Source organism: Microchirus variegatus (assembly GCF_963457635.1).
Source record: "Microchirus variegatus genome assembly, chromosome: 2".
Lineage (NCBI taxonomy): Eukaryota > Metazoa > Chordata > Actinopteri > Pleuronectiformes > Soleidae > Microchirus > Microchirus variegatus.
The window spans coordinates 32,241,384-32,307,845 of NC_139803.1; the positions used below are offsets into that span (position 1 = coordinate 32,241,384).

Here is a 66,462-nt window from a genome sequence, read left to right on the forward strand (position 1 = left end):
GGCCCACATTGGAATTTAATGAATCATGAAAAAATATCTGTCACAGAGAAGCAAATAAATAACCAATCACAGGATCATTCAGAGAGAGAGTTCAGAGAGTTCGGCTGAACGCCCACCACTTATTTCTTATTTAACAGTAAGCTCAGACCTCGAAAAATATAAATAATACAAAGAACAAATCAATGTTTTACAGCCGCTGAGCACTGCGCACACAACACATCCGAGAGAGAGATTGACTTTCAGGTTAGCTCTGCAAAACAGACGGCGAGCTGAACAATGTGCATTGTTTCTCTGAATGGACGGGAAAAGCAATGTGAACTGCGGCATCAATACTGCATGTACTGTACAACTGTAAAGAGAGAGTGCACAATCTTTATTCAGTCAGATTCGCTCAGTTCATTCAAGTTCATCAGCTCCTTTTAAACCAGTCGTCATCATCATTATCATCATTATCCACATCATCCACATCATCCACATCATCCTTTCACCATCCAAGTCAAATTAACATTTATTTAGAATTATGGCCATTAACGAGCAAAAAAAGGAGGCATGGTAATCGAGGTAAAATGAGAAAATTTGCACTAAACTGGTTTTAAATGTAACTCCAGAGTGTGAGAGTGAATATCCGAGAGCCATTCATTCCCTCCACTTAGAGAAGAAGCCACAAAAGGCACCGACTTTTCAGGAGAAAACTTCCGCTCGTTTTAAAGTCATCATGTTAAATATGTCATTTGAAGTATATCACAGAAATTAAAGGGGAATTTAAGGATTTGTATCTAATCTTCATTACTTTAAAGAATTCAGTGGTTCTCAAACTTTTTATATACCAAGTACCACCTGAGAAAATCTTGAAGTAACACCATTATCGCCAATGTTAAAATACAGTGGTAAATAGGTCGAGCAAAGTCAGCTACGGAGGAGTAGTATAAGGAGGAGGTGTTGGATGGAGCGAGAGATAAGGTGACTAATTATTATTATGATTTAATTTATTGTTATTTGTACATAAAACACACTCTTTTTGGACTTACATGGACCTATAAACTATTTACTTACAGTATAATAGGATGGTATTAAACTCCCCATTTCCCAAATCACTGAGAAGACGAGGGAACTCTGACAGCTTTAACTAAAATCTAATAACATTGCATCAAAGCAAACTGTCCAACTTAATTTCTGATATTATTTGCCAGAAACATCAGTCGACCAGATCAGAATCCAGCATGGTTCTCTTTTTATTTAATAACATGCTGTGGCTGCTTTTGCCAAAATCATTCGGTTTGTAAAGGTCCCTCTGCACAGTTTATTTTCGGAAACCTTACATGCACCCTCTGCTGGATCCTAAGAGGAACTACTTCAACGAGAGCTGCAAGTAACGATTATGTTCCGCCATGGATTATACTGTCAAGTACTTGTTTGGTCTGTAAAATGTCAAAAAAAAAACATTGATCTGTGTTTACCAAACCTTGAAATGATGATGTTCTCACTCGTCTTGTTTTGTCCACAAACCAAAAATGATTTGGGTTTTTAAATCATTTATTTATGGAGCAAAGAAACCAGAGAATATTCACATTTCAGAAGCTGAATAATCAAAAAGCTTCATGGGGGGGGGAACTGATGCAAAAAATATCACATTGACCTGTATAGTTCAACTTGAAAGCAGAGAGATGAGTCAATTACAGAATGACTGGAAAGTGATTCATCTTTAATTTACGACCTTGGTCTGTTTAACAAAATTTAACAGATACTTTTATGCACAAAAAGGATAGAATTTTTTTTAATTAAAAAAATGTATATTAATAATTATTGCCGTAAACATAAGCTAATAATGGATTGATTTGACGTCTATTACTTGTAGTTCTGATTAGTCATGTTGTGGCTTACTAGGGCTCCAATGATTATTCAATTATTAATCAACCATTTTGATAATCGATTATTGGGTTTTAGAGTTGTTGTTTTTTACTAATTAAAACAAGCTATCTGATTTTCTTGCTCCTTAAATTTAACATTTTCTGGTTTCACTGCTCAACTTGACAAAGAAATCATTAAAACTGCAAAACTTTCCATGAGAATATCATAATTTCGGAGTTTTGGAAACACCAATCGATATGAATCAGGTGAGTTGGAGCAGGGCAGTGAGTCCTAAGAACCAGGATTGAGAAACACTGCACGTTTTCACGTTGGACAGATATTGTGATGTATCGCTGTATGATTGTCTTGCAATAAACCGATCATCACAGAATCGTCATAATGCGATATTATTGATATTGTGGACCATGTATTGCGTATCATATCTCATATATCATGAGTTGCCCACCCCTAATGTACAGTAAGCTACAATATAAGCAACATCATTGTCGTTTTCTACCACTTATCTCGGTCCAGGTCCTGAAGGCAGCAGCCTCGCAGTGATGCCTAATCACTCCTCTCCCCCAGCTCCCCCACTGGGACACTGAGGTGTTCCCGGAAAGACATAATCCCTCCAGTAGGTCTGCCGCTGCCCAAACAACCTTTAACTGAGCAGTGGCTTGACCCCAAGCCTCTACTGAATGTCCAAGCTCCTCTCTCGCTCTGTCTCGAGCTGAGCCCAGACATCTTGCAGAGGAAACTCATTTCAGCCGCTTGTATCTAATCATGAGGTACCCTGTGATTCTGACACCGAGTCCATACTAAAATGCCGCCCTGGATTTTCCAAGCAAAAATCTGACCATTTTTGCAGCTCTATATCATTGCGGTACTGTGCACAGAAGCTGCATTTTGAGCAGAAATCATGTATTTTTAAATGCAAACAAAGAAGTGAGGATGTAGCCTGAGAGACGGATCCCTCATCATCATCATCATCACTCCATTGGCATTGAAAAAAAACACACACACAAAGACAACTTATTACTTGTAATGAACTGTTAATTTAAGATAACTGGTCATAATCAGGATGAGCAACAGTTCAGAGTTTGCACACTTTTTTTTTTTTACCATTCCCAGCCACATATCTGCAGCAGCAGCAGCAGCAGCAGCAGCAGCAGCAGCAGCAGCAGCAGCAGCAGCAGCAGCAAAACCTCAGTAGAGAGACAGTGCCATATGACCCAATTATCTCTCATTAGTGGCTTCAGTAATTACCAGCACGTTTACAGCTCAAACTCTGCGCCGTCTCACATAGGAGGAGATTTCAATTAAGGCTGTGCCTCGCAGCGCTGCCTGCCTCGCTTTCACAGTGAATGGAGCTACACTGTCACCTGTGTAGCCGAGCACAGACGAGCGAGCGGCACGCAGACCAGGCATCAGCATCAACAGCTCACATGGAAAACACAAAGAGAGGATACTGTAGAAGTGTTCCTGCGGCTGCTGGGGTTTATTCACTGCATATCATGCAGCCATCAATGAGACATGACAAGTACACAGATTGAAGAGGCATTTTCTTTCCAGTAAAAGGAGGGAAAATCGCCCGTGCATCATGAAATATACATTGGAAACAAACTATATATTGCAGGGCATCTCCCTGTTGGACGTAAACGGCATGTGATATGCACAGTCTCGGGGCCCTGAGTGACACACGCCTCCATCAAGCCGCATTCGTCAAACATAACAAGAAGGGATGGAAAGTGTGTGTGGGAGGGGGGAAGATTGAATCGGAGGCCTTTACATTATTCAGCAAAAAAACAGCCCAGGCCGCATTGATAACGAGGGAGAAACAGAAGGAGGAGGAGGAGAGGAGACAACAGAGGAGGCAGAAAGGAATCATTCCACACAGCCTGCTCCTTTCACTCCTATCATTTATCTCTCACTCTGAGCAAGGTGCCAAATCAGTCACCCTAATTAACAGGCCAGTGAGAAACACCGAATCGATGCCGCGGCGGGATAATTAACCCCTCGTGTTCTCAATCGTCTCTACAAAAGGTGAAATTGAAATTGATTGAGATTTTACCTTTGTTGGCTAATTGCGGCCCTCAGCCGGGTAAAGTGGGGCGGGGGGGTTCGACAAATTGGTGTGATATCAATCCTAGCGGGAGAGACACAGCAGTGAGACAACCAAGGGACATAAACGCTTTTGTTTTGAAGAGGACGGAGGGGCAAATGACACGATGGAGGCTTCGAACACCAACGCAATTTAAGGAGAAGGAAGGCGTTCAAAACCTTATGACGTATAAAAGTGCTCCACCTCAGACGTACAGGCTGCATCACAATCATTCCATCCAACTATCTTGTCTCCGATTTTTCTTTTTTGTAACGTTTCAAGATCTTTTTTTTTTTTTTTTTTTTTTTTTTTTTAAAGCGTCTTACATGCAAAAAATAAGTGGGCGTAATAGGGATTTAAACACTTAAAAATGCAAAAAACACAAAAAACACAATACACCTCAGTGGCAATGTTACAGTCATTACTTGTATATTTTGCTTTAGTTATAAAAAAATAATAAAATAAACGACAAGTCAACATTTAAAGGTCACTGCTGCAAGATTTCAGAGTGAACTTTCACCCCCAGAAGACAGAGTCTTGTGATTGGCCAGTACTATCCAGCACATCCGTTCTCAGAAGCGCAGCGCCCCCCTCTGGAACGGCGGATGCACTGCTCCTCATTATCAAAACATTGTTTTAACAGTGTTTAAAAATAGCTTCGTCACGACTCCCCGCCACAGTCCCTTTTATGACTTTAAACCGGAGTCAGACCCAGAGTCAGAAGACACTGTTGCTCATGAAACACCTCCACAACGGACGTTATTCTTCTTCTGCGGTTCAATGTACGTAACCGGATGTGCCCGGACTACCGCCCGGAGCAGGACGATCGGTTGTTCAGGAGAACCACTGCTTACGTAACTATTACGGGATTTTCAGTGATCTCATTGAGCCCCGAGATTACAATAAAACACAACGTTCTCAGCAATGGCTGAACTGTTTTTTTCGAACCGTCATGGTTCATAAACAAGGTAATGACGCAGATACACACCAAAAAAAACATAATAATAATAGGATAATAGGAACTTCCGGTCTAGTTCCGCTTTAAGGCACTGATCAGTCAATGTACAGCCCACTTCCTGTTTCGTGGTGACTGGTCGAATGTGCCGCAAACATTTTGACAGTTGCTGTGGCTTCGCCCCTTTTGAATCTGCGAGCCTTTTGTGATTAACTTTTCATCTTTGACACGTCGAGTACAAATTTACCTTTTTTATTTATGTTCCTCAAGACGAGTTCTTTTGTTTACAAAGCATGCACAAACGCCAGGAGGGACACGCCAGGAGCCGGAAAATTAAGTTCTAATTTATTTACTTCCTCTATTTACATTTTTTTTAGATTCTTAGAATGAAATTTCTCTCACCAGACAATCTAGGACAATGGCCTCTTTACGTTTGCAGGATCCCAGCAACCCGGAGGTTGAGATGATTCAAGATGAGCGGTCGCCCGTTCCGTCCCAGATGTTCACTCGTCGTAAGGTGTCTGATGAGGCAATAAAGTTGAATCAAAGTTGAGTCAAGATGGACAACAGCTCAGAGGCAAGTCAAGGATGACTCTGAGCTCTGCGCTCTAAGTGTTGTCTGTGCAGCTGGTGACCTTGGTTCCCAGGATCCGACAGGTCTGTGAATCAGTTTTGTGTGGGTATAATTCAGCTTGCTAGGTGTTTCGATTAAAGTTGCAAACCTGCTAGGGTAAGAAGAGCTACAAGCATGTAAAGGTCAAAGGTGAGTGCAGGGTATGAAGCTACAGGAATGTGCATGTTGAGATGTAAGTAAATTAATGCAAATGTTATTTTCCATGACAACCAGCAAGTTTTTAGCAGGATTTTATGCATCTCAACTCAACCCCCTCAAAAATAACAGCAAATCCATATATTATTATCTAATAACAATAATAATATGTGTATGTAGTGTAATAAATATGTGTTTTGCACCAAACAAACAAAAACTATTAATCATATTGCATAAGCTATACCTGGCAATAAACCCTGATTCTGATTAAACGTATTCATACACACAAACCCCCAAAATGACACTTTGACAAGCAAAACTCCCCATCTGTCATCGTGTTTTCTTAAGCACTGTTATAGGAATAAATTAAGGTCTAAACGATGGAGGGAACATGTTTTTATCTTGTCCATATAAGCATTTCATCAATTACTTCACAATCTCCTTCAGCCAATTCATCACAATGACACGTAGCACAACAGCAAGATGGAACCAGAGAGAACTAACCGACATGTTTCCACCGTTTTCTGCATTCGTATCAAATCAATTTATTTTCCCCAGATGCTTAAAAAGGATTTTTTGAAAACAGTAGCTGAGTTTTACAAAACACACAAATGAAGAGTCAAACTACTTTAACCAAATGTAAACACATTCACATTCACTCTCAACATCACATTCTCAAGTCAAAGCAATTACTTCTACCAAAACAATACACACATTCAATATTACAATGAGGCCATGTTACATAAGTGTTATTTTTCCTCCATGAATAGCATTTATGACGACAAAAATAAGTATAAAGCAAAACTTATAAACTTCACCTAGATATACACCGAGAAACACTACAAGGAAACCAGCAAAGTTACAAAAAAAAGACAAGAAATACTAAGTTACTTCAATTTACGTTACTTCATGCCTCTTTTCACCCACAGGACACATGCAAGTATCGTGTGCACATGGCTCAACATCGGTGATATTCTCAAATCGTGCTAAATTATGCAATTTATGTTCAGAGATTTGTAAACCTATTATTTAAACTTACATTTGAGGGAGACCAATCGAATTGGAGTCTAGTTATTTGATACGGGAGCTATCAAACCAAGTGTTCACGTCTGTAATCAATTAAATTAACCACAGATTATTCAATAGCAAAAAAAAATGGCAACAGCTGCAGTCCTGAATAATATCAACATGGGAAGTGAGCCCAGCAGATAAATGAGTTTGTATTGGCATCAACCGTCAGTGTCAGGCTGAACTTACCTGTGGACGTCGACTCCATCTCGGTTTGTCTCATTTAATTGTCAAAAAAAGAGTTATAATCCATTTTCGGTCTCAGTGAAGCAGGGGACTTCAGCCTCTGCCAGGTCCGGGCGACAGGTGGCGACAGGTGGAGGAATCAAGACGAAACCTACGCAGTAGCTTTTTCTCTTCATAAATTGCGACCCTCTTCCTTTTAAATTCTCCTCCTTCACTTCTGTAATGTGTTTGAAAACGTCTGACACAGACTCACAGTGACACAAATTCTCGTAATTATCTCCAAACACTCTTCTGTGACTTGGTAAAAAAAAAAACCGCTGACAGTTGACAGCTGTGTTGTTAGCGTGAACATCTGCCGGTGGGAAGCCATTTTGGGGCCAAACACGACAAACGTTCACGGGTGTGACGTCATCACGCTCCCCTCGAAACGTCCTAATTATTTTATTTTTTTTAACACATTTAATTTATTGCTTACTTGTTTTATTAAATTATTAAATGTTTTGTGTAATTAAAATGTACAGCTAACCGATAGTGAATACAGTAAGATGAAAAGTATAATGACGTCATTAAAGGTTAAAATGATCAATGTAATGGTTAATTTAATTGACCTTGGCTATTAGTTAATATGTGTTGTTCCAGGAATGAGGTTGTCTTTTTCCCTTATATAAATCAAATTTGATTTTGAAATTTTGATTTTTCCATTCACTGATGATGCATACTAATATTCAAAAATGTTGTAAAATACAGAATGTTTCTGTCACAGAACGTTATATAGTATTGTCCAAGAAAATAAATGTCAACATTAAGTACTTTTATGATGATTTAAAAAAAAATATATATATACATTGACATAAACTGAATTGTATTTTCTTATGATGATTATTATTATTAGTAGTAGTAGTAGTAGTATTTAATGATGTGAATTTAATTTATATCAATATTATTATTAATTTCACAACATTTTTTTCCTCCTTTTTTGGTAAATAATTATCTGTAAAAGGAATTAAAAAGAGAAAAGAGTGACCATAGGTGCGGACAGTGTTGGCGAGAGGAGGTTAGTTGACGTAGAGCACAGCAGAAATCTGCCATTACTATAATTGAAAGTATACTTGAAGGAAATTGTAATAATATACTGGTGACTTTTCAGTTGTTTGCGTGTGAGTCAGCAACAAAACAGAAACATCAGACTCGGGGCAGGTGCAGCTTTGAAAACTGCTCTAATGAGCTGTGATAGCAGGGATATAGGGAGAAAAAAGATTTATCTCATTAGTGCTGAGAATAAAGAGAAATATCACTGCGTTAACTTTTCAGGAAGGAGGTAAACAATCTTATTCTGTGAAAGGAAAAATTAATTATTATGATTACAGTGGATCAGAAATATCAATCAGTATGTTTTACATGACATGAGAAAAACATGAATCATTGTATGTAGAGCTATTCTAGTCTGCTTTACACTACAGTTTTCACCCATTTACAAGCTGCAAGTGTCTTGATCAAGGACATATAGAGAGACTTTAAGCCAAAGTAATTATCTGGTAACGTGCTTGTACTTTTACTGTATAACCTTTTAGGTACTTTATACAAGACTGTCTAGTACTAACTAAGCTGAATATATAGTTATAGTTCACCTACTGTAGCAGAGTCACTCAATAAATCACTCAATAAATCAATTCCTCCCTCGTACTCGACAGTAGTTCAATTACACGGCTACAATAACTTAACTCAGCTGGGCATGGAAACACACTATCATGATGATGACGTCTCTAAAATGACAGGACAAATAAAGAGATCAGTGGACAAAGGTCAAAGACGTCTGATTAGAGCGAGGGAGAAGCACATTATGACCACAAAAGAAGAAGAAGAAGAACCTTTAACTCTTGTTTCACCCTCGACTGCCCAAGAACCAAAGTGATAGAAGGAGGACGACGGCACCTGGGAACAAGAAAGTGATGGAGCGGGACATCATTAAACACAGGAATGGATGGCGCGGGGGGAGGAAATGAACTTGGAACATTGTCACCCTCTGTTCACCCGCACATCCAAACTGATACACGGAGGACGGCTGTAAAAACCCAACAAGCCCGAAACGAGATCACGATTTACAGATGCAGGTGGGACTCTGAAGGGAGAAGGTTCGGGGAGTAAAAGTGACGAATTGGGAGAAGATTTTCTGGAAAAAAAGTGGCAAACTCGGACGAGATAGGAGTGAATAAACTGGACCAACAACTGTGCCTCAAAAGTCACTTAAATCACATTTCTTTCTCATTCTGATGTCTGGTTTGAGCGTCATGTGGTCGTCTTGACCATGAATACATGTTTTAATGCATCCAGTTGCTGCCATGTGATTGGCTGACTCGATATCTGCAATAACGAGCAGTCACATGAAGTCAAATCACTTTATTTACACCCACAGTTACATTTGTTTTGCGGTTTTGAGACAGTGGCGTCCTTTTGGCAAAACATCTTACAAGACATTGCAAACATACGGTGGCCCTGAAGGGCAAATCCCTAACACAACATTAACTGAAACACAACAACGTTAACTATAACACAACAGCATTAGCTAAAACACAACAACATAAACTGAAACACAACAACATTAACTGAAACACAACATTCACTAAAACACAACAGCATTAACTAAAACGGTTCCTTCGACACATGTGACACACACACACACACACGTACACAGGTAATTATGAAGCTGTCATCATGCATGAAAATCCACTGCAAGCCTCAAACGACACACACATCACATTCATGGCAAACCTGGGATTAAAGGAAAAAAGTCACTTTTAACGCTCACTTGTTTCCCTTTCAACTTCCACATGTGCGCGCTGTGTATTTTTATTTTTATTTCTTAATTTCTTCAAATGTTGCTGCAGTAAGAATGCAAAGCTTAGTGCAGAGCTCTAATCTCCTTAAATGGACAAAGTGGTTTTTTTACATGACAGCTGTCATCAAACAGACGTGCAGGCTCACTGCTGTGAAAAGGTAATGACCAGTGAGGAGAAGAACGAGTTTGCTTTTAGAGCGACTTGAAACCTGCACAAATGTGACGTGAGTGACACGGGCAGCTCCTGAGTGACTGCAGCTTAGTGGGAAACACGACATGACGAGTGCACGGTGCTTTCTGCAGCACATCCCATGGTGTCAGGAGTGACCCACTTTCACCTTCTCTAATTGCAATTCCCACTTTGAGAGTGCACGACGATGCACAACGGGAGACTCACTGTTCAATTAAAGCTCTGATGTCACACAGAGCATAAGCATTTTACACTGGGGCTCTGCAACCTTTAGTATTAAAAAGAGACATTTTTATAAGCTACAAGTGAGTGGAATCTGAAGTTTTATAAATAGATATACTATATATCTATATATAACACATAGTTTGTTGCATTTATGAAATCTAAAAAGGAGAAAAACCAAAAACTTGACATTTCATGACTGTTAAGAGTATTAGGGCTACGTAAAAAAACAAAAAAACAGCATGAATTCTCGGGGTGGGGGAAAAATCGATTCAAAAAATGATTAAAAAAAAATTGCAGTTTCTATTTTGAAAAACCACACAAAACACCAGTTTGTGTTATTTGTGTACAGTTTATTTTTGTAACTGTAACGGTAACTGTAAGGCAGCTAGCCTAAGCTTTTAATTATGCAAGTTATTTTATTTTCTTATTATCTTTCGTCTTAAGTTTGCCTTTGTCTGATCACATTATCTTATACAAACTCTATTGTTTTGATGCCATAATTTGCCTTAACACACTATGCATTGTATCCATTTTTGAATCGAGAATCGTTTGAATCGAGAATCGTATGAATCGAATCGGTTTAATCGAGAATCGATTTTGAATCGAATCGTGATCCCTAAGAATCGGAATCGAATCGAATCGTGAGCCACCCAAAGATTCACATCCCTAATGAATTCTCAGATTAAAGTCTGAGGACAAAAGTTAGAATTCTGAGAATAAAGTCAAACTTTTGAGACAAAATTATGATAATAATCTCAGAATTCTGACTTTAATCTAAAAAAGTAAAGCAAAAGTCAGAATTCTGAGATGAAAGAAAAAGTCAGAATTCTGACTATTTCTTTCATCTCTTTTAATTAAACAACAATTATTGTTCGTTTAAGACTGTTTGTAACTGAAGACGTTTACAGACACTGATGAAGATACAACGTTTGGGCCCAAATATTCAATTGCTTTCAAAAAAAAATCATCCCTCGGCCACATTTACTTGCTGATCCATTTCCACTGGACCATGGTCTGCCTCGATGCATGTGCATCTAAGATAGAGGCCTCATACATATTTACAGTGCTACACGTCCTCATGTATTTACATAAAGTGATGCTGGTGTGTGAATACAGTCACACAACTCGACTAAAACCACTGTCGTTGCAATTCCAACATGTGTAAAAGCAAAATGATAATCTGGGGCAGCTTCAGTGTTTACTGTATAACCAATAGTACATACATATATATATATATATATATGATGGTAAATATTTCAATGTGTGTTGCATTCTGTGGATAACAAGCTGCTCCACTGCCTGTTTTTTTCCATCATTTACAACCCGCACTGGGCCTTTTTTATTAGGTTAGTTCAGGTGATTCACTGTTTACTAGTGGAAAGATTACGATCACATCCAAACGTCGGGCCTCTCACGCGCGCGATGTGTGGTGTTGTGATAAATATCGACTTTACGAGTTGATTCGCGCTCCATTAAAAGCTGCTTTATGAATACACGGCGGATGATGATGGGAGGCTGGGGACTGTACAGAGGGAGCAGCTGGGCGTGTTGACCAAAATGTAGTCGCTTTGAAATTGGACGTGGAGCCTTTGTTGTGGATCCAGACTTTGAATTTTTTTTGTTTTTTTTTGGCTTGCTTTGCTGAAAAATGTTTTCTTTTACACTTTTTTTTTTTTTGCTTTTCAAGCATTAAAAAAACCAAACAGTACATTCTGTGTAAAACGTTTGAATGTTACTCACACACAGACTCTCTTTCTTCTCCATCACAGCAACAGCAGCGTTCCTTTGTCCGTGGCTTTGTTTCTGCTTATGTTGAGCGATGTTAGTTTAGGTGGTGATGTTGATTCGAGGGCTTCAACGATGCATCGATGATTAACAAATGACTAATTTAATCGACAAATATTTTGATATTCAAATACATATAAGCATTTAGAAGACGCTTTTGTCCAAAGTGACTTACAAAAGAGGGATAAGATGCACAGAAGAAGTCTTGGAAAGAAAGAGGGTGAGAGTGCCGAGCTGGATCCGAGTGCAGAAGGAAAAGTGCTAGGACAGAAGATGCTCCTGGAGGAGTTGGGTTTAAAAGAGCTTCTTGAAGATAGCTGGTAGCGTGTTCTGGTAGTGCTTGGTAGGTCGTTCCACCAGCGTCAACAATCCTTTGATGAACAGAGTAGTCGAGGGGTAACGTGAGCCTTCAAGAGATCATTTAAGTAGGTGGTTGGCAGAACCATGGAGTTCTTTGTAGGCTAACATCAGTTATTTAAGGGTAGCCAGTGAAACCCAGTGAACAGAGGGGTGACACATGCTCTTTTAGGCTGATTGAAGACCAGACTGTACCTTCTGGACCCTCTGCAGAGATTTCACAGCACAGGTCGGGAGGCCTGTTAGCAGGGCGTTGCAGTCGTCGAGGCGGGAGATGACCAAAGCCTGTACTAGGAGCTGAGAAGCCTGTTGGGTTAGGCACGGCACGATTTTTCCTATATTGAATAGCGCAAAGCAACATGACTTGGCAACAGAGGCAACATGATCTGTAAAGGTCAATCTGTTAAGATCACAAGCGGCCAAAATTGATTTTCTGCCCATGGGTTCTACCTTAGATATAGGGTGAGAAGCTCAGTCATCTGGGAAGAAAGGAGCCAGATGAGGTGGTTCGGGCACCTGGTTAAGATGCCATCATGCAGGGAGCCTCACTCTGGAAGTGTTCCTGGCACATCCAACTGGCAGCAGACTGAGGGGCAGACCAAGGACTAGGTGGTGAGATTATACGACCGCAAAGCCACGGAATAATAATAATAATCTAAAGGGTAACAATAGGTTCCTCACACAAATTCATGCCAGGAGCTGTTTTGGCCCCTATTTAATTGAAACAAAACAATTATTACAAAATGGCGGATGACTTCTTGTCATTCACTTGAAACCCCGGGTTAAACATGCGGCGTGAGTAAAGATATACACAATATGCAATCATTTAAAGTTATTTTAAGGGGAAATCATCAATCTGTCATGTTCAAAGATTCAAACCAATTAAAAGTGATTTTTCAGCTTCTTAATCATGATTTTGTCGAGAAAACAAGACATTTGAGAACATTTTCTGACATTTTATGGACCAAGCATCTCATCATATAATCGAGAATATCTATCTATCATCTAATCAGCAACACATTCATGTATGTGTAGTCAGCACAATATTAACACACAGTTTCTTGTAGAGACACGTCTGTACAGTCAGACTGCGTGTCCAACACGTCCAGGGCTCATTCGAATGCCAGGTGTGGACAGTTGTAAAACACAGAGTGTGTGGATAAAAAGGAAAATACGTTATTATCAGGCATAAATGGAATGCACCTCATTTGAAAAAAAGGCCTCCTGGACATGCTGTAATTTATGTTTGCGAATGCTGCACGTCTTCTCCTGGGTCCTGCCGCAGCAGAGCGTGGTTGCACTTCCTGCTCGGACTCACTCACAGGGGGATTATCTCGCTCGCAGATGAATAATACATCTTCGCCATTTAATTTGGAAAGCAGCGATAATGAAGCACTTCTTTCCCTTTTTTTCCTACCACCACCACTCTGGGCTCTCACATGGTGTCAGCACTGTGATGTTTGAATGTGAAACTGTAAAATAAACATGACCAAAAGAATATCTACTGATGCATAATATTATTCATTATAGTTGTCAGCAGCCAGAAGATCAGGGAATAATAAGCTTAAACGCAAGACACAATGAAAAAAATATATATTGTGACAATTATTTTCTAACTGATGCAGGATTATGACATCTAATTATTCTGAGGTTTCTTTCATCTATCCATCTTCTTCCAATGTATCCTCACTAGGTACAAACTGGACCTTTGATACATAGAATATGGAGATGTTCAGGTGTCAACAAACAATATGTGCAGCTTTAATAAAACTGCTGTGGACTGTGAACAGCCGAGAGACAGAAGTGGAACATCCCAGTCCTGGAGTCCACAGTCCACACTTTCTTCCCAGGTTGTGGGCTGATTCAGATCGATCGGGTGTGTGCACTCGCTGACAGCTGTTTCTGCTGGTTAGAAAAACAAATTACGGGTGAGATTAAGAATAACTACTCAGTTAACTCGGTGGAAAATAGTGATGGATTCGCGGCCACAAACTTGTCAACATAACTCTACTGGTTTGTAATTATTAAAACGACATTTAACAGCTGAAGGATGTGACACGGAGCAGAAGGCACACTAATTATTCTCTGATGAACATGAAATATCATGCTTATTTTTTTTATCGTGGGTCTTCATCAATAGTATATTAAAGCTACTAATTAACTGCTGATTGTTTATTTTATGTATTGGCAAATTAGCTAATTTTCATCTGTCACCCTCACCATGGTTTGATGTTTCCACAGATAAAAATAAAAGCAATTCATATATGGAATTAGATTTGTGTCAATATTTCCAAGCAACACTTTATGAACTGAGAAAACAGAAAATTAACTCTTTTGCATTTGCGCTCCCTGATTTGTCCCTCTCTGCAGCTTTTTGTTTGCGATTCTGGCCATGGGCGGGGCTTAGGAAGCTGCCTGCTGATTGGCAACTGAGCTCAATGGACCGGAAGTAGTCCGTCTGGATCTCGTTCCCCCCGAGTTTTCCCCATTGCCATCCGACAAAATAATTAGTATCTAACGTTTGTTAAACTTTTTTTTGTTGTTGTTCATTTTCGTTAAAAGTGTTGTTTGCTTCTTAAAAAAGTAGTTCTTTTTAAAATATTACCACAATCTAATTTCATATTACTAGACTGAAGTTGCATCTAAACAAACAGTAACACTAAACATTGCCATGTTAACATTCATGATTATACAGTTGAAACAACAACTTTACTAAAGCACTAAAACAAAAGTGTGTAACAAGAATGGGCAATATTAGTAAGAGCATGCAGGCAGAAGCACACAGAAGAAAAGAAAAACCATAATAGACGACAACAGCATGAACAGCAGGAATATTATTAAAGACGTTGCTTACATAAAACAACAGGCAAAAGAACATTAAGCAACAGCAAGATATAACTAAACAAAAACACTCGCAGAGCAAAACTCAGCAGCACATACGTCACCTGAATCGTCTAACTTCCTGTCCGTTCACCTCCCTCCTCCAATTTACATGTTTGCTGAGTCCGGGTATTGAGGGTTTAGGGTCGTATTTTCTACTTCAGGTGTCTGCGCAGAACCTGCAAGTTACAAGCATACGAACAATTACTACATTGTGAAGCTGAAACTGGCTTATTAAAAGTGATTGCAGTGTGTCGGTGATGGAAAAACAACATAGAAACAATGATGAGAACAGTGTTCACCTGGTATTTGTCGTGTTTTTCATACAAGGCTGCTTATTATGGCACAACACCCGCTCTGAAGTACTCGCTGCTGCGTCTTTACGACACCGAGCAAACAATAACACACCTGGAACCACCGGGGGCATGATGAGTTGCCTTTTTATTACAGTATACAAATACAGGTATTTCTAACATATTCATAACAGTCGGTTGATTAAAGGGATAATACATATCATATTACTTTTGAAGTGTGGTTACATGACGTTTTGACTCACCCCTGCTTCTGCTGGCAAGGACACACAAAAGACTCAAATAATAAAACCAACTTCTTAAGAACATGTTTCCAACTTTGTCTCGCCATTTAAATCCTTTTCCTCGCTGGAAAATGACGTTTGCAGAAAGCTCACTCTCTTGCACCAAAGTCCATAGAGAAAATTTGCATTTTTTTTTTTACCTCATGAAGAGTGGAGGAGAGTGTGCATGTTTACAAAATTCAGTTTCCAGCCAGAAAAGGCTGTTTGATGGTGACGAAAAAGCTGTAAAAACATTCTTAAGATACAGCAGGTATTAGTTTAAAATGAAACTAGTTGTTAGTTGATAAGATGCTATCTATCTATCTATCTATCTATCTATCTATCTATCTATCTATCTATCTATCTATGATATTGTTTTATTATCTCATGATGCTACCACACTTCAAAAACCCTGAACCATCCCTTTAATATGGTCTGAAGCCATTGTCCAGTTTAAACCTGAGCCTCCTGCACATTTATGACTGATGTAAAAAGCTGTGAGAGCGTGAGGAGCAGGGAGTGAGTGTTTGTGCGATTAAAGGGCTGTGACCCATTAAAGCCTGCAGGCCTGAGTAAAATACAGTGACACAGTCTCACTGTAATTCCGCCGTAAAAGAGTCAGCCACTCTCGGATGTAAATTTATCGAGGAGGTCGTAACGTTTTACAGCTGTGACGCAGTAAAGGATATGATCACATTTGCTCAGAGCCATTGAGATTATGATCCTGGATGTTTTAACACACACCAGCCTCAGCCACACCATGATTATTTTTAATTACTGTTTAAATTGCAATTAATGACAGAGTGCCAGAGCGATAAAGAAGCAGAAGGTTTGGAGTGGGATTAAAAAATATGATGAGGCCAGGCCTGATGTTTGACACAGAGGTGCGATGACATCACTTGAGTTTTGACAGGAAGTAAATAACATGTCGATATCTGATTTAAATCATGGTGAAAAAAAGTGAGACATTCTTACAGGGGTGTTTATCAGTCCAGGTCAGAATAACCTGATTGCAATAAAACAATCACATACAGAGTTAAAATATACAAGAGTAGTGCTTTAAGGTCCATTTTTACTTTTTAAGTTGTTGATTTCTGGTTGTAGACTATCAGAGACTAACCCTCATCTAAAACCATATATAAAAACTATATATTCAGTGTTTCCTTTTTTATATATTTCTGTATATGATTTGGTTAATTTCCTTTCATTTTATAACCATCCTTGAATGGATGATTCATATTGCTTTTCTATGTTAAATGTCCAGTGTGCAGAATATAGTATCTATCAGCAGAGTTACCAGGAACAGGAAGTGGGTCCTTTTCCATGGTACCATGTTTATACGGTGGCCCAGAAAAGACAAGCACTGGGTTTTTTGTGTTTTTAAGCTACAGGAAGACCACTGCCGTTTCTCAAATACACTTGGACTGGGAGAGTGAAACGGAAGGAATTCAGGTGGTTGAACGACTAGACCTCACCCCCCAACAAAATCCTACACACTAATCCTTTAAATGTGGACTGCATGTTTGTTTTGTTTGTTTTCCACTAATGCTGCTCAAAGACAAAACTAATAAAAAACCCACATGTATTGCAGTCATTTTACCCAGGAAAAAAAGCCCATTTAACACATTCTCCCTGGTCAGAAACCGCTTTAAACCAACGTATAAATGTTGTTCAAGGGATTAATAGAAGCAGCAGCATTTAAACAGATTATTTCTTCCTTTGTGGAAGCAGAATATGTGCTAACAGCTAGTTAGGATGCAGGTGCTTAATGCATCAGCACAAATGTGCTAATAAAAGATTAGTTGTTTAAAAATGTCCAAAAAAAACAGAACAGTATCAGTATCAGACATGAGAGGCAGAGGCAGGTGTTTGCTACATAATCCCCTCCCAGTCGCTCTGAGAGCTTCAAGAGCATGTGGCCTTCGTCTGTCTAGACTGCTTCATCACTCAGACTCAATTTGTGGGCAAAAAACAAAAACATAACAAAATTGTAAATAAATAAATAAATAAATAAATAATAAAAAAGGAGTTGGAAATCGTTCGTTTCCGTTTGTTTGTGTGCAGTTTGTTTGTTGGTTGGTGATTTCCCCAGCAGCTGAGTCCTCACCGATAATGAGCAACAGCAGCTTTAACCCACACAGCATAAGGAGCCCCATTGATTAAAGGAATCCTTGATGTAGATTTTCAATTAATTGAGATGTTTAAAGTGGTGTGATCGTGTCACACTGACTGAGGCAGCAGGAGCCTCACGATGATTGGCTGTAAAAAATAAATAAATAAATAAAAAACAAATGGCTTGAAATTGGAAATTTGAGGTGCTGAGAGAAAACATTTCTTGATAGACTGAATGTATCTAAGAGGGAAAGTGCATTCCTATCAACTCTTTCTCTTCGATGTGTATCAACTGGGATAGAATACGATTCTGAGAAAAACACTCTTTATTATGGCATGACACAATTCAATAGGACTTTGAATTGTTTTACTCTATTTACTTTGACACAAACGAAAAAAAAGCCCAAAATTAATATTATAATATCACCCATGGCACAAATTAGAGAAAAAATGTCTAAAACAAATAGCATCAAACATATCTCAGTGTCAGATAAACAAGCATGTTTTATTTAAATCTGAATAAAACTGCATTTTAAAGGCGTCCATTTCAACTTTTCACCATGTCTTCAGTGATTCAGCAAAGCTAAGATGCTAGTTGTTAGGAAGCTGGTCGCTAACGGCTAAGAAGCGAGCCGTAAATTCATAAGCAGCTATGTCATTTATTGATAAGAAGCTAGTTGATAGGAGGCCTTTCGCTAGTTGCAGAGTAACTAGCTGCTAGTTGACGAGAAGCTATCTCCTTTGGTGTAGAGTAACTAGTAACTCTATCTATCTATCTATCTATCTATCTATCTATCTATCTATCTATCTATCTATCTATCTATCTATCTATCTATCTATCTATCTATCTGTTTTGTTTTGTTGGAACACCTGTAGTATGTGTACGTGTGTGTAAGTTGGGGAAAAAATACAGAATTACAGGTATAGTGTAGTAAATTGTGATGTACCACAATAAAGATAATTATGACGATTACACCCGAGCTATTATTTTGAGCTTAATATGTCAGCGCCCACATGCTGTGCTCCAAACATATAATCTGCCTCCTACACACACACAGAGGAACTTATGGATCACACAGATTTGTTGTGACACCTAATATGAGTGGCGTTTAGCTGTTATCACCGAGCACTCCCACAACCTCCACTCTGGTGGAAGATCCACTTAGCCTTTTTTTCTCCCTCTGTGAGAGGAATATTTGAAATTCAGGGGACGTACATGCATGAAAGGAAATCGAGATGAGGCCTAATGTATATGAATGGGAGCCGCGGAATTCAGGTATTTCACGCCGCGTGCCCTGACAGTGGCTTAAGTGAATAAGTTGTCAACTCACATTGAAATTCATATTGTATCCACGGCTGGAGCTGAGCCCATTTTCTCCACTGTGCTCTCGCCATGAGCCATACAATAGTCAGGGAGACATCTAATGAGGCGGGAGGAAAAAATATTAAGAGGGGAAAAACCCCTTGCACTCGAGAGTAGGCATATTTAATGGCCAGGATCTAAATTCAATGAGAGGATCCTCTGAAGGGCGGTTTGGGGCCGGTGGGTGGCAGAGAACAATAAAACACAGGGAGAAGAGGAGATTGTGTGAGTGACTGAGATGGACTGTGACAGTGTCAGCTTTGGTTTGGTCAGCCTGCACAGATGACGAGTGAATAATATGAGTGCAGCTCAGAGGATGGAGGCAGGAGGAGGCTGGTGGAGACGGGCGCAGCTCCGAAAAGTCTCTCCTTCATATCGTGATCTGGAAAAGCTGTGCCTAATCTCTCCAGGTTGGAAAAGCACAAACACGTAATCAACACTCAATAAGTTTAATCGAGCTAAGGTCATAGTCTGACTAACGCAATCGAACAAGTTAACAAGTCAGAGTATACACGCAGAGGAGGAAATAGATTTGTTGGCCATTATCATGTTAAAATTTAGATTGCGCTTGACTCGTGTTGTCCGAAGAAAGACACTGCCGCCATATACTCCAGTCCAACTCCAGTCCGACTAAGCGTAAACATGCAGGAGTAATCGGACTATAAATCACATTCTCCAGGTATGTTAGTCTGACTAAGCGTATACATGGAGGAATAATAGGACTATAAATCACATTCTCCAGGTATGTTAGTCTGACTAAGCGTATACATACAGGAGTAATCAGATTATGAATCACATTCTCCAGGTATGTTAGTCCCACTAAGCGTATACATGGAGGAGTAATCGGACCATGAATTATATTCTCCAGCGATGTTAGTCCGACTAAGCGTATACATGGAGGAGTAATCGGACTATGAATCACATTCTCGAGGTATGTTAGTCCGACTAAGAGCATCTCGGTTTTAGTCAGACTGACATGTTCATATAACAACCTAAAATCGGAAGGTACCCACGATTGTAGGAAGGGCCAGATTGGGACCAAATTCTGGCCACTTATCCTCTAGTGTGGGGCTACACTTTGACAAAGAGCAAGAAGAGATACATCGCGCCACCTTCCATCGGTCCAACTGCCAAAGCTCCACCCCCAAAAAGATTGGCAGTCATTGTTTGAAGAGGGATAGAAGAGTTCTGTCTGCACGTTGCCGACCATTTGTCGCGCTAATTACAGTATTGCGACGCCAACAGAAAACTTTACTTCTGAATGACGATCACAAAGTGTGAAGGATTTGAATGAGCGTTGCAGAAAACCCGTTGCACACGCACAGTACGACCTTCCCTCTGGACTCTGTGAGTCAGAGGTGAACTCCGGCTCATGTTCACATCAGCTACACAGATTCCTTGCCTCCGATCTGCTGCCACCACTGCCTCACACGCTCTGACTTTGTAGATGTGCTCGAGAAAACTTGCGCCGCTCTGCATCTGTTTGGTTTTTCCCAACAGTCAGCGTTTAAATAAAAAAAAAACAAATGAAACCTATTTGCAAAGTTCCCAAAGATTGTTTTTGCTATGAGGATGTGATGTAATCGGGTAATGGGCTTCAATTCATTCCCTCCGTGAGTGCCATTGAAGTCCGGGAGTGTTCAGGTTTTCACTTTAAGCAGCTGATTTCTGTGACGAGCCCGTGCCTCATACTAATCAGCGAGAAATCGTCTGTGTTTGTGTGGAATAAAGAACTGAACAAATACCTGGGCTTTGAGCAGCACTTAGCCGAGAACCTCTTTGTAACCTTTATTCACTGAATCTTTTAAATTTAACCCCACGGCGACCTCTTTTCAGAAAGGATGGCTAAATATGTTCATTTTGTTGCAGCGCTGCAATTTTCAACGTGTGTGATTTGCTTGTTCAAGGAACGGATACATATTTCAGCCCACTTACTACAACCTTTCTACTCAAAGCCATTTCAGAGAGGAGATGATGAAGTACGGCACTATACAATTCTAGCACGACTCAGCTCAGCTCTACTGGTGTGTATTTTTTTCAGTGCCTGCTCTGACGATGTTCCAAGCTGAGCTGAGCCGATACTAAAATGTGACGTCGTCAGACTGCCGGCCACTGATTGTCCAGAGAGTGTCGTCACTGGACGAGTCATGAGCGCGACGTCCGACACAGGAATCAAAGCAAACAATGCCAAACTGTAGATCAGTTAAAAAGACTTAAAATTCCTTAAAAAAAAGTGTGTTAATCTCCAACATTTAGCAAAGGAAACTTGCAACAAAGTAGAGCTGCTTCAATGACTATAAATCCATAACTAAATCGTCAACTATTTCGATAATGTATGATTAAGTTTTAGAGTTCTTTTTTTAACACCGAAAAATTATGGTTTAAAAAGACATTAATGAAGTTATTTTTTGTTTGGTCAAGCACTTTCTTTGTTTCAGTGTAGAAGCATTCATTTTCAATTAATTAACGTATATATTTAAACTGGTTGCCAACATTTCCAAATAAAGACTTGCTTTTACTAGTTGTAAGATTTGTCCCCGTTCTGTGATCATTTAAAGTGAATTCGTGGCCCTTAATTCGTTTATTTAGAAGGGATTATTCGTCTGAAATTGCTTCTTAAACATGGCTGCCGAGCAAATGGCAAATCTTTCTCTGCCAGGACTTTGTTCTAATCCTCTTATTTAAACAACAAACGATGTGATTGACATCATTGATGACTGGACCTGTGGACTAAGCTGTGCTGTGATATATATATATATATATATATATATATATATATATATATATATATATATATATATATATATATATATATGACACAAACATACATGGAACACGCTTTAATCTCCTCTTGACATTAACCCATACATTGCTATCAGGCAGCTGTTTGTAGACAAAGATCAACTTCCTCTGCACGTACGTCACTAATTGGATGCAATTACATGCGGTTTTCATACACATGTGGAAACAACCTGGGGGCCGTTTGTTTTCATGTCAAGTATCAGCTCGTTTTTAGATTGTTTCAAAGCAGCAGCAGCATCATGAAACTGCTCTGTGTTCATCTCTTATCATCAGCAGCAGCAGCAGCAGAACAGGCTGCAGTGCTCCTCCTCGTCCACTCTGACTACACACTGCCCTCCAGTGGTGAAAGGCTGCACTTTTGCCCCTGGAGTTGCAAGTTTGTCATGAAAGTTTACTGCACAGATGATAATGAAGTCCAGAATGAGCCAAATTAAAAGGAGCAATGTGTGTAAAACTAAACTAATTGTCAAGATTATGAATCTACTGAGAACCTTTAGTAAAGTATTTTGTAAATATAAAAGTTACTTCTGTATTTCTAAGGCCCATAGCAAACTTTTATGATTTTATCACTTCATTTTTTGACTTGAAATTGTTTGAGAGCCTAGGTAAAGAGCCAAGAAGGTGCACTTGCTGGTTATTTGATTAAAATAATTTAAAATTGATTCTTAAAATGATATATATATAAACATATTAAACAATAAACATTAAGTAAAATTAATCAGCTGTAATGATTTCTATTAATGATGTGACATGAAGCAAAGAAAACAGGAAATGATCGCATGTAAGAAGCTGAAATGTATTTTATTTATTTAATGAAACAATTATTTAAAAAATAACACTCAAAAAATAGCTGACAATTGATTTAATAATCGATTAATTGTTGGAGCCTGCATAAACAGTGTACTGCATGTTGTACTTTTACAACTGATCCAGGTTTGAATTCCTCCACAATATCGCCCTCTGCTGGTTTAACAGTGGAATAGCATGTGTTATCCAGTGAGCAGCTGGTGTTCTTATTTTAAGCCCATGAGAAACACACACACATGCTCTCGTGTTTTATCATTTTCAGTAATTAATCCCTCCCTCGTGCCTTGTTTTGTGAAACCCGTGCTCTACATTTAACAGTTTTTTGCTTGTTTTTATGAGAAAACGCCCCCAGCAACACTAGAAAACAGTTACATGTTTCATACCGGGGGAAAAAAGAGAGAAAACAATGACAGATTATGAAGCTGGCATCCAGGAATATTAAGTTCCTCCCTAAGAACGCTGCTTTAGCTTCTGATTTGGCTGCCAACGTGAAAAGTGGAGGCTTTTAGTGAAAACAGTGGGAGGAGAACGAGTCTGGTTTCCCAGGGAGACGCAGTCGGGGGGTGCAACAGATGTTCACAAGATATTAAAATACATCTAGACACTCGTTTCACCGCGGCCCGATGCTACCTCCTGTCTTAATCCCATGTCCTCAGAGCGAGTATGTGACATATGTGGTTTGAAAAGACCGGTTTCTAAGTCAAAATACAGCAAATGATTAATTTATTCAGACTAAAAACTGTGGGTTAAGGACACAACGTGAACATTTTTCCTTTACACTCCAAGATTTCAGCAACAGGATCTGAAGTGCAGCCTCCGCCCGCAGTAAAGAGTCAGGGGTGAGCCATTTAGCACCTCCCGTAATCTGTAATCTGTAGCATCTAATCGTGGTTCTTCTGCCGCCACGGACAAATGTCACTTAAGGTAAAGCGAGTGTCTCAAAACTCACACTGGAGCGTAGTAAGACGTGACCTCGACGAGACCTCACGGGGTCATTTGGCCATGTACGCCGTCACCTCCTTCTCCAGGCTCTGGGCGAAGCGGTGGTTGAGGAAGAGGAGTTGCCCGTGGGGGAGCAGGCGGCTGAGGAGGGCGTCGATGCGGTTGCTCCTCAGCAGAACCTGTAAGGGAAAGTTGGTCGTTGTGAGCGACAAAGTCATGCTGACAACGTAATTATCACTGTTAAAGTTAAAGACGGCCGTGTTGTGACTGTTGCCTTGTGCTTTTATATTGTTGTTTCCATGACATTTGGTCTGAATCTAAACTACAGCTTCATTAATACTGAGACATAACACTATAACAAATACAATGGAATATGTTCCAGTGCATTAATTCAGAATTATTTTCAGCAGCAGATTATTACACACATTAAAGAGGAAATAAGCAAGAAAATCACCACATTAAGACGTAAAAATGGCCATGACGCGTCTGCAGAAAATGAGTTGAACTGAGATGTTTAAAATGAATTATTCACATGATAAACTTTGATTTGCAGGCAGCAAACTGTGTTCAAGTTTCTGTTTGGTGTTTTGCTTCACAGCAAGAGTTGTTGTCCCACATGTATGTTATTTATTTATTTATCTATCCAGGAAATGGAAGATGTAATGTATGTAAGACGTCTGTCTTGAGCTGAAGGACGACGCCCTGAAAGGAATGGAAATGAAAGCAGGCTGCTACGAATGCAAATACCTCTGATATGGAGCTGAAACACCAAATTAAATGAAAACATAGCACCACAGATGAAGCGGAGTAACCACACGTCCTGACCTCACTCCCCTGCCCCAGCATGTGCAGGTGCTCCAGACAGTGTCGGGTCAGGCCGCGCAGCGTCCCCTCGGCCAGCAGCAGGTTCTCGTGGGGTTCGCACACCAGCGTGAAGCCCAGACTCTGGACGCCGAGCCACAGGGCGCTCGTCTCGCCAGAGAAAGGCTCGCCAGCTCTCAGGCGCGTCACGCCGCTGTTGGCCTCCTGCAGAGCCAGAGCCTCATCGCCCGGCACCGCCTCCACCGGCACCCGACCCGAAGCCTCGCGGCACAGGGAGACGGCGCTCTTCACCTGCCTGACTCAGGATCACAGCAAGTTTCTGCTAGATTAATAATGGAATAATCTACCGCTTCCTACAGCAAGGATGAGAACCTAAAGATATAGTTTTAATTCATTCATTTCCAAAAGGGAAAATATGTTCAAAAACACATTTTTTTGTAAATTGCAACTTTTGTGATTTCAACTTAAAAATAAGTTGAAATCACAAACTTTTTTAACCATTATTTTCTATGTAAATCGCTTTATTTTATTGCATAATTTTGATGATAAAGAGCTGAAAATAGACATTTTGGGGTTGGTTCTGCTATTTGCTGTGCGATTGTTTGAAAAAGCTTGAATGTTTAACACAAAAACCTTATTAAACCTATGCTTTCTTGTAAAAGCACAACTTATTCTAAGGCTACAAAAATGATAAAACTGTCATTTTAAAGCATGCTGATATAAAACTGAATTTTGGTCCTTCATTTGATTCCTGCCAATAAACTAGGGCTGTGTCCGTAAATTGTCTGAAAATCTTGGAAAAATGTTACCCAGTGTTGCCTAAATTATGCATTTGTAATGACTTATTCGTCATACGGAGCAAAGAAACCAGAAAATATTCACATATAAGAACCATAAAATTGTTGCAGCCCCAAAATAAATCCTACTAAATATTACATAATGAACCTTTATTATTATTAGTTGACACGTCTCAGTTGAAGGTCGTGTTGTCATGCTTTTGTGATGACAGTTTTAATCAGTGGTTACGGTATAAAGAAAAACAAAGAACGATTTCCTCCTGAGACGCCGAGAACAAACGAGACGACCGTGGAGAAAAGCGACGGCCTCTGCTGCTCCGTCTGATGCTGCCCACGTCCAGCACCATCAGGAGATCAGCAGGACGCACAGAGAGGAGAGGAGACGTGTGGACGCGTCGCATCAAAACAAAGGTGGAGGAGCAGGTGCGGACGTTCTTCCTGCACAAACAAACTCTCCTCTGATCATATATAAGTGCATTCCACACAACTCTTTGGGGAAAGATATTGTTTGACGAACAACTAACTGTAGAAATCCATGTATTTAGTCTTACATTTGTAGAAAAGCTGCAGAACAATGTTACACATGTATATATATTTGCAAATGTTGATTGCAGTGACCCTACTTCTACTGTAAACATCACTGTTATTGACGAACATACTATAGAGTGTTTTATTACTAGTAGTTTATCAAAGTTTTGTTGTCTTCAGCAGGACTGTTCTTTTACATATTTCACTATTTCAGGAAAGGAAAAGAATGCCTTTATTTGTGTGTATATATACATATACACATACACATTATGAGATAATTTCTCCTAATTATGCAGTTTCTTAATTATGACTTAACATTGAATAAGTACGATAGATTTTTCTTATAATTCTGACTCAGCATCTAATAATTGAGAAATCTTCTGAAAATTCTGACTTACTATCCCATAATTATGTCTTAGTATCTCATTATCATGACTTACTATTTCATAATTATGACTTAACATCTAATAAATATATATTTCATATTTATATCTTACAAAGCTGTCATAGTGGTGTGTGTGTGTGTTGAGGGACAGTGTAGACTGGGGCACCAAAATGAATAGGACCGGCCCTGGCTGGGTGTTCCCAATAAACTGGACACGATATGTAAACAAATAAAAATAACAACTCATATAAAACGCTGAAAACAAACTGGTTCTTGACTAAAAATGAGTTTCCAGCACAGACCCGGGGACAGAGACGCACTCACCGGGCCACCACCGCCACCTTCTCCCGCTGCAGGAGCCGCCTCTGCTCCGCACTGAGCCCGCTCTGCTGCTCCATCAGCGCCGCCTCATCCGGACCGAAAACCCGGGAATAAAGGATTCTGCTCTCCGCAGAAGAGAGAGCGCTGACCGGACACACTGTGTGGACCAGGAAACACCGAACCATCGTGTCAGGAGACGAAGAAACGCAACAATAACCACTGAACCACTTGTTTTTGTTTTAAACACAAGCTTTTTCTCAGGTTTGATTCGGGACTGTCATGTTTTATGCACTTCCTGCTTCCGCGTTGGTCACGTGAGCTGTGGCTTCCGTTGTTGTGTGGTGTTTACAACAGCAGATGGCGCTCGCTCTATGTATTATATTATATTATATTATCCATCCATTATCTACCGCTTTTTCCTCCACCAGAGGGTCGCGGGGGTTGCTGTGCCTATCTCAGCAGACATTGGGCGATAGGCGGGTACGCCCTGGACAGTTTATATTATATTATGTTATATTATATTATATTATATTATAAAATGTAACATAATAACATTATCTTAAAATATAATTTAAAAAGTGCATTATTTACCCAAATAAAAAGACTTGAGCAAATAAATCAATGATCAACATTATTATTTTAAATATGACCTCAACATATGAATTTCAGAATCAGGCAATTATCATTTTAATTACTGGGTAATCTCAAAAATTTCAAAAAGCATCTTTTGTCTTTCCTTTAAAAAATTCCATTAAATTGTACCACATACATGTATATATGAGAATCACATGAACTCCACGTTGTATTATTATTTATTAGCTTATTTGTTTGGTTTTGACTTGTGGAGTGGACAGAAAAGAGGAGATGATAAAGTGCTAGTGAGGTAGAAGCAGCTGCATCACTGAACACTCTGAGTCTGAGTGAGCAAACAGAGGCAGTTGTTAATCCAACAGCTGCTGCCGGTCACGCTAACTTACACTCTGTGTGTGTGTGTGTGTGTGTGTGTGTGTGTGTGTGTGTGTGTGTGTGTGTGTGTGTGTGTGTGTGTGTGTGTGTGTGTGTGTGTGTGTGTGTGTGTGCGCACTGCAGTGATGGCGGGAAAACTTTGTGCTCCATCACCATTCACTTCACCACAGTGTTTAACCTCTTGACCTCTTGACCTTCAGTCCTGTAACAATACATGTGATGTGGTTTGTAAGATTTCATGTGTTTGGATCAGAGGCGAACTAAGTGGTTAAAAATTAATTTGTTAGATATCTAAATATCGTGTTTATCTGGCCTAAAGTATTAGATTTTTGTCATTGAATATTTGCTCATAAGTGCACTTTCTAGTTTTAAAAGTAATTAAATCTGTTTTATTCAGGTGTTTATTCGAGTGTGTGAGCTCACAGGTTACAGTTGTGTCGAGGAGAACGTGTGCAGCCGCGCTCACTGAGTGTAATGTTTATCTCAGGCTGCTGCACTCAAACGCTCTTCAGTTGTGAAGCAGTGAACGAGTGAATCTCTGCAGGTAATAATTAACCAAAAACAGTTGAGGCAAGTCAATGCCAAAGTGGAGCAGCAGGTTCTCTGCACGTGCAGGTTCACGCAGTCCTAATGCTGATCTCCAGCTTTCAAAATAAAAGCAATGTGAAGGAATTGGTACGGCCACGAGAGGAAAGTCCTGCGGTGGCCCTGGAGTACCAAACATGATTACATTAAGAAAAAATTACAACATTAAGAAAATGCTAGACCATTAAAGGGACACTGTGTAGTATTTATGGGTTTATATAACCCAAAATCCACTTTTGTATACATATTATGTGCTCCTGCATTGTCTAGTCGCTGTATAATATTCTTTGTTTAATTTTCATAGTGTTTAAAAAAGTCATGTAAAATAACATGGTCGCGGGCCGCTACTGCATTGCCACGACGCCATGTTTCTACGGGAGCCTGTAAGGACAAACGCGAGAGAACAAATCAAGCGTCTCTTTACTTGTAGCGGAAGTCCCGCCTCCTCTCTCTCCACTTCGTCTGCTACGGCCACGGTAGCTCGCCCTCTCCCTCACCTCACGAACCTCATCTGCTGACACGGAGAAAGACGACGAGGACGACATTTGACCGGCTGAGGATACCGTAGCGCTCAGGGAAGGGAGGGGGTGAGCAGTGGAGCAGTTCTTTGTTGTAAATTTCAGCCTCTCCTCTAGATGGCACTATAAACTACTTACTTCACCTTTAAGTATCAAAAGTCATTTTCTGATAATAAAATGTGCTTACGTTTTAGAAGTAAAAGTTGGCAAAAATGGCACTAATGTGTTCTTGTTCTTGTGATCTTCTTGTAGTGATTTCTTAATGTTGTTGCATTTTCTTGTTGTAGCTTTTTCTTAATGTTGTTGCATTTTACTAAATACTGTAGCATTTTCTTTATATTTTTGTGTTTCCTTAACGTTTTTGCGTTTTTTTCTTAATGTTTTAGCTTTTCTTAAATGTTGCATTTTCTTGATGTTGTAGCGTTTTCTTAACGTTGTAGCGCTTTCTTAATATTTTGAAGTTTTCTTAATGTTTCTTGTGTTTTTTTCTTAATATTTTAACTTTTCTTAAATGTTGTAGTGTTTTCTTAATGCTGTTGCATTTTCTTGATGTAGCGTTTTCTCGATGTTGTAGCATTTTCTCAATATTTTAGCGATTTCTTAATGTTGTAGCGTTTTTTAATGTTGTTGTGTTTTCTTACTGTAATGTAGCGTTTTCTTAATGTTGTATTATTTTGTTGATGTTGTAGCATTTTCTTATTGTAATGTTGTAGCGTTTTCTTAATGTTTGGCACTCCAGGGCCACCTTTAAGTCTGAAGAGTTGAGTTGGTGTTGAAATACAGTCTGAGTCACAGTTCCCTCTGTTGAAGAAAAACCAGCTGAATCAGAACAATAACAGGATGTGGTTAAACACTGACCAATGAAAACCAGGCCCGGCTGTTTTGAAATATCAGAAGCTTATAAAAACATGTGATAAATTTGGATTGCATTGATTACAGCAGGAAATTAAAACATCCTCAGTCTATAGGGAAACATAAACACAAAGAATATCACACGGTTTTGATTCTCGAACACAACCTAATACAGGAAGTTCACGTCTCTTTACCACAGCCTCCTTCTCCACCCTGCCAGTGAAACCACACTATTTCACCGCTCAGTGCCATCTTGTTAGAACCTGGTTTTACAGGCTGGTTTGTCAGTTTGCTGCTAGTGTCAACAGGTCACAGCAAACATTAGAGTGTTTTTTCAGAGCTTTGATCAGATCTTTGCTGCAGGAACCCAAACAGGAGTCAAACAGGTCGCCAACTGTTCCTTATTTTGAAAGATAAGACGTGTTCTGTATTGAACTCATATTTTTGAACAAAACCATGACAGAGAAAGGTCAGATTAGTCCACTAAAATAAAATCCTCCTCCAGTTGACATTCATTCATTAATAACCAACAGAAAATGGCCATTTTTAATTAATCGTCTGATTCACTTTGACTCCTGTGTATCGTAGCAACGGAGACGTGGTGAGATGTAAAGGTGAAAAGGCAACAGGATACAAAAAAAAACATTATTTAAACTCATATTCAGTCGATAGAAAGTTATTTGGTTACAAATAGTGTTGTAAAACAGCAAAACTGCACCGTTTACTCATCTCTGAAAGTGTGTAGTGTGTTGACATAATCTAGATGTAAACAACTATATGTATATGCAACTCAGTAGAATATGGGATTATTTATTATTTAAAACCAATTTGAACTGATTTTTTTTGTTATAAGTGTAATATTCCCCTTAGAACATCATTACACATTAGTGTATTTTGTTGCTGAGCTGAACCAAAACTTTTAAAATAATTGTATAACTATTTAAAAAAAATCAAAACCAAACATCTGACCTCAAATGCAGCATATCTGATACAAGTTATGACTCAAATTATTAAAGTATTGAAACAAGTCTGAAACTTTGGAACGGTAGCTTTTACCTTTCTTTTAATACATTTTGAGTGTGAACTCAAAAACGGTTTGTTTTGGGGTAAAAATGAGGTAAAAATCCATGTATAATTGGATGGATCCAGGTGTAAAACCAGCCTCATTTCCTCTATTGTGGCCCTGCCTGGGACTCATCTACATTTTAAATCAGACCGTTGAAATGAAGGAAGTGTGAAGAGGCAGCAGAGAACCATCAACACAAGACTGATTTTCAAGAGTCGACCAACAGACACTGAAAGAAGTGCTGGCTGTAAATGTGTGTGTAGCTCACAGACACAAAGACTCTCTTTCCGCTGCCTGATTTCAAACTTTGGTAGAGAGCCAGAGGAGCGGGGGGAGGGAGGAGGCAAGAGGGAGTCTCCCCTCTGTCAGATCAGTCACATGTTTCCAACACATGCTGCCACTGATTGTTTCCTCTTGTAAAACACAACTGTTAACCCTCCTGTTAGGACACGTCAGGCACTGGAGACACTCCCTACATACATATACACTCACACACACAGGAATGTGCATGTGAGAGAGAGAGGGCACGTGCTGCTGCAGCAGAGAAGAAACTCCCATGACGGCTGTGGAGGGAAAATTTGAAAAAAAAGACTGCTATGCATGTGCGGGAAAACGTGTGACCCAGTTATAGGCAGAGCTTTAAACTAAACAATGGCTGGTGTGTTGTTGTTGGGTCACGTTTGACACACAACATATCACATGTGAACTTGCAGCAGTGCACGACGCCTACTCTAACAGAACCTTTCCCCATACAAACCATTCAAAAAATGCCTCTATACATGCTCCCAAAACACTGTTCCCATGTGGTTAAAAAGCCTTTATGATTCCGAGTTGTTTACAAAGCAGCAAACTTTAGTTTTCAGTCGTGAAAAAGCCACTTTAACATATCAAGACATTGTGGATCCAAGGAGTTGAAGACACTATACAGTGAAACTCATTTAAAAAGGTGCCGAGTGTAAGAATAGACTACATAGTGATTGCAAAACACACTTAACCAGTTGTTAAACCATTACCGCTTCAGAGTAGTATATTAAAAAGAAAAGATAGTGAACATGTTTGAATGCACATTGGATCTTTATTTCAACAGCTCCCCCACGAGCCTGCACCAAAAATATTCAACCTGCCCCATTCATTTCAAAAGTGGACATTATTGCCTCTACAGAGGGGGAGACATTTTCCCCTCTGAACATTAAAAAAGGGGATTGAAAGCAAAACAAATCCTTTTATACTTGCCGACCTGCAGCACTGGAAAAAATCTCACTGCAAAGTTCACAGGTAGTTTTGTTTGCTTTGGTTCCTTCTGACTGAGATAAAATATAAACAAAAAACACACCATTAAATACTGCAACCAATCAGAGAGAAAGAAAACAGGTTTGTTTTCTATTGCATACATGAATAAGTTCACATTAAAATTTGCTTTTTGAGTAGTCTGGTAAAATTTGAGCTTGAATTGGGACCAATAGAGTTCATTCAGGAGAGGCACTATTAAGAAAAACGGGGGGGGGGGGGGGAATAAAGCACCTTACCATTTCAGGTTTTTTTTTTTTTTAAATAAGTGCTAAAATAAGGTGGAACATGACAAATGCAGAACAAATAAAATAACATTCAGTGAGGAGACTGAAAGATAAACATCATACCTGGCAGTGTGGTTGTATAGAAAACTGGCAGCGAAATGAAAAAATGTAAAATGGGCAGTAAAAGTGGTACGAAAAAATGCCCTTTAAAATTTAGAGCAACTCTGACCCTTCACGTCTTCAGGGTTCATCATTTTCACGTCGTTTCCTCTTTGAATTTGCATAAATAACAATAGTTAAATGAAACTTAAAATCCCTCTCGACTTGGTGCCACATAAACTCCTAAAAAACAAAAACATATTTCCCTGCTGGTGGGGGGAAAATCCGCAGGCTCATAGAGAAATTCACACTCAGTCCGTTCTCAGAGGAGGAAGAAAGGAGGAGCGCTCACAGCTTCTTCAGTCGGCTGTACATCTCTCTCTTGCTGCGCTCCCCGGCCCAAGTGCGACTCTTGAAGCGGAACTTCCTGAGGTCCTCTTTGTAGTCCTCGTGGTGCATTGGTCGATACGACTGAGGTTCACATTGTGACTGTGCAGGAGACGAGACAAGGAGATGAGATCAGAGAGAGGACTTCAGACAGTGACGTCACACCACTCCTCTCCAATTCCATTGAAGATTTCAGTAAACATTCAGGCCCGTTTAAGACTCCCACATTTAACCCAAGTGCAAGTGTAATAATAAAATGCTAAAAACCAACCTGGAAATGAGGGAAGAAGTCTTTGTAGCCGCCCTTGAGGATGTAGAGCTCAGGGTAGTGGAGGTTGGGGTACTCGTTCACGGCGCGGTCTCGCTCGCGGACGAAGCGGCACATCCGAGGGCCCCGCTCCGACGAGAACTCGCAGTGGAAGACTATGACGATGCGTTTCTCCGGACAGGACGGGATGACGGGCGTCTTGAGGAGGAAATCCTCCACCTGCTCCTCCTGGTGCAGGTTTAGTGCCTCCTGAGGCCACAAAGAACAAAAGACAAAGCACGATGAGTACAAGTACAGGACCGTCTTTCCCCCTCTCTCTATCAACTGATTAATTAAGTAAATTACATAAATAAATAAATTAACGTTATAGGCTCACCTTAATGTGTCCACCTTCAAACTCGTAGGGATAGCGGCAGTCGATGATGATGACTTGCTCAACTAGATGGTTAAACTGTCCGGTCAGAGCTGCCACCATCTGAAAAAAAAACAAAACGCATTTCAATGCCTTCATCTTTAAAACACACATTAGAACAATATAACGCAAAACACGAGTAAAAACAAGGCTAAAAGGGCTGAAAATGTGATCATTTGCAGTGGTTTATGGGACAGATAGTTCCTTCACTCTTGGAAGAACAATGTACTACTGCTTCCCCCTCCATATTCCTTTATGCTGTTTTGATCAAATGGTGATGTCTTAAACAATCTTGCAGCTGGTCGAACGACAATGCCTCGGAATTTTCTGGTAGCGGTTAAAATGGAATGTCAAGTTAAATAAAAGTAAATGTGTGGGCTACTCACCACGTCTGGTGTAATGTATTTGAGGTCTTGATGTTTGCCGTTCACTGTGGGTAACACAAAAGGCTAAAAAAAAAAAAAAAGATTAAATGTGAGTTTCATATCATGACATAATCTACCAGTGTTTACCAGACAAAATAACACAGGAAATTATCGCCCTCACCTTAGTGAAATCCCCTATTAGCTCATGAGAGCCTTCCTCGAAGTCCAGCACCTTCTCAATGTCCGTCTGACAGAAGGACTTGGACCTCTGGAGGAACGAGCAGCTCTGGAGGAGAGAAGAAGAAATTTGATAAATCGTCATTAAAATTATGTATTTAATATGGAGTTTATTGCTAATTAAAATCCTACACATGATTGCACTGCAGTGCAGACATAAAATGTAGGTAGGAGAGACACCGATTCTTGACTTTAAGCATTATTTATTATCATTGAACAGTTGAAACAGGAAGTCAGCATAAATTAATAGCCATTATCGGCACTGGTTTCTAAAAACTAGCATCAGAGGCAGTGAAGACTCACCATTCTTGGCGACTCTGGGTTTTGTTCCAGGGTGGTGACGTGTGTGCCTGCCACGCTGCGCCGTCTTTTCACTCTGGTCGGTGTGTTTTCGTCTGCGGGGCAGTCGGGGCGCTTCGCACAGGGGCGGGAAACAGGGCTGGGACTGGGCATGGAAGGTGAGCGGAACAGGTTTCTTGGCCGGCAGCGAATCACAGGCTGGTGAAGACAAAAAAAAAATTGCCATATTTAGAATGTTGTGGGATTTTGGTCAGTATGAGCGATATCAGACAAGCAGAAATGCTAAAGCTAATTGCTTCAGTAGGGCAACTTACGGAGTCTTCTCCTGCACTGTCAGACACCAGTGGAGCAGTGAGCAAGCTGGCCATTCCCATCGGCATCCCAGAGTCGTTCTGTAGGAGACAAGTTTGTAAGTTTATCGTCAGCCTATAACTGATTTGTAAGGAATTATTTCAATGGGATTTTTCTTCTAAACGGGCACCTCACCTCCATGTTGTCATCCAGAACTCCAGAAAAAAAGCCGTCGTCGTCATCCTCGTCGCTTGTGGGGGAGTTGGTGGACGAGCGTCTCAGGAATACGGGGCTGGTGTCAAAAAAGTCCAACTGCTGGTGGATCGGAGGAGGTGAGGAAAGCTGGAAACGGAGAGGAGGAAAACGTGAGTTGGCGTTTATCGAGAAGGAAAACGTGAGTTGGCGTTTATCGAGAAGGAAATATTTTTAGAGCCCGTGAGTGGAGTGGTATGATTCACATACCATGAGGGCTGGTGCTGAGCTGGGGCGGCACGCAAACGCGCCTTTTGATTGCCCTCCGTTGAAGGAGCGCCCGCGAGACCGCGAAACTGGCTTGGTTGGTTTCTTGAATTCAAAGCCCTCCTGTAAAATATGTGTCAAGAAGTTCAAAGCTCAACACCCAAGACTTTCTGTGTCCAATTATGTTTTTATGAGGTTAAAAACACCTGACACTGACATGAAATATGATTTAAATAAAGATCCAAAAATCTGAAGCCAATGACACATCAGATCAGTCATGATATGGTCAGATTAATAGTGTGCGTCATCGTTTAAAAACTAACTTAACGACAGGCTCAAACAAAGACAAACAGCAGTTCTGACCTCTGGCATGTTCTCCTTGTTCTCTTGTTGACAGGAGGCGGCGTTTTGTGTGCAGGGCTGTTGGCTGAATATTCCATAGCGGTGAGAGTCCTGTTCCTGTCCTTTTAGAGATGGACTGAAACACAGGAGCTGGAGCTAAGACGAGAGAAGAGGGACACGGTCAGAAAAGGCACCCCCAACTGCAACTTTGATTCAACCACAGATTCAACTGATTTTAAAGCACAAAAACAAACATAATGCTACTTACTGGCAATGAGTTGATTCTTCTAATTGGTACCCTCCTAGAATTGACAGAAAAAAGGGAGAAAGTCATGAGTACAAACAGAAATAGAAACGTCTGTGTTGAAATAAGATGGACGATAAACAGCCAATCACAGGGGCACCAAATTATTAACTGGAGGAATAACTCACTCGCTGAAGACACGGCTCGACTGTTGAATGGCTTTTTCAAATCTGTAATGGAAAAAAAACAGAAGCGATTCAGAGCGTGCAGGAAATGGTTACAAATGTTCAGGATAGTGGTGCTCTGCATAAAAGAGAAGTAACAATCTTTGTAATAAAACCAGCTTTGGAAAGAGGACTGAAAGGACTCGAATGCCAGACGAGACACTGTGCGCCAATTAACCACAAAGAATGTGTACATCTATTGAGAAAACCAAGAGGAACGGTTGGACTGGAGGAAGTCTAGCGAGTTCACACAAGCGAGAGGTGGTCTTTGCATTGGAGTGATGCCCACCTGTATGCAAAATGAGTTCAGGAGAGCTCGAGGGGGGAGGAGGGATGCAGTGATCAGCTAATCTACCATATGCCTGCTGGAGCCAATGCCGCCAACCCCTTCTCTGTAAAGGGCCCTTTGTTTGTTGAGGGGGGAGCGTGTCCCATTCAATGCAGACCAGAAGAAGGGAGGGCGGTTGTTCTCTGGGGGTGCCCTCATTTCAATAGCGTGCTCCCATTTTTCCTATTGAAATAACAGCGCATAGGAAGAGTGTGCCAAAACGCAGAGGGGGTGGGCTATCATTAAAACCTAACGCAGCCTATGTCTTCCCACCAAACCCCTTCTCTAACCTGGAAAAGTCCTAGCAACCAAACAGCTGTGAAGGGGGTGAATGAGTTCTTCAGCACCTAATGCTGCTGTAAAGGAACTCGCACATCAGACGGTGGCAGATGTCTGCAGAGACTCAACCCAACTGAGAATCAGGAAAAGGGCCACCCAAGATTAGGCAGCTGAGCTTCTACAGATAAACATAGTTACTGATCAATAACAGAAAAGGTGAAACAAATAATTTGTCATACTTATTCTCATCTTTTCCCTGTCCAAACTATCAATAACAGCTTTCAACAAAACCAATTAAGTGTCAACAGGTGTAAACTGTGACACTCCAGGTGTTTTTTACTGAAACAAAGAAAGCCAAGTTTGCTTGCCTTAATCTGCTTAGGAAAAATGAAGTAAGGCCCTCATCTTAAAAGCAACAGTAAAAAAAAATAAAAAAACAATAATCCCACAAATGAGAAATGCTGCTTGGCTCAGCTGAGCTTGAGCACAGGGTGGAGGTGGATTGGTGGGTGGTGTGTTAATCTGAGGAGCACAGCTCACAGGCTGATTGATTACAACAGACAGGAGAGGGGGGGGGGGCGCAACTTACGCGTCATCCACTTCAACAGCATCCATGGGACTCGGGGGATCCATACCGAGGCCTGCAGAGAGAGAGATTTTAGCCAGATTAGTATATAGATAAGATGGCAGAGCAGATGAGAAACTGACACTAAATACTAGCTCAATACCAGTAGTAGTATTTTATAAAAATGCTGTTCATTTTGAAGTAAATTATTAAAAATAGAATATAAATAATGTGTTTAGTTGATATGGGTTTGTCTAGAGCCTATGCTGAACTTTCAGTGCAGTTTGGAAAAAAACAACAAATGGCAGATCCATGAAACAAATGAATTGTCAAATGAGTATTTGATAATTAAGTTTGAGCAAACTCAGAAGCATTCAATTGGGTTCTGAGAACAAAAGGAAGTAAGTGTCAAGTTATAAACAAGCCAGTTAATTAAAATCATACAAAAGAAATGGCTAGTCTCCATTGAAAATATGCAAAAACTATTTGTGTGTTTTTGTTTTCAATCAACACAACAAAACCCAGAAATATGCAACTATAAAATCAAAGCAAATAAAGCATTACAACTTAAGATAAACATGGAAATGTTTGTCATGTGTGCTTATGAAACCAAACGAATGGCAACACGATTAAAACAAAATAAAAAACAGACTGCCAATTATCTCAATACCACACCTAAATTAAGATGCATGACTTGCAATGCATCAATTGTACATTGACCCTCGGAGGCATCATTTTTAAATGGGATCAATAAGCACAGACAATTCGGTTAAATGTATTGATGATGGCTCACCAGCATCAGATGAGACGTCAGAGGCAAAGGAGGGAACCTTTTCAAGGGTCGCATGCTTTCTCCTCTTCGGCGTATCACACAGACTGTGTGGGGGAGAGATGGACAAGAAAATTAGACAATGGTGTGAACACCAAACCACACCGCACATGCTAGTTTTAGTGCGTCTTGTAAAGAAATAAAGACAGCAAATAAACATTAATGACACATTAAAAAGTCGTAATAACCATACCTTCCGAGTCCAGCTAAATTGTCCATGTCCAGAGCCAAATTGGTGACAGGAGAGAGCACAGTTCCGGGGGAGAACAGATTCCTGCAGTGCGAGGTCATGGAGCTCATCTCGGGCAGAGAGAACGAGGAAAGCCCGGGGATCCCGTCGGGCCTTCTTTTCAAAATGTTACTAACGGGACTGGTGTTGTCAAAAATATTAGCCGAATCCATTGTTGGTACAAATCCCACAGTCCGCTATTGCGTTGTGGTTCCTTTATTGCTTTGTTTCGTTCGAATCTCGTGTTGTAAAATGCAAGTTAGCAAGACGGCCCGAACTTCAAGCTAACAAGCCAGCTAGCGTAGCAACAACTTAAGAGAGCATATCACCATGAACACCAGCTGCTGGAGACACCGGTGCTTTCAGCGCGGGGTGCAACTTTAAAACAGTCTCGCTAGTTCAGTAAAACCACATAGTTGTGCGTGGTGTCGGTCGCAGAGAGCCGCAGCAGGACAGCGTACTCCCCCTCTGACAGATCCTGTGTTCTGAGAGAAAGAAGCAGTGGCTGCTCGTATTTATGTTCAAAATAGAAGCTCTGGAGCGGCAATCTGTCAGCCAATCAGCGCCACCGTTACATATCGCCGACCAATCAGGGCGCGGGACAGCTTTCCGCTGTTGTTCCTTTGACGCCGTATGACTGAAGAGAAACAGGATGTGACGCAATCGTGCCTGTTCAAAAAAGAACAAAATCTTTATCTTTTCTTGTCACGTAGAACTATCTTTTGTCCTCCGCAGCCTCTCGACAGCGAGGTAAAGCTCTTGTCAGCCAAAAACATTTAGCTGGAAATTAAATTGAACAATTTGATGGAAAATGAACACATTTGCAAGACCCCTCCTCTCCTGAAAACAAAGACACTGATAAATCCCTTACAACTGCATCATCATCCGGTACATTATATGATAATTTAAATATGTACTTCATTTATTTCTGCTTTTTAAGTTGATATACTTCATATACTTTGTACGTTATAACTTTTTTAGCTTTTGTATACTGAGCATTTATGTTTCTACATGCACAGATAAGAAAAAAAATTATTTAGAATGGAACTGAATCAGTTGCTAAAGCTAGAAATAGTCAGATCCTCTTTATTTGTGCTTAACTTTTGTTAAAGCACAAGTAAACACAGTTAAAATACCAAATATCTGTTTGGCATGTACTTGTACATAGAAGTGTCTGCTGCTAACTAGTCCAGTGATCAGAACATTCATTTGTTGTAAAAAGCACAATATATCACCTGAATGCAGTGTGTGAACTAACTTAACAGTAAAACATATGGCATTTTAGCCTTTTACAGTATAAAACATCATAGGTGGATGTTCTTCACGAAGAATGGCACCAAAATACTATAAATAAACTGGACTTGAAGTGTAAAAGTGTAAAGTACAGTGAGGTGGAGATATTCCGATCTTATATTTACGTAAAAACGCCTCCAATTGTCTCTCGCGTGCAACATTTTGTGACCTGAGTGTGTGCGTGCATACCAGTAATGGCTGCCATGCTCATTTACCTCCCACACAAAGTGACTCAGACAAAAGAATTCTGGTTATTTTGCTCTAGTTTCTCTCTCACTCTTTCATGCCAGCAAACACACACACACACACTTTTTTCTTCTCCTTTGCTTTCTTCAACCATTAAATCCATGCATATTAAGAGACCGTGAAGAAGCATGAGGATTGTTATGTGTGAATTTTCTTTGTTTTATGCAAGTGTGTGATGTATTTGTGGGCAAAGGTGTGGAAGTATAAACCTTACAAGTGGTTTCAGTCATGTTTCCCATCTCATAAACATCACATCCTGCTCTATATATGAGTGAAAACTAGAAAGAAAACAAAGCCAACACCCTTGATTTTGGTTGAAATATGAACTATTTCCCTTTATACAAAGAACCAAACTGTGGTTCTATAAGGAAGTAATGTTGTAATGTTTTTAATAATAGTATTAAGTCATAAATTGAGAAAATTGTGAAGGTGTAATCGCAAAAGTTTCAAAAGGGGAAGCCATTGTTTCCGGCCGTGTGTCACTACAGGCCTTTCTTGTTAGGACTCCATTGTTTGGCACCAAAATTCTCAACAAACAGTAAAGTCAGATACAACATTGTTGACCAATAGACACACACCTTTAACTAGTTCCACCAGACATTAATGCAAACTCAGAACTTTGCCTGAGGTTTTGGGGGGAAGTTTTGAATAGAATTGCAACTTCCCTCCTCATCCCAGGACTTCATTTTAAGCAAACCCTCAGCGGCGTGAGCAGAGGGAGTGTTCTGAACTTTGTCTCGTCGGAACAGCCAATGTTCACCGCTGCTTTCCGTCTTTGTTTGGTTTAAAGTATCTGTGTGATTGGCATCACAGATGTAAATGGGGTTTAATGAACTTCCCTGCAGAGGTATGAGCACAGGGCCCGTGACTCCGGGCTCCACACCCCACATCTGAAAAGAGAGGAGACAAAAGGGGGGGGGGGGGGGAGACAAGAGGAGAGGCAGAGACAGTACTGACTCACCCTGAATAAAAACTCCTCTACAACCCTCCCAACACCTCCTGTTCCCACCAAAACCTGCACTGACGACCAACAGACAACTGGTTTTTACACAAGCTCACACCAACAAAGACACAAATGACAAACTCACAATTTTCTGCAGAGAAAAACATCCAGGAACTAAAAAGGTTTGCATACTGATGTTCAATGGACTCCCAAGATCATTCAGAGTCACTTAAAGTTAGTGTAAAGTTCCTTCATATGCAGGAGAAATAACCTCAATTAGGCCCTTTGTCCTTAAAAATGAGTACAGTAAGGCATGAGCTCTACAAAGTTTTCCTATCAAAATAATCAGAATGATGTCATGTAGAAGCACTACAATTAGTTTCTTTAATTTTCTTAAACACACAAAATGGAAACATCACACACAAGCTTATTTTTAAAGAAGAAATAACCTCAATTGTGTCTTAATTGCTATGTTTACTTCAGGTTAAAACAGAACCAAATGAAGTCAGTACTGTTTCATGAACCACTCTAAGCTCAGCTGTACGATGGAAACCACAACAATGCATCTGTTCTGTACCATAATGCATCACTTTTGAAATGACACAATACTTTAACTAAAGTGGGTCACCACACTTGCAGGGCATTGATTGTTATTGGGTTACTACAGTTATCCTTTATACTCCTAAAATCCTTGAGACACGGTACTTGCAATTCAAAATTTTAAATTTCTATGTCTACTTTTACTCCAAATAAAAGAGCGGAGCCAGCTATTCAAGTCTTTAAGGACCCTTATTTGAAAAGACCATACATGAATCCTTTGAATAGGATATAACAAGCAGCACCACAACTATCCAACATTGTATTGAGGTAAAAAACAGCTTAAAGCAGTTGATTAATGAGATAGAGATGCCTTAATGAATAAAACCAGTTGGTCATCATTTAAAAGGGAAAGCAGCAGGTACTGTGGTTTAACGACCTAAAGGCATACTATCTGAGTTATTTATGTTAATTTGTCATCTGCATACAAGGTTATTTTATTACACACATTCCCTATAATCTAAGTCTAATGTATAGATGGTGAAAAGCACAACTTCAGTATCAATACATGTGCACATCAAACCAGATTATATCACGTTATATCAAGTGTAAAGTGCAGTGCCATTCAAATTTTGTGTCCAAAACTTTGATTGGTACATCTGTAAATGCTGCCATAACGAATATAACAACAATATAAGTGCTGCTATAAAAGCACACGCCACGATAAAGTTTATTGGGACCAGGATCTTATCTTTGTCTCACTTTTAAAAGGAGGAGTGTGTGTTTATCTTCAGGAAGTTAGCCACTATATGGCCTTTAATTATTTTCTCCACTGCTCTGCTCTTTTGTTTGGAAACCCTTCATTTACAGTAATAGGTGGAGTGTGTAGCTACAGGGGAGGGAGGACGTGCTATGCACACATGGGCAAACACAGTTGTGCAACTCAAGGTGACACTGATGACAAAAGAGCATCAGCAGTGTCTTCATCTATTATATACACAAATATTCTGCCAAAATATTGGAGTGCACACGACCGTTCAAATGTTTGTGGTCATCTATACCGTTTTTTTTGTGTTTTCCATTAAAAGTCACACTTTTATTCATCAAAAGAGTTGCAAAATGAATAGAAAATATAGTCAAGATTAGAAATAATGAGTTTTATTCTAAATAAAGCAAAACTGTTAGCAAAACTGTTTTCAGCTGTGCTAACATCATTGCACAAGGGTTTTCAAGGGTTTTCTAAACATCCAATAGCCTTCTAACGTGATAAGCAAAGACAATGTACCATTAGAACACTGGAGAGAAATGGGCCTCTATACACCTATGTACATATTCCATTAAAAACCAGACGTTTGCAGCTAGAATAGTCGTTTACCACATTAACAATGTATAGAGTGTATTTCTGATTCATTTAATGTGAAAAGTACTTTTCCTTCAAAAATAAGGACATTTCTAAGTGACCTCAAACTTTTGAACGGTAGTGTGTTACAAAGCAGTGTAACATAGTATGAGTATTTACATAAATGCACCCCACACCACTGTGTTGTTAGGGAGGAATCCTCTGCATAACGAACACACATTGTAAACCTCAGTGTGGGACAGTTAACGGCCGATTACCAGCTGACTGGACACTCACTCACTCTCTCTCGAGCATTTGCATTCGTCTTATCTGGAAATGTATTGCCACCATTAACATTGACACTAGTTCAAACGGGTCATTAGCACAGCAGCGGCGGTTCCATTACAGAGCAGCCAGACCATCACATGCTGCAGAGGAGACACCGCTGCCTCCTGACACCACACTCTGACTCATTAACATCACAGACTGACCGCAGAAAATAACGCGAATAAAGGACTCTATTCTGCAGCAGAGCGTTATGATACAGTATGTTTGTCTCTGTGGTGTGATCGCGACTGATCATGGCTTCGTAAACCATCTTTTCCTGGCTCGAGTGAGTCCAAAATCTTGGGCCAGTTTCACAAATCAGATGTGTTTTACATAACCTTGTAAAAAAAAAACAAATTATATACATTTCAAACCATTTTGTCATTGAAGTTATAAGTTAAAACATTTGGGGAATTACACTCATGTCACATGAACATATTTGTCCACGTACCAGATCCTCTAATTTGCACAGATGAACATCTTTAAGTGTGATTGTTTTGTTCATCTTGACACAAATACGGAAAAAATGTTAACTTGCAGTTTTATGAGGTTTGTGAGCATTTAAACCATCATAGCCACCAAACTTGGGTTTAATTAATATTTCAGCATTAATTAAACAAACATGAAATGTAAAGTCATGCAGTTTAGAGGCATTCAAACAGCTAGACCAGGAATCTCAGAGAAAAAGCCCAATGTTTTTTGAAAAAAAAAAAAATCAATGCAGTAGATGTGAGGTTAAAATAAAATTTAAAAAATTTATTTCTTTTTAATGTGTATATATTTTGCCTTGTGTGAGATTTAATGTCTCTTATCTATACAGCATGTTGGTCCACTGCGGTTGTTTTACAAATAAAGTTGGATTGGATTGGATAATTTAAAAATAAAAGTGTTTGTTTTAATATGCAATAACAACATTTATTTCACCAAAAAAAAAAAAATATTTATGATGCAAAATTAATTTGGTTATAGCCAGTCTCCAGCTCTGATGCTAAGCTAGCAGCTGCTTCATATTTCATATTATTTACTAAACATAAGTGGTTCTAAAACTTTTTTATACCAAAATATTGAGCTCTCAAAGTAACACCATTATCGCCAATGTTAAAAATACAGTGGTGTTTATATTTGGACAAAGAAGCTACTCATTTCAGACTATTCCTGTTATCCAGACATTAGCTGGATTAGCAATAGCTGAGCTAGCTACAGAGTGCTATCTGGGTCAATTGTGTCTCTTGAGCACAAAGGATTTCTGATTTCCTTTTTTCAGACTTCTCAGATAGAGAGTTTTCCAGATAGGCCTCAGTTGTTGTTTTTTTTAAACCGATCCAATGCAGGTACGTTGTCGAAAACATTCAGTTTGGTTTTGTTCCTTGTTTTTAGTAAACTAAAGGACCCGGCCCGCAACTTCCAAGTCATGATAGCACTTTATCTAGGACTATACCTATTTGGATTTATTTTAGTTTAGTTTAATCCTTGAACTAAACGTTTTATTCCAGCTTATGTGGGTGACATTAATTAATGAAGCTTAAGCTGAGAGTAAAACAAAAATTTATAACACGTGGGATAGATGTATGGGAAAGAGTGAGAATTATTATGGATTCATGAGTGATAAAAGTGATGTATTTCATGAAAGTTTGCTTATAGTGTACAAATGATAAGAAAACACAGCATACTTTCTCACTAAACATCATCACAACACTGTTTTTACTCCACACAGGAATGCATGTCAGCATGGAGACGGTCAGTCAGCCAGTGCTCACCCCCTCCACCTCCATCCACACCATTGTTTCCTCGCATTGTCTCAACTAGTGTCAATGCAGACTCTCCCTCGGTGGAGGTCAAGCCTCCACTGGTCAACAGCCAAACTCCCCCCACACCTCCAGGCTCAGGACCTGGATGAAGGGGTGAACATCTGCTCGCGGAGGAGGTCCGGCGGGCGGCAGATGGACGCCTGCGCCGAGGTAGAGAGAGCTCCAGCCTCCAGTCAGGAATTCTGGAGGGAAAAGCGAGAGACAAAAGACGAAGGAGGGGATGAAGACGGGGAGGCTGCACAGGGTCAAAGAGGGGGTGTTCAAGGAAGAAAGCCGGAGGAGGAAGACTATTATAGAGTGAAGTGACACATCCTAACAGGGATCAGAGTGCATTTTTACTATGATATGGTGAAGGAAACTGAAGGAGACAACAGTTCATGATGATGACAGTGACAAGAAATTATAAGCGATGGCAAACAAATGTGATTTAATCTGAGTATGTACCATACATTTTTTTTAAATCAGTACAGTTGTATACTATTTTTATTTATTTAGTGATTAAAAATGATTTAATCTCATGTTTAATTACATTATTTTGGTTGAAGATGAATGACATTAAACAATTAAACTAGGGCTGGGCGATAATTGAGTTCACGATCGTATAAATGCTTGTGTTTTGTTGCACTTTAACCTTATGAAGAAACTCTGTTCAAATTCCACAAGGGAAAATAAAAACAAAACTGAAAGCAAACTTTGTTTGAGTCATCTTGTGCTTAAAATAAAGTAGATTAAAACTGTAAATGTAGTTTTGAATGAGGTCAAATCTAAGATGTCCTTTTTATTGTTTTATTTTGAGCTACAATAATAAATTTCATTGAAAAAAAAAAGCTTGCTTCCTGTGCTGTGAGACATTACTGACACATCTTCTCCCTTCATATGTTCATGTATGGTGAAATGTGCGCCCGCCTTCACTTCACTGTGCTGTAAATGTGTGCATCTGTCGTTAAAGGAGTCTGTTGTCGGTTCCTGCTCCAAACCCTGGAAGAACAAAACTGCCTCAGTGGGAGAATTTGTGTTTGAATACACGCGGCTGTTTAAAGCCTCTAATTAGCTCTAGATCTTAATCTATGCAGCGAATGTGTGTGTGTGTGTATGTGTGTGTGTGTGTGTGTGTGTGTGTGTGTGTGTGTGTGTGTGTGTGTGTGTGTGTGTGTGTGTGTGTGTGTGTGTGTGTGTGTGTGTGTGTGTGTGTGTGTGTGTGTGTGTGTGTGTGTGTGTGTGTGTGTGTGTCGGAGCTCAACCTCACAGCAAATCACCACCATCAGCTCACAAACACAACAGCCATGCATCATATTTCACGCAGAACCAGAACATGTATACTGTATACAAACTTTGAAATTATGTAAAGTGACAACAAAATAAGATCATTTAAACCCGGAGTAAGCACATTTCCCTCATAGAATTTGCTAACTTGAGTTTGATTGAGTTTAATTTATTTATGTGTTTCCAAATAAAGTAATTTCCTCCCCCAAAAAATCACATTAAATAACTAAAACAGTTAAATCCAGCAGGACATACAGAAACAACCACCTCATTTTGTTTGTATATGTGTACAATCACCTGGTTGTATGAATTTTAGTTTTTCGTTCCCAAACAATGAGCCTTTTATATTTATTTGGTCATGAAAAACAAAAAATCATACCTTTTATATATATATCAGGAGCTCAATCATGTACAACCATCTTTTTACAGTAGCCCACAATGGACAAACCATTGACCATAAACATCTTTAGCGTTTCAGTGCTATCTGAACGCTATATAGGTTCTCAAACATGTGCTGAATTTCACAAACTGTACTTTTAAATGTGTATGAGTAAAACATCTGTTACATTCAAAACTATTGTGCAATTAGTCATATTTACATCATGTGGACACAGGAAGTGATGGCTTTTATTTATAAAGACGGCCGGAGGCGACGGCGAGGTTATGCTAACAGAGTGAGACGCCTGCAAAATGGTTGGAATTTAACTGACAACACTTCCGACGAGGCAAAACACTTCCTGACTCCGCCCGCCTCTGCGCTGCTGCTGCATACACAGAAACGCTCCCTTTGGTTGTGTCTGTTTGTGTTTTCAGATAAAAGACCAACGCGCAGCAAACACATCGTGTCTCCATTCGCTCTGTTCAAGAACAGAAGCAGAATAATGCCGACAAAAGTCGCGCACTACAGCTTTAAAACAACCAAAACACACGCATATATACTCTATATACTTATAATGTAATCACACTGAGAATTGTTCTAATGTTAATGAATGTACATCCTGCTAATGAACTCATAGAAAAGACTGACATCCTGTCTATAAGTGAGTCCCTGTGGCAGAGAGAAGTCCCCCTTTGTTTGACTGCTAATGAGGACGGTGGACCCACACATACGTGTGTGTGTGTGTGTGTGTGTGTGTGTGTGTTGAATATTGTATAGAAAGCAGTTGGCAGCAGTTGGACTTGTCCATCTGTCAGAGGCATCACCAGGGGCCTCATCTCTAAAGGTTCAGACAGCGAGTTATGAATCATTGATGAGGTCAGGGATTAAAAGTTAATAAGTTCAACGAGTATCAAAGGTAAACGCTATTAAATGTTCATAAACGCCACGATTAGCCACAACGTTCCCAAATGACTGATTTCTTATTAATCGTGGGTTAATGTCATTCTCCGCAGCAGGGGTTAAACTTCCTGCTCACAGGACGTTAGGGAGTCATTTTATTCTTTATGAGTGGCTGCCAGGTTCTGTCCCACGGTGAGACAGCTAATGTCAGAACACCTCGGATTATTCATAAGACCTCACTCAGCCATTAATTACCATACAAATACAGTGTAGTTATGTCTTTCGCAGTGTCTCACATTGTTTGACTGAAAATCCTTTGACGGCCCATTTAATCCATAAATATTTTACATCCTTTTTTTTTTTAAGTCAAACATTTGGTGTCTTTTCAACTGTAAAGACTGTGTGATGTTGCAGCCGTTAACCTTAAATTGAAGCATGTCTGTGCATGTGCAACAAGAAATAACGCTCAAATCTAAATAGGAGTTAAAAGTTTGAATGTGTCATTAAAAAAGAGAAAAGAATAAGTTTTGTTTTGTTTTTTATTTGGCAAATTCTCCTTTTTTTACCCAAATTTGATCTCACTGGGCTTCTTAAAGTCAGAAATGAATAACATTTAACCACTAAAACGTATATTTCTGTTCAGGAAATACAAGTAAATAACTAAAATTTGACGTCTCAATCAAGAAATAATAATACAACTTTATATTATAGCATTAAAAATATAATTTTCATTAACGAGCTTTCACATACTGGTGTATGAACATTTACAGAAACATAAAAATATGGTATTGATCATTACAGATGCTGTTGATTTAGGGCAGAGTGTGTGCGTTGTCTACGGCGCCATCTACTGGTGGGTGGGGCCGGATCACTACAATACTGTGTACATATATTATATATATGTATAAACATTTGAAGTGAAAAAGAATTAATAAATACATGTGCGAAAATAGAACATAAAGGAGAGACCATCAGGAGAAAACACAGTAAAAATGTGTTCAATGAAGAGTCAATTTTTTTTTTGTATTTATTTATTTATTTTTAAATAATAATAAATTCTGTCCACATTGTGTGTTTCAATGTTTCTAAATTTAAACTGTGTGAAAAGTGTGATACAAATAAAATTGTCTTTCTTGTTGGAAAAGTTAGAAACTTCTACAATTAATTCACTTGCCTTGTGCTGCCTCCTGCTGGCCAACTCTTTGTACTGCAGTTTGGATCCAAACCGGATACCAACAGCTCAAGAACTACAAAAATGGCGTCACCTACGTCACTTCAGGCAAGTCAGGCTGGCACAGCTGAGTCTTTGATAGATTTGATTATATTAAAGGCGTAAATCCCTCTTAACCCTTTTGTTCCCAGCTGTTTGTCCGATTTAAACCACGTGGTCACAATCGCATGACGTCATCGCATCAGCTGTAATCGGATTAAACTGTGCAGACAATCCGGTTAAAACTCACCTCCTTCACCACTGATCAGAGCATATGTTTGTCAGGTGGAACAGGTTCAAGTGAATCCCATTGGCAGAAGAAGGTGCAAGTGACTGGGGGCGGGGCTCAGACCCGGAAGTGAAGTTTACTTGGACAAAAATCAATGAATATGGTGATTTTACATCACCTTTGATTTACCCTTTTGATCAGATATGATTATATATGTATTATTTATTTATTTCTTAATAATTATTAATAACCATTATGATATGAAAAAGCACAATTAAAAATGTGATGCAATAATAATAATAATAGGGTAAATTAGATAAAAGAAGAGATAGATTCGAGTAGATGGATACAAAAATAATTTGCTTGATCAAGCCTGATCCACCCACATGGGCATGATCAAATAAATAATACATACATGTAATAAAAGTAACCATTTTAAATTCAAACAATTTGAAACGTAAACTTTAAAATAAATAAATAAAAAACAAAGAAACTGACATTAATATAATACCATAACATAATGAATTAAAGACAAAGTGAAAAAGATTTCCTGTACATTTTGTTTTATATTAATGCATGAATTTAGTTTATTTAATCTTTAGTCTTAAAAGGATTTTTCTTCAAAACGTGAATGTGTGTGGATTAAAGTTTGTGTTGTGAATCGTTGCTGCCTCTTTCCTCCAGCAGATGTCAGCACAGGCTCAAGTCAACGCACCATTCACACCCCAGAGGCACATTACAACACATTACAAACACAGGATTAAAAACATTGGGATTAAAAAAGACTAGAAATTATTTAAAATTAATGAATGTGAAATAAAAAATAAATGTTTGCCTAACCCTGATGGTTTTTCAGTAAACCTGTCCTTGATGAGCTGAGGACTCTGAGTCCATTCAGCATCTTGTGGACCAGTAACAGGATTGTCCACACTGTGTTTCCAGTGCAGTGATTTGAGGACAGGTGTGATATGGTCCATTGTCCTAGTGTTGGTCAGGACTCATGCAGCTGTCTGATTGATTTTTTTTTTTTTTACTGAGGCTGTGAAGAACACGATAATCTTCTTCTTCTCCCTTTAGGCGTCACCACAGCAGATCATCTGCCTCCATCTTGTCCTCTCCCTTGTGTCCTCATCCGTTATAGACCAGCTGTCCTCATATCCTCATGTCCTCCTTCACAACACGCATGAACCTTCTCTGTGGTCTTCCACCAACAACGATCCCTCATTTCTAATCCTGTCCACCTGATCACTCCCAACGTAAAGCATCTCAGCATCTTCAGCTCTGACACCTCCAGCTCCAGCGCCTCCTGTCTTGTGTAGACCTTTCTTTTCCCCTTTGCTTTCCTGGAAATAAAGACAATCCCTGAATTATTTCATAAACAAACAGATTATGTTGTGTTTTAATCTGCTTTGGTTAATTTAGACCTGAGTACTTTACTTGAGTAAAAGTACAAGCATGTTACCAGAAAATGACTTTGGTAGAAGTTGAAGTTACTTTTATATAATATTACTGAAGTAAAAATATTAAAGTATATGACATTTTACTGAACTTAAGTATCAAAAAATAAGGTGTGCTATTAAGAAAGTAATAGGCAGATTGAATAATAATCCTGATGTTCAAATATAGTCCATAGATACCTGTGTGTGTGTGTGTGGTCCTGTTTGAAGTGCTCACTCTTCTATAAAAAACAACTAAATTAGCCACTGTGTCCTTCACTCTTTGCATAAGTTAAAAGACGGGGAAGTGAGGTGTAATGTGCCTTTAGTTGGGGCTGTCTGCTGCGAGTTATTGTTCCCCAACGCTGCAACGAGTCCATCACAAGCTCACAAAGTCAGTGAATCTGTCTTTGTTTGGCATTTTCTCCAAGGAGACGGACGCTTTGATCTGCCGCTGCTGCTGGAGGCTCTGATTGTCTGCTGCTCATCTCAAAGTCACATGGACACACACACACACACACACAATGGACGACAGCCGAGGTGTGACAACTATAAACCTCATCAGTGCAGAGAAGAGGGGAAACTAAAAGAGCCAGGCCTCTGTTACTGGAGTCTATGAAAAAAGACAATATTAAAAGAAACGAAATCACATAAATCAGAAGAAAAGAAGCAGAACATGTAATACAGACGATGAAACTAGATCACTTATCTGTGTGAACACCATAAAAACCTGCTAACATTAGTTTGAATTAGCTCAATTTAGTATGGCATCGCATTGTATCTCATCGTAACGTATAGCATCTCATATCATTGTATCGTACCGTATCTCAGCTTATTGTCTCCGTATCTTATCTCATTGTATCATATTGTATCTCATCGTATCGTATCGCATCTCATATCATTGTATCGTACCGTATCGTAACGTATCTCAGCTTATTGTCTCCGTATCTTATCTCATTGTATCATATTCTATAGTATCGTATCGTGTTGTGTCGTATCGTATCTCACTGTATCGTATCGTATCGTGTTGAGTCGTATCGCATCGCATTGTATCTCATTGTATTGTATCGTATCTCATTTATTGTAACTCTTTGTATCATAACTCATTGTATCGTATTGTATCTCATTGTATCGTATTGTATCTCATTGTATCATATCGTATCTATTGTATCGTATCATATCTCATATCATCGTATCGTATCTCAGCTCATTGTATCTGTATCGTATCTCATATCATTGTATTGTATCATATCTCATTGTATCATAATCTATCATATTGTATCTCACTGTATCGTATCTTATCTCATCGTATCGTATCGTATCGTATCGTATCGTATCGTATCGTATCGTATCGTATCGTAACGTAACGTAACGTAACGTAACGTAACGTAACGTAACGTAACGTAACGTAACGTAACGTAACGTAACGTAACGCAACGCATCGCAACGTACAGCATTGTATCACATTGCATCGCATCATAGTGTGTCAATCTTACCTCATCTCATCTCCTATTGACAAATGAAAAGTATTCATATTTGAACAGGTTTTGCGTTAATATGACTCTTCTGGTGAGAAATGCATAAAACAGTGGCTGAAACTCAATCTCCAGTCTATGTTTCAGACTGAGGCTGAGAACAACAGTGGGGCTGAGCAGGTTCATCATCATTTTCCTGTCAAAGGCCTGAGGCTCGGTGAGCGTGGGGGGTCGAGGAAGTGTGGCAGTAATATAAGCAAAGAGAGAATGTGAAGAGAGGAAATGGCCTCTGCTGATAATGACGGCTCAGGAGCAGCAGAGCATTCAACTCAGCAGCAGCAGCAGCAGCAGCCGCCGCCGGCCGGGGCGCTTGGACACTTTCAATGCAGCAGTCCTGCTGCAGCGCTTTATAGACAAGTCCTGACACCCACAGGAAGTGTAAACAGAGGTCAAGTGTTAAAGTCCAACCCGCCAATTCTCACCTCCATTAAAGAGGGCGGGGGAGTCTCACCGTGGGGGCCTCAAAGCACCTGGGAAGAGGCTGTAATGACTGGTTTCATAAAGATCAGCAGAGATGTGAAATGTCTATAAATGCACCAATTACTTTCTAAAAGAGAAAAATCTAATTTGAAAGGTTAAAACGTCAAATATGAAAATGAAAATAATTAGTTTTTCATCCTGGTTTCATACTACATCACCCAGTGAAGTTGAATTTCGCTCTGCATAAGGGTCTGGTATCAGCTTTTGGTAACACTTCAGATTAGGGAACACATATTCACCATTAACTAGGTGCTTCCTTACATGCATATAAGTAGCACACTAGCCCTTTATTAGTCAATATTAAGTACGTAGTAACACCTTATGTAGGAAAAATCTTAATTCATGTCATAATAGAGGTAGAATAAGGTTATGAAGAAGTGTTAATGAAGAGTTAATATGTGCTTAATGATTACTAATAAAGGGCTAGTGTGACACGTATATATGTCAGTAACCACCTATGGTGAATATGTGTTCCCTAATCTAAAGTGTTACCCAGCTTTTTTTTCCCCCACTTTTTTTTATCCGCTCTGCAGCAGGTTTAAACTCTATCAGGGGCAGTTCAAGAGATTTTGGGGGCCATAATGGGGGTCAGAATGTACATTTGCAACAGATGCTCTTTGAAACTTGGCGACCATTTTTAAATGCTTGTATTGACTCTTCTTTGCAGTTTTCCTGACTGATTGGACAATTGACTCTATACTGCCCCCTGTGATTTCCGGCGGTATTGCTCGGTTTCGTTGTCGTCGTTTCGTTTCATTTTAAATTCCAAATACCAAACTGAGTTGAGTAGAGCCAAGTGGACCTGCGTGGAAAAGCGCTTTAATGCGACATCGGTCCTAATGTCCTTAATTCAGGTCATGACCGAACCGCTTAATTGGTGTAGTCTGGCTAACATGCTGACGTCATGTAAACGTATTGATTATATTTATGTGATCAGGTGTTGGAGGTGCTATCTTTGCTCATACACTGGTTACGTGAAACCCTGTGTGTCGTGTCAGACAGCTCCAATACACAGGCGCTACGCTCCCAGGGCCGAGCAGCCACGTCGGTCAACAGAAACCGTTCAGGAGCAAAGTTAATCCCTCATTAAGTTGTTAATGACATGGACGGTCATTTCTGTGCCAGAGTGGCCACTCTGAGCCCCGGGGAGAGCAGCTCTCTCTCTCTCTCTCCCTGGGCCCCTGTACAGTAGCACTTCACAGCACTGCTGTCGAATGCTAATGCTAATTCTAATGGCCGGGTCATCCTGGCGGCCACACGTGCAAATGCAAAACACACAAACATCTGCATAGCGACTCTCGCAAGAAGCTGGAATTAGTGAGTTCATTTCACATTTGACGCGTTGAGCTGATGGCATTAATTTAGCGGGACAGTGTCTGCTGACCAAAAACAAACGTGATAAATGTTAATTTATGTGGATTTTAACACAAATGTGGACTTTTATGTGTGACACTTATTCTCGTGTGAGAGGAAAACACACACAACTGTTTTATTTCCACCTAAAAATAGTGTTTTAAAGAAAATTGGTTTAAAATAAAAAATATAAATATATATAATAATAAAAAATATGTCATGCCATTCACAACATAATGTTGACTAATTTGTCCTCATAAGATTGTAATTTCATATTACACACATTTATATTCTGCACAAATTGTCACCATTGCCTCTGTTATTTGTGTATATTTCAGTTCTAATTGGTATTAAAGGGTAGAAAAAACAAGTCATCCAGTCTCTTAAAATTTGAACCATAAACAAATGTGATAAATGTTATTTAATCTGTATTTTAACAGCAATGTGGACTTATTTTATTTTACCAAATCACCCACAGATCTTTTTAGTGTATTAAACATAATTTGTCCTAATAATTCTGACCCTGAAACCACCACACCTGTAATATTATAATTATTATAATAATAAGCACTATTTTCTAATGTTATTTCCCACATTCAAGTTTTAATTTGTATTTAATTCTTCTTCTATTTTTGCTCATTCTTGTCCAACCATTGCTTTCTTACTTTAATATTTATGCAGAGCCTTTTTTAACCCCATTTTCTTAGTTATTCAGTTCCTTATGTGCTGAAGCACTGATGCAAATTCAAGGTATTTGTACGAGACAATGATATGTACGTTTATAAAAGGCAATTATTCTGCCTCTGGGAGACTTACGAATTACTCCTATAAGGACATGTCTCTAAACTTGGACATGCCCCCCGTCAGGACCGGACACTTTACGAGAGACTTGTTTAGACACGACCTGAGACACATTGTCTCTCTCATGAGGAGAAAGTCAGACGGATGACAGTTTTGTATTTTTTACAAATGATGTGCAAACTTACACATGTGTGAAAAGTCATTCAGCAACTCCTCCTGAGAGAAAATGACCTTCCTAAACCACGTGTTAACACAGTAATAGTAATAAATTGATTTTCACCATGTAAACACATTAATCCGGCTAAAATCAAGCTAGTCTAAGTTGGACTAACATACTTGGATAAAGCGACTCATAGTCCAATTACTCCTGCATGTATACGCTTAGTCGGACTAACATACCTGGATAAAGCGACTCATAGTCCAATTACTCCTGCATGTCTACGCTTAGTCGGACTAACGTACCCGGATAATGTGACTCATATTCCAATTACTCCTGCATGTCTACGCTTAGTCGGACTAACATACCTGGATAATGCGACTCATAGTCCGATTACTCCTGCATGTCTCTGCTTAGTCGGACTAACGTACCCGGATAATGTGACTCATATTCCAATTACTCCTGCATGTCTACGCTTAGTCGGACTAACATACCTGGATAATGCGACTCATAGTCCGATTACTCCTGCATGTCTACGCTTAGTCGGACTAACGTACCTGGATAATGTGACTCATACTCCGATTACTCCTGCATTTATACGCTTAGTCGGACTAACATACCTGGATAATGCGACTCATAGTCCGATTACTCCTGCATGTCTCTGCTTAGTCGGACTAACGTACCCGGATAATGTGACTCATATTCCAATTACTCCTGCATGTCTACGCTTAGTCGGACTAACATACCTGGATAATGCGACTCATAGTCCGATTACTCCTGCATGTCTCTGCTTAGTCAGACTAACGTACCTGGATAATGCGACTCATACTCCGATTACTCCTGCATTTATACGCTTAGTCGGACTAACGTACCTGGATAATGCGATTCATAGTCAGAATACTCCTGCAAGTATACACTGAGTCGGACTAGAGTCGGCGTTCTTGCAAATGAACCAAAATTCCCTCCCCGTTCCCTACTCTGCAAGTTGTCTGATTGCCTGTCTGAGTCAGACTAAGTCCTTCGCTTGATTCAACTGTGCGTGTAAGTGTACAGAGTATGTGACTGGAGCCTCAGAGCAAGTGTTTTTGAGAAATCCACAGCAGAGCGTGGATGTGTATTGAAGCCAGACGCATGCTTACCTGCCTCTTTCCCTGAGGAGCTCCCATTCATAGTCAAGGTCACAGTAATGACCCCAGAGTCGTCCCGTCATCATCATCGTCATCATGAGCAGCAGCAGCAGCAGCAGCAGCAGCAGCAGCAGCAGCAGCAGCAGCAGCAGCAAGGTGACAGAGGGCAGGCCATCGTGGACGTGGTTCTGTAAATGGCTTCATAAAGTCATTAGCGATGGATGTGCGTGGACAGGAAAGGCTGCAGTGACAGAGGCTGTTAAATGTGTGAGGCAGGTGAGAAAATGATCCCCTTTCACCTCGCTAATAATAATGATGACAGTGTTTGCTTCATGCCTTTGTCTCGGTCAATCACGTGCGAACGCGGGGACAAGGTGTGACTCGACAACTCCGGCTCACGTCCGGACATCTGACTTCTTACTCACAATAACATTGTCTAAGGGAAGAGTTTTATACACTTCACTCAATCAATATTTATTTAAATAGCATTTGAGTGCTTCACATAAATATAAATGATTTGAAAACACAACATTGCGGGAATAGAAACAAATGCAATAAAACAATAAAAAAAAAAGAATATGTGCATTTCTAAATATACTATGTAACAATATATTTATCTTTAAAATCCTTCTTAATTCCCTTATTTTCTATCTTGTTTCACATTGCTTTTGCAATTCCACACAATTCCATTTCATATTTGAGAGCCGCAGGTTTCAGACCAACAAAGCAACATCCCAAACCACAATCAGTTAATCCCTAAACTTAACCTGGGCCTATAACCACAATTCAAATCATAATAACACTATAATCTTAACCAGTTACCTTCAGAAATGAAGTTCTGCCTCATTAGGACCCGGTTTTGGTCTCAGTGAGGACGACTGGTCCGGACAAGGTCAGTGTTTATGACAGAAAAAAGGTCCTAAAGAGACAACAAATACGAGAGAAAACATGAATTTGTTTGCATACAAAAGGAACACCTGGAGAGCAAAGGCTGAAATAACCGTAAAAATACACTAATCATCTATTAAAAGGACATATTAAACCACACCCACTGACATACTAACTTATATACTTAATACTTTTATTTGAAAGAAGCTAAACCTAACAAAATGTATGTTTTTATATATATATATATATATATACAGAAATTTTTAAATCAGAGTGACTGAAGGACATTGGACACACGGACAAAAAGAGCAACCCTCAAGGTTTGAATCCTGATCCTGAATGAAATGAAAGAGTCCTGATGAGGAGTTTCAAGCTCATTTAAGTCAAAGACCGGCCCTCAGAGCTAATGGAGAGCAGCCTCTTCTGTGCTTTGAGAACATGACTATGAATGAGAGGAGGACACTCTCTCTGGGACAATGGTCCGTGTATTCCTTGTCTGGCTTCAATACACAAGGAAGAAACTCTGCTTCTCTGCAGCAGCAGATTCAGCTTCAGGGAGAAAACACACGTTAGTTTCTCTCCTCAGATCACTTACAGTTTCACGTGAGCAGCGACAAGAAAGAAGGAGAAGAGTGTCCTCCTAAAACCAGACATAAATTATATTAAAATATAGTTTATTTTATTCAATTCCCATTATTCTGACTTCTATTTAAACATACGTCATTAAAAAGATACTCAAAATATATATTTTTGGGGGGCAAATCTATGAAAAAGGGGTGAAAAGTGTACAAGGGGAACATAACTGATTTCTAAAAACAAAACAGTTCTAGATTCATATTCAAGAAGTGTCCCTCAAAATAATTAGAATATACACAGAAAATAACCTATCAACGATTATTTTAAGTTTCAAAAATGAAAATCACTACATTTTTGACTTGAATCTGAAGTCTTTTGTTTCAATTTACCAGATGAAAGACCCACCAGATTAACCGACTAAAAATGTTTTAATCTTTGTTTTATTTTCACTTATTGTGACTATTTTTTCTTACTTATTCTCGTGTGAGAGACATGTTTTAATTTTATTTTAAAAGTTCACCCACAGATCTTTTAAATTAAGTTGTTTAAAACATAAATTGTCCACATAATTCTGACCCTGGCACCACATTACCTTTAATATTATCATTATTATAATAAGTGTCATTTGGTATTTAATTCTTCTCATATTTTCGTTAATTCTTGACCGATTTACTCTGTTCATTATGAGCTTAAGAACCAATTAAGGTATTTGTTTGCTGTTTTATTTTATTTGAACATATTAACGATACGTGTTTTAAACATAATGAACTATATTCATTTTCACTTTATTGTGACTATTTTCACTTTATGAAACTCAAACAGAAACGTCCAGATGTGTGGCGTAAATGTGAGTTAGAGGACCAGACCAGACCAGGATCTGAGTCCAGGAGTGATGGGTGGTCCTGGTCATGAAGGCCTCACTAAAGCGTCCTGTCATTGTTCAGACGGAGTCGAGAAACAGTCTGTGTTTGCCTCCTTCATTAGACATTCTAGTGTCACAGGCTCGCGGACAAATAACGCGCACGCAGCTCAAAGGCAGCGGCCGCGTTCACTGCGCTGCGCCAATGTGTTTGTTAACAGGCACTAAAACGAAAAGCGCCGCGCAGACCAACTGCGCCACGTCCAAGTGATGGAAATGAGGCGCGCGGAGTTTGCAGAGCTGGCAATAATCCGACTTAAAAGAGAACTACAGAGAGAGAGAGAGAGAAACTGTCTTTGTTTTGTGTCAGTGTCACAAAAGCAAATCACTTCCTTTAAACTCCGCGCGCGCTGCGTTTTTTCATCCTCCAAAAAAAACAAACCTGTGAGAGGAAAATCTGCTCTGTATCAGTCACACTTTACAACAATCTTAATGTGTTTAATCAGGTTTTATATATTCGATTTAAAGTCATAAACACACACGGATGTAACCTCCAATTTAAAGGTGCAGTATGTAACATTTGGATGAAATCTATCTATCTATCTATCTATCTATCTATCTATCTATCTATCTATCTATCTATCTATCTATCTATCTATCTATCTATCTATCTATCTATCCTAACTGGCATCTATCTATCTATCTATCTATCTATCTATCTATCTATCTATCTATCTATCTATCTATCTATCTATCTATCTATCTATCTATCTATCTATCTATCTATCTATCTATCTATCTATCTATAAATAACAGTGTCTTCTCTGTAAATGATTGTCTTTTTCCAATTGTGACACAGCTTCAAACATCTATCTATCTATCTATCTATCTATCTATCTATCTATCTATCTATCTATCTATCTATCTATCTATCTATCTATCTATCTATCTATCTATCTATCTATCTATCTATCTATGCTAACTAGCATCTATCTATCTATCTATCTATCTATCTATCTATCTATCTATCTATCTATCTATCTATCTATCTATCTATCTATGCTAACTAGTATCTATCTATCTATCTATGCTAACTAGTATCTATCTATCTATCTATCTATCTATCTATCTATCTATCTATCTATCTATCTATCTATCTATCTATCTATCTATCTATCTATCTATCTATCTATCTATCTATCTATCTATCTATCTATGCTAACTAACTAGCTAGCAGCAGCACAGATCCGTTAACGTGTGACCCGGGCAGAGCCGAAGAATCCGACGCCTGCACTGACGCACGACACTCGGTCGCCACGCGAAGAGCGACGCCGCTGCCGCGAAAGGCCACGCGACGAGACAAGAGCACATTGATTGCATGCAGGGGAAAAGATGATGGAGTGTTTACACAGAGGAGAGGCTTCACTTTTCACCTGCAGGCGGGGGGAGGGGCAAAAAGTGAAGGAATAACAGCAGGGGGCACTGTCACATAAAAACATTAAAAATCCCTTCCTTTAAAATGAACAGTAGCTCATTTATATTGATCAGTTTGACACTTTTATCTATTATTTACATTTTTAAACCAGTTTTTTTTTTTGTAATTTACTATGTGTTATCTTTATAACTTCTCCCGGTGCAACAAAGTATCAAACACACTGAAAAACACAATGTGTCCCTTTGTTAAAGGCAACCTTTAGTTTTGTACCTTATCAGACTGCACCATCTTAAGCACCCCCTTAAATACGTATATGTACTTTAACAATATTATGGTACGAGAAAAGTTTATCTGAGAAAAAAATGAATGCTACACATTTGTTCTCTATTTTTGATTAAATTCACTTTTATATTGGTCTATTTAAGGTTTTAATTGTGTTCTATTTGTTTTTTGAATCCTGTACTTTTGTAATCAACAGTCACTAATTTACATTTATCAGTTTGACACATATCTAAATCTTTACATTTTAAAACCTGTGTTTTTTTTACCATTTATTCAGTGCCTATGTACTCACGAACATTATCTATCTATCGATCTATCTATCTATCTATCTATCTATCTATCTATCTATCTATCTATCTATCTATCTATCTATCTATCTATCTATCTATCTATCTATCTATCTATCTATCTATCTATCTATCTATCTATCTATCTATAACAGTGTCTTCTCTGTAAATGATTGTACTTTAACTTGAAGTCTTTATCCAATTGTGACGCAGCTTCAAACATCTGTGGAGCAGCCTGGACTTAAAAAGGCACCAAAGTAAGATGATTTGGAAACATCAAGGCCTTTTCCCTCAGCGGTAATGATTACATTTGGACTTAAGATCCATGCAGGAATTTGTAGCCCATGCAGTAAATCTCTGTGACTCCCTCCCTCCCTCCCTCTCCCTCCTCCTTCCATGAATGCACGCACTCAGCTCTCTTCAAAAGCCTCGTCATTCAAAGGGTTATAGGATGTTTGACAATCCCAGCTTGTATTACTCCACCAATTAATTGGATACGTTGTCGGGATGTTCGCCTCTCTCATCTGCTACTTAGAAAGACAAAGGCGCCGCGGGGGGGCTGTTGACACCTCCGTGTCCACGGGGGAGTATAAAAGAGGAGGAGACACCAGGGAGGACAAGTCACTTTCTCACAGCGCTCGGAGCGACAACTTGTTTTCCTCCTCGTGTACAGATCTCCACTCCAGAATGCAGGTGCCGAGCAGAACCTTTGGATTTCCCATGCGTAATTACGCACCGCTCTATCCGCAGCACCAAGGACACCAGCGCGCGTCACCAACGAAGCCTCCCAGTGGGAAATCTTTCACCATCGACGCTTTGCTCGCCAAACCGGAGGAGGCGATCGGCGACAGAGCGAGTCCCACTCACTACCAGCCCGTGACTCCACTCGTGCCTCTGAGTGGACACTTGCCGGTGAGCGCGGCTCCTTACATGTACTCTCCAAACATGCTGCACTCCGCTGTCCACGCGCAGCCAGGTGGTGGATACTCTGTCTACTGCTGCCCGCCCTTCAACTACCAGGCAACGTGCCGTGGAGCCTTTTACGCACAAGGTAAAAATCCGCTCTCGTTCACTTTGGAAATAAACGTGCTTTTGTGTCGTTTGTGTGATTGTAAACGTGTGTCGCGTCTGCTCCACAGCCTCTATGTCTAAAGTGAACGCCGGTTTGCACTCGTTCAAGTCCAAAAGTGGCAAGTCCAAACGCATGCGCACCAGCTTCACCAGCGAGCAGCTGTCCCGGCTGGAGAAGGAGTTCGCGCGGCAGCAGTACATGGTCGGCTCCGAGAGATTCCTGCTGGCTTCAGCCCTGCAGCTCACCGAGGCTCAAGTAAGTCCAAGCATCATTGATGAATATTTATTATTTAGGCACCAGGAGTGGATCAGAAAACCGATATCACAACCTTGAATATCGACCAATATCAGTCAGATACAGGGTGTTCATGTAATTTAACACTTACAGCCATTTCAAGCTATTTTAAATATGGAATTGTTGGTTATTTGTATTTAAGCCTCCAACCACTAGTTAGCAGCAGACCTATAAGAGAAAATGATCTAAAATGCATATTCTTTTACCATAATACTACTTAAAAAGACAATTTCCGGTATTAAATGTTGTCTTTAGTGTCTCTGTGTCCCATATAGTGCATTGAGAAAATATCTATACACTAAAATATCACAATATTCCACAGTGTGATACTGTATCATGACCACTAGTTGGCAACAGCCACTTGACTCCCCTTGTTGAGCAATTTTCATTAATCTGCTATTTCGAGGGGTAAATTAATTATTAATTGAAATTAGCAAATTAGCAAAGTCTGCAATTGGGTCGTTCCATTTTGGAGATATAGAGAAATATTCATACCATTTTTTTGCTCTAATCCTGGGATTATTGCACAGCATATGCATATTTTGAGTGGAAATCTGGTTTTATATCTCATAAATGGTGAACAAGAACTCACAGTTAGATATTTGACTGTAATATGGATTAGGTTAGATTAAATTCACACGTTCAAACTAGTAAGTATGCAAGTATAAAATTTAACAAACACAGTAGAAAGACAAAGTGTTTCCTCACCAGTGCGTTTTCTAACGTCCACTTTATTTTCCTCCCCTAGGTCAAAGTCTGGTTCCAGAACCGACGCATCAAGTGGCGCAAACAGAGTCTGGAGCAGCAGCAGGCCAAACTGGCCAAACTGGGACTGGCCGCTCCGCCCAAGAGCCCCGGGTCCCAGGGCCACGGGGACGAGGGCGACGAGGACGAGGAGTTCTCCGACTCGGACGTGGACATCGACGTGTCGGACGACTGCACCGACCACTGCTGACCACGAGCTGGACGACAGAAGAACACGAAAGACTCTGTACATACACGGATCACAACTCCTGTGTGATTATTTAATAGATGTATACCTATATATTTAATTTTTTTTACTTTTTTATTATTGCTCTTTGATGAGTCCCATGTTTGTATATTTGGATGAAATATTCAGAAATATATTTTATGACACGTAACTGGTGACTTTGTCCTCTTCTTTCATCTTCACAGACTTTTACTTTAATCCCAAAAAACCTATGAATTATTATTCAATTTATGGGGTTTAAATTGGATCGACGTTAAAATTTAACTAAAATACTCACATATTACTTTTTTTTTAAATATTTTTATTTACTGGGAGATTTCAAACCATATTTTCCAGGGCTTTAAAGCATCTAAATCATGTTCATATTTTGAATATTATAAGCACAAATTCTCATAGTTGTGTATTTCAGTCATCGTTAAACAGGTGATCTGAATTTTATATGAATTTTGTCAGTTTCATCGCCTGAAAAGTTAACTTAAACAAAACATAGGAGACTTAAACCCAATAAACTTTTATTTAATCGTACTAAATGTAACTTTTTATATTAAACTTGAACGTGTTATAGGTAAATATCATCTGAACAGTTAATTTATTGTAATTTCATCTCCAGTTGTGGATTATTTAGTCATTTGTATTAACTGGGGGGAGTAAATGTAAATTTTGAGTGACTTTGAAACACATATTATGACATTAAATACTCATAGTTGTCCACATTAAAGATCTAAATCGAACAAAAATTATAATTTGCATGGATTGTGAATATGAAATCTCACTAATTACATATATTTTGTTAATTTGGTCAGATTTTATCGTGATATTGACACATTAGGCAATTTTTATCATTTCATTAAGGACAACTATGAAAGAAAATTAGATATCTCAAAAGTGAAAGCGAGACATATATATTTATTTTAAAATGTCATCACTAATTTTAGTTAATTTTAATAATTTGTACTGATTGAGGATTTGAAACTTTGTTTCCAGAAAATAAAACACAATAAAAACACATATTTTATCCACTTTAGAGATTTTAAAAAGGTATTTCCCATTTTTTATCATAACGAAAAACCTAATTATTGAAAAAAATAGAAGCTTCGGCTCATAACTTGAAAGATTTATACCTAAATATGCATAATTCAACAAATCTGAACACCAGTTGAGGATTATTTAGACATTTGTATTAACTGGAGACGTGAATGTACATTTTGTGACACAGATTATTACATTATAAAGTCAAATTTGTCCACTTTACCACATGTTGGATAATTTATGGACTACATTTAAATCTAAAATGTATTGGGGATATGAAATCTCATAAATAACATATTTTATCAACTTTATCATCAGTTTATCATCATATCAGCCCATAAGTGATACTTTTTATAATCTGATCAGTTCCGTTATTGAAAAGTCTCAGATTAAACTCATTTTTATATAAAAAAGGTGAATTTAGATGTCTAATGACTGAACATTCACCTGTCCATTGTCTTGTTAATCTGCACATTAGTTCCACAAACTGGTTTAAAGTGAAGGAAAAGAGAAGCCGGGCGTATTCTCTGACTTTAATCATCGCCCCGCGTCCCTTTGACCTCTGCTTATTGCTCCTCAGTCTGAGGACGATGGAGACATTTCCTCCCCGGGTTTGATGTAGGACGTTAATTCGGGGGACAGACTCTGGTTCCCCTCTGATTTAAGCTAAGCAAATAAATAAGCAGCTGAGGGATTAGCTGGGATTCCCTGTAACCCGGGGTGTTTGGGGTCAGACTGTCGCTGCAGCTTTTTGTCTTTAATCTGTTTAAACGCTTCATACCTGCTCTGTCCCTCGCTCTCTCTGTCCTTCTCTGAGTGGACAGGTCTCTCGTCCACCTGCTGACAGCAGGTGTCCTGTCTCTGCTGAAGTGTCCTCCTGCAGACATGAAGGACTGAGGCGAGGACGCAGCAAATGAGTCCATCAGAGCAGCTAATTGAGGAGCTCGACCTCAAAGTCCCGTCCTGTGGTTCGCTGTGATTGCAACACTTTAATCTCTGTAATCCCAAAATCTGCCCCTTTTTTATGTCAATGTGAAACTTTACACTGTCACCTCATCACATTTAACACAATCATTCATCAGCAGAGATGGAAATTACAGATTACAGTGAGCGATTTATGAAATATGCTAATAACAGCTAACATTCATGGCCACTTTTGCTACATGGCCACAATATACAAGTTATATTTACTCACATTACTGTAAATGAGTAGGTGTTTTGTTTTCTTTTTGAAGTATTTTTTTAATTTTTACTTTTACTTAAAGTAAGTAAAAAAAGAAATAAATTCATGCACCAGGAACTTTGGCAGTGAAATTGCCACTAAAGTCTGTGAGTGAGTGACATTTGTGACCTTTGACCCATGTGGACTGATACATGATGTGGTTTTGTCAGCTCTTTACTTAGTCAAGTTTTGCCTTTAATTAAAAACAATTCAAATGTGATGTGTGTCCCCTTGTCCTTTTTGCACGACACAAGATTGTTTAAAAAAAACGTAACTAAGTTAAGCTAACTCTAACTCTTTTTACGAGACGGATAGACAGACAAAAACCTCTCTGCTCAGCCTGATTATCAGAGCTGCAGCGTCACTGAAGGAGCAGAATTTGTGTAAAAACCCCAGAGAACCGTTTCTGATGTGATCAGAGTTCTCCCCCACATACTCCCATCCTCCCTCCCTCCTCCTCCTCTTCCTCCTCCTCTCTGCAAACATAATCCCATTGAGGGACAGAGAGCGAAGCAGCTAGAGTCCTGGGAAAAAACTCCATGCAGGCTGGAGATGGGGGGGTTAGCTCATCGTCCCAATTAGCACAGAGAATCTTAACGGCTGGAAACCAGTCAGTGCTGGCTGGAGCTTCTGACTCCACTCTGACTCCCTTTTCCCCTTCTAACTTTGAACAATACCATGACTGTTTTGGGTTTTTCGGAGAAGAAACAATATTTTTAAAGCCAGATTGAGTTTAGCCTCCTCTAATTTGAGGATTAATGTTGTATTAGACACAGCTGCACTACATTAACCGCATTGGTTTAGCAAAAAGATGGCAAATTATTGTTATTTACTCGCATTCAATAGTTGAATGTTATGCTTGATTCATTTATGACTTCTTAGAGAAGAAGCCCGGTGAGCACAGCTCAAATTTGAGTATAAAAAGGGGCACGGCACGGCACGCAACACCAAAAAAGAAATCTACCTATGAACTCACACAGGTAAAACCAAGTCCAGTCCAGTCAGACAATGAGATCCAGCCCAGTTTGTGGACGCTGGCCGTTTCCTGTTGAACACACAAAAACAGAATGTGTCACTGAATCAAACTGAGAAAAATCGACTTCATCATCCTTTCCTTGTCTCCTCTCCTCGTCACAAACGGTCGGACGGACTGTAAAGTCTGACAGTGTCTGACAGTTTTGCTCTCTGCGTTTAAGAGTAAAATTGTGATTTGAATGAGATTCAATCAGCACATTTTTGTGCGTAGGTGTGTTAGTGTGAGTATTTTACTTAACTCTGTTTATAATAGACTAAAAATAACAACCTGGCACACATTTTTAACAATATGCATGAAAAAAAGGGATAAAATATTGTAGAAATTAAAAGCCACAATCACAAACATGTGTTAAACGACTGTGTTTATGTGCTGACACGAAGACAAACAGATGTTATTTATTATTATTAATATTTATTTTTAATCATGTGTTTTTTATCACAACAATAAGGTGACTCGAATTATTATTATTTTATTTATTATCTGAGAAGAGGTACCACAGTTTGAGTTCAACCATTCCCTTCCACGTGAAAGGTGTGAAAGTTCTCATGGAGAGCAATAACCTGCAGAGAGAGAGAGATTGTAAAAAATGAGGGGAGAAGGGCGGGGTTAAATGGTGATTTGCATTTTATTTGCAGAGGTGAATCCTCTCTCTACTCCATCTAATAGTCATTAGCTTTCATTACATGCGTTTGAAGTGGACGCGGCTCTTTGTCTCGCGGTGTAAAGAAGCGCATTTGAGACGCACAATGACTCCAGGCTGTGCTGAGAGAGAAAGAGCGAGAGAGACAAACACCGAGGGACAGAGAGAGAGAGAGAGAGGACAGGAGGGACAGGAGGAAGTAGTATTTCCTGTTTATAAACACAGAGGGAGGAGAATTTAACGGAGGACTGTATGCGTAATTACGCGTGTGATGCATCCAACGTGCGTAATTTACGCACCAGCAGACAGGGGGGAATAAATACAGGGTGATGTTTTCAGTTCATCAATGAACGAGTGAAAACTAAACGTAACTAAACGTTATTAATTAAACCGTTTTGATTTGTTTTGAATAATCTTTTATCTTCCATTCGTAACAGAATAAAATGTTTTAATATTCCCATACGTTTGTTTGCTTT

The 66,462-nt window shown here is 39.4% G+C and overlaps 3 protein-coding genes across 3 annotated transcripts; 1 reads left to right on the plus strand and 2 right to left on the minus strand.

Annotated features, from left to right (window-relative positions):
• Positions 1–23,252: 23,252 nt before the first annotated feature.
• Positions 23,253–26,916, minus strand: ap5s1 (adaptor related protein complex 5 subunit sigma 1). The gene is made up of 3 exons (XM_083910808.1): positions 26,657–26,916; positions 24,626–24,917; positions 23,253–23,979 (listed from the first exon to the last, which is right to left on the minus strand). Exons 1-3 carry the CDS (start codon positions 26,836–26,838, stop codon positions 23,851–23,853), a joined length of 603 nt encoding a protein of 200 aa, XP_083766934.1. The 5' UTR covers positions 26,839–26,916; the 3' UTR covers positions 23,253–23,850.
• A 5,562-nt stretch (positions 26,917–32,478) lies between these two features.
• On the minus strand, positions 32,479–38,473 carry cdc25b (cell division cycle 25B). The gene is made up of 15 exons (XM_083910102.1): positions 37,977–38,473; positions 37,748–37,830; positions 36,979–37,030; positions 35,747–35,788; positions 35,583–35,616; positions 35,336–35,470; positions 34,976–35,095; positions 34,709–34,855; positions 34,537–34,614; positions 34,226–34,420; positions 33,867–33,971; positions 33,707–33,769; positions 33,285–33,383; positions 32,912–33,157; positions 32,479–32,742 (listed from the first exon to the last, which is right to left on the minus strand). Exons 1-15 carry the CDS (start codon positions 38,183–38,185, stop codon positions 32,602–32,604), a joined length of 1,749 nt encoding a protein of 582 aa, XP_083766228.1. The 5' UTR covers positions 38,186–38,473; the 3' UTR covers positions 32,479–32,601.
• Positions 38,474–60,209: 21,736 nt separating this feature from the next.
• noto (notochord homeobox) lies at positions 60,210–62,023 on the plus strand (the record flags this gene model as incomplete). The annotated part of the gene is made up of 3 exons (XM_083906575.1): positions 60,210–60,753; positions 60,842–61,029; positions 61,817–62,023. The coding sequence occupies 3 exons, from the start codon at positions 60,210–60,212 to the stop codon at positions 62,021–62,023; spliced, it is 939 nt and encodes a 312-aa protein (XP_083762701.1).
• Positions 62,024–66,462: the final 4,439 nt, after the last annotated feature.

What these genes read in the sequence shown, in the direction of transcription:
- cdc25b (XM_083910102.1), bottom strand. Translation starts at nt 38,185, where the DNA reads ATGGATTCGGCTAATATTTTTGACAACACCAGTCCCGTTAGTAACATT. An exon ending in GCTGTTGAAGTGGATGACGC is followed by an intron (nt 35,789 to 36,978) that starts GTAAGTTGCGCC and finishes TTTCCATTACAG; the next exon opens with ATTTGAAAAAGCCATTCAAC. An exon ending in TAATAGGGGATTTCACTAAG is followed by an intron (nt 33,770 to 33,866) that starts GTGAGGGCGATA and finishes TTTTTTTTTTAG; the next exon opens with CCTTTTGTGTTACCCACAGT.
- ap5s1 (XM_083910808.1), bottom strand. Translation starts at nt 26,838, where the DNA reads ATGGTTCGGTGTTTCCTGGTCCACACAGTGTGTCCGGTCAGCGCTCTC. An exon ending in AAGGTGGCGGTGGTGGCCCG is followed by an intron (nt 24,918 to 26,656) that starts GTGAGTGCGTCT and finishes ATCCTGAGTCAG; the next exon opens with GCAGGTGAAGAGCGCCGTCT. An exon ending in TGCTGGGGCAGGGGAGTGAG is followed by an intron (nt 23,980 to 24,625) that starts GTCAGGACGTGT and finishes TTTCCCTTACAG; the next exon opens with GTTCTGCTGAGGAGCAACCG.